General features: G+C 38.5%; 1 pseudogene; it reads right to left on the bottom strand.

The window, feature by feature from the left end:
• Positions 1 to 33,454: 33,454 nt before the first annotated feature.
• LOC148521907 (uncharacterized) lies at positions 33,455 to 37,816 on the bottom strand (annotated as a pseudogene).
• Between the last annotated feature and the right edge of the window lie 34,273 nt (positions 37,817 to 72,089).

Here is a 72,089-nt window from a genome sequence, read left to right as displayed (position 1 = left end):
TGTAGAATTTTGAGGACAAAAATTAATTTATTCCATTTTGAAATAAGGCTGTAACAACAAAATGTGGAAAAAGTGAAGCGCTGTGAATACTTTCCGGATGCACTGTATATATATATATATATATATATATATATAAGCAAATGGACAGTAGCACTCAGTGCAGAAATGAAGACACTTGCAGCAGTGTTTACAGAAACCAACATTTCAATGCTTGTAGCATTTTCGTCAGGGTGCAAGCATTGAAACATTGGTTTCTCTAAACACTGCTGCAATTGTCTTCATTTCTGCACTGAGTTCCACCATCCATTTGCTTATGTACAAGTTTACCTGAATGTCGATTGTTGACTAGGAGGGCACCTGCATGTTACCATTCAATTCTACCTATTGAAGAATGCTACCTGCCATTGGACTATATATATATATATATATATATATATATATATATATACATACGTGGCAAGAGCGGCGGCACTCAGGGATATTTGAAAGAAAAACAATGTAGACAAATTGTAGGAGGCTAGGTGGATCTTTTTGTTAGATAGTATGAGCCCCAAGGGTCTCAATGAAACAGTGGGTCTGCTTTGCTTTTTATAACTTAGATGCTCATAGATTTATATTTGGTCCTCTGTCCTTTTATGGTGGAGGGCATTAATTTTTACATCGGCTGATGTGTTATTGTTATGCTTACCGTGCACATGTTGTGTCCTATATAGTATTATGTTTCTATTTCATGCTTTTCATCACATATCCATCCGATTTTGTCATTCTTTCTGCTTTAGCCCTTGTGTATCCTATAGTAATATTCTCTATTTTTTTGCAAGTTGATATGCCTTGTAGTTGCATGTCTGTAGCATGTAATTTATTAAAAATGTCGCTCTTTAGCTGCTATGTTTGTTGTCATTGTATTTGATATGTGGATTATATCTGCGCTTGTAATGTTTGTATGTAGCTGTTGTCATGGTGATGGGTGCACCGTGGTGACATCATCACGAAGCGCTCAGCAGAGAGTCTGCAGCCGGAAGCCAGCAAGAAACATGCGGAGACATGGTGGTGGGGAGCACTTATTTAAGGTCAGTGTTTGTCTTATGTATCATGTCCTGATGAAAATGCAGCCGCATTGAAATGTCGACTGTGACTACAATTTGTCTACATTGTATTACTTTCAAATATCCCTGAGTGCTGCCGCTCTTGCCACGTTTACTATTGCGTTACTTGTATGTACCTTTATCAGAAGGCAATGGGGCAAGAAACTTACTTTTCCTCTGTGCTTGTCAGTGCTGGGCTCCAGACTTTGGATTGTATGTGTATATATATATATATATATATGTATATATATATATAGAATTTTTTTTCTTTAAAAACATAGATGAAAGAAAATTATACTGTAAGTTGTTAGTATTACAGATGACTAATATACTTGGTTGAGCATAAATACAGTTTTTGCATGGAATACTGTCTGTTTTGAGTGCATCCTGTTTAATTTTTGTTATAGGGGAGTGTTCTCATTCCCATATTTAGTGATTTGGATATAATTTTCTCTTAATGGACAAGACATGTTTTCAGGGTGTTCACAGATACTGGCAATTTACACATAAAACACTTAACTCCTTCACACAAAATAGACGAAGATAAACATTTGTCCACACAAAGTAATCTACATACCCAAGTCTCCTATCTATATACTCTGACCACATCCTGCCAAGGGTCATACCCAGAAATTACACAAAATAGTGTGTACACAGACCTCATTTTGGGATTGCCTGGCATACAATTCATCACCATGGACAAGCAAACTCACATCTCTTTTCTCTTCCCCCATTTGGTTTATGGATTGGCATAAGTACTGTATATAATGGATCATCATAAATATTGTATTAAAGAGTTTTGTGTCAGTTTTGTGGTTTCAGTGAATAGATTCTTAAAATTTTTCCTTGGATTTTAGGGTATATATGATTTTAGTGTATATATGAATTGATAGTGATATCAATGTTTAGTGTTATATCTGTTTTAAGCTGGGTACATACCTAAAAGATATATCTGCAGATTGAGTGATCTGCAGATATATCTGCAGATGAAGGCAGTTCATACACACTGAACAACCATCATCTATCATCTGACCACCCATACACACAGCACAATGGACAGATATATCTGCATATATATCTGACTTCGGCTTTGTAGCAGAGCCGACCTGATATGTCTGTGAGCAACATCATTCACAGACATACAGTATCACTGGTATGCACTGGCCAATATATCTGCCAATGTGTATCCAGCTTTAGTCCTGGAACAGTAATGCAATAGATAGTTCTTAAAGTTTTGTAATAATAATAATTTAGCTTATCTGCTTAGATAAGGGCAGGACAGATGGTGTAATAGTTAGCATTATTGCCTCACAGCACTGAGGTCATGGGTTCGATGTCCACCATGGCCCTAACTGTGTGCAGTTTGTATATTCTCCCTGTGCTTGTGTGGGTTTCTTCCAGGTACTCCGGTTTCCTCCCACACTCCAAAAATATACTGGTAGGTTAATTGGCTCCACAACGTAAAATTAACTCTAGTGTGTATGTGTGTGAGCATGTGATAGGGAACATAGATTGTAAGCTCCACTGGGGCAGGGACTGATGTGAATGGCCAAATATTCTTTGTAAAGCACTGCAGAATATGTGTGCGCTATATAAATAACTGGTAATAATAATAATAGATAAGTGTTGGGTCAACTGATGTTTATAGATATGTTGTAAATTGGAACTAGTGGAGTTGTGGTTATCTGAAGTTAGGACTAGTTAATGTTTAGTTAATGGAGTATTTTGTCTTAAATATATGAGTGATGAATTGTACAAATGTATAAACATATGACTGTGGTTAGTAGTATATGTTTGTTTGTTGTATACATTGTTTTGTTTTTTATGAAGGTTAATATACATATTTAATGGAATCTTGTGCATAATGGTATAATCAGGCATGCCAATAGCCATGCCGGGCCAAAGTAAAGGGGGTGCGACCTAATTGCGGAAGGTGTGGCCATACCCCCTTAGGAGAAAAAATATATTTTGGGGAAGGGGTCGCTGTGAGCCCTTCAACCCAGCGCATAGCCAGTGTGGTGCAATCAGTGTGATTGCTCCCCACACAAGCAATGGAGACTTCTGTGGCTGCTGCGAAGTAGCCACGAGCAGTCTCCCAGTGCAGCCCAGCACACAGCAGCATGTGCTGGGCTGCTGTGATGTCAGAAAGGGGTGGGGGGAATGCCTGGTTTGGGCCCTTCCAGCAAGCCCGCGCACAGGTAATTAGTATCCCCCTCCTCCTGTCAGTGCCCCGGGTATAATATAGCTGTGATTTTAGACATAGCATATTGAAAATGCAGTGTGACTATAGATCTTTCATTATTTAATTTCTGGTGTCTCACATATAGCAGTGGGAATGTGTTTAATATTTGCATTAGATATCAACATTTTATAAAAGAAATCTATATACTGTATATATTTTTTAAACACGTACTGTAGCAGATTTATTTTCAGGAAAATTTTCATTGCTTAGATCATCGATTGTCAAAAATAACATGTCACAATATGCACTATTGTTTATTCATAATATGCATTATTAAATTTAATTTACAGCTATGGTATTACTGAAGCACAATCTCTAAAAATCAGGCACTCCTAAGATGAACCAGAGTCAAGGTCGATGTTGTAATCTTCCTTGCCAGCAACCTTGATCTCCTCCTTGAAATTAATCCCATTCCTAATAGTGATTGTTATAAAAATTCTGCGGGATGCATCTAGTATTAAAAGACACCTACTGCTGGCACCTCAGATCAGAGGGCTGTGTCCAAAGATGCACCATTAAATCTACATTTTAACCATCAGTCACAGCATCGACCATCTGAGTGAGCCTAAGGCTATTCAGAATGGCCACCTCATCTCTGCTGCTGAGGCCAGTAAATCTCTGTGTGTGAAGATGGAGACACTGACTTCTACGCTCCCACAAAGGCAATTCACCTACATTTTGGGAAATGGTTCCTGGAATGCCTGCAGCTTTTAAATCAGGCTTTGGCATCGAAGGCACTGCGAGCAATGTCGCAGGATTAGATCTGCACATGCGCAGATCTCAAACCATCGAAGATTTATGGGAACATTTGAATTACGTACATCTCAGAACTAGGACCTGTGGTTAACTTTTCTGTAACTATAGACACTTGACAATCCCATCCCAGAAATGAGTAGAAATCAGTTGGGATAAACTATGTATTTAAGAATATATTTGGTAAACATCAGTACATTTGTCTTTTAATTCACAAAAGTACCAGCATCTTCTGTCTTATATGGGACATGGTTTGGATGCCTAATATGGTAGTCGCAAACGGCATATACTTACAGTATGTCTGTGCTCTATGCAATCTACCATTATCACTAGTATATTTTAATACTCCTTGTAGGAATGTCTTCTGATGCTCTCCACATCTTATTTGGTTCTGAGCTGCAATACAGTTGTGTCATCCACTGAAGAACTGTTCCCTGCATCCATGCTGTTATTAGGGGTGTAGCTGCTGTGTATGTGTATTTTCCTAAGAGTTCTGTAGCTGATTGGTGTATTGCAGACCTTTACCAGTGATAGCATTCAGTTCTAGCCTCCTGATTGTAGGCTCCACAACTCTCATGACTGTGGCATCTGAATTTTGACTCCTAGCTTTGTATTTAGCAACTCTGTGGTTACTAATCCTTGGCTTTGTATTCGGTATCTCTCTGGCACTTGATAACTTTTCTTTAAAGGACAAATATTTTTGTTTCCTTGTACATTGATTCTACTGTTGCTCAGTCTTCATATTCCTGGCTGTGAAGTCAGTGAAATTCTGAAAAGATTACACCATTGGACAGACTCAATCTGTTGCAACTTGCTATATTTACTGTAGGTACATGCCAAAGATCTGGACTATCCAATAGCAGAATCTGTATCATCCACTGAGGGTTCTTGACCCATCTCAGTAACCCTACTTAAGCTCAGAATTTCATGTGTTGGAACTGTTCATTTGTTAATGTGTATCCTGAGTCTTTGTGTGTTTATCAAACTAATATAGAATCCAGTATATTTATTCATGTGTCCCTAATAATTCCTTCCTGGAACTTACAGTATATAACCCTATTTCCTACACAGCAGTCCTCTCATTGAGATGCTCAATTATGCTTGATGACCTCTTTCTCCTGTCAGGACTCTTGCTTATTAGACACACAGAAGGAGCAGCTCACACTAATCTCTTTTAACATTGCCTGGCCTGACTTATTGTTTTTCAATTCCCAGTGAAGATACCATCCATGGTAAAGGAGTACCTTCATCACAAGCTCTTGGACCTGTTACTGCCAGCATCTATCTCTACTGATAACCTGGAGGCTCATTCCACTAATGTCTGTATGATTCTTACACAATAAATCGTTATGTGAATTTGTGATTTGGTCAGACTCCAATATGCTGTAATCCTCTATTCCTGCCACTTATCTACCTAACTGTTAATAAACTCAATCACCATTCCTAGATGTGTCAGTAGTTAATCTGTAACATTGAAATACACTACCTGCCATTTACTAGGGCAGTATTGTTAGCATTGCTACCTTACCACACTGGTTATAAATTTAATCCCAAACCTGGTCCTTAACTGTGTGGAGTTTGTCTCATATGTTCTCTCCATGTTTGCTTGGGTTTCCTTTGAGTACTTTGTTTTCATCCAACACAGCAAAACCATAATGGTAGGCTAATTTGAAAATTTGAAACAAATGTCTATTAGGCACAGACTCAGAGTTATCACTTATATTCCTTAACATTAAGACAACATATTTATTTCTGAAGAAAAAGCAGTAGGTAGTATGGTATAACAGTATTCCTTTAAAATAGTAGCAATAAAATAAATATTTGAGCATTAGTGCACATAAACAGGTAAATGACTGTTTAATAAAAGTTATAGCACATGTATGTACATAATCAATACATTATGAATAATAAACATGCAGTAAAAAATTATATAGTCCAGTTTGTGTATCCATAGTCCACTAAAAATATTTGTAAGTTAATATTTCCTTGGTTCCAAAATCCCAGTGCACGCACTTCAAATATCTGGGGCTTGGAAGCGAGTTATAGCCCACTGGGGATCCCGGTTCATAGTAAATTAAAGTAAAACTGTCATACCATACTACCTACTGCTTTTTACTTCAGAAATAAATATGTTGTTTTAATGTGAAGAAATATAAGTGATAACTCTGAGTCTGTGCCTACAGTAATACACATTTGTTTCAATTTTTTATGTTGTTTTTGGTGACAAAAGATAAGTCCACCAGTGTGAAAGGCAGCACTAGGGTTACCCTAGAATAAGGACCCTGGGAATGAAAATTTTTAGCATTTTATTGTAGGAGCGCTCAGGACCACACATCCCCTTTGTTACAATGGTAGGCTAATTTGCTGCTGTTCGTGTGCTTCTATGTTTGGAATTGTAATATGAAATGTGGTAGGGACTAATGTGTTTGATAAATATTATCTGTGTACAGCACTGTGTAATTGGTGTATGTACATTAATGAAAATAACAATAATAAAAATAATTGCACACGCTTCTTTTTAATCTTCTTTTAGTCTGTGCTATTCAGAGCTCATTTGATAGAGGATATCAGTAATTATTAATCCACCTACATAATCCAGTGACTCCCATAGTAGGCTACCAAAACTTTACAGTTTTTAAATTAACTATTCTGTATATGACTAAGCACAGATAATCATTGAAAAACTGAATAAAATAGGCAGTTACTTTGTGCTGGTAAACAAGAAAAGATAGCATGAAGTAACAGAATTAGTAAAAACTTCATCCAATACTTCAAAACATAGTGAAATGAACTCTGAAGCAACACACGTTCAAGAAGTAGAAAAAACTGCTATGTTAAAGATCAAAAATACAAAAATAAGAATAAACTTCTACTGGATGTTAAAGATAAGAAAAAAAACAAAACTGCTATGTTAAAAATAAAATGTTGGTTTGTAAAATGTATAATGTTCCAAAGTGATGTAGTTTTGAAGTTGTAAAGCAGATAGGAATGATTGTTTCAAAATTGTGGTCAAATTTTCACTTCGGGAAATCTCGCAAACTGCAGTTTAGTTCTTTGAGGAATAAGAATATCAACCTTTACGATAGTGTATCTCACAAAGTATGAAAGCAGAAGATCAAAAGTGGCACTAGAGAAAATATGGTTAAAATATCTGTCTTGTGATAAAGAAATGACAGACAAAATTTTTGTATTTGCTTGCATAGTGGCCAATAAACATACCCCTCCACCAACAAAACAACCAAACAAGTATTTAACATTCTGACGATTCAATATAATTACAGGAACTTAATAGAATTGTCATTTACTTTAATAATGCCTGCAATAATGTTGCTTACCATATATAAATTTAATGAACAATATCGAAATATAAACATTATGAATTTTAATAGCAACATTTTACAAAGTGTTGATGAATCCACTACTTTCATTAGGAAACTGGAATGTATTGTTTATATTCAGAAATTTCTTCCTTAATATGAAATTTCTACTCCGATAATTTTCTCTTTGATTTGATTCAATTATATTGAGAAACAGCAATAGGAAATTTAAATGTATTGCTAAATCCATAATTATCTCCTAGGCATGTCAGTACAAGTTACAAGACTTTGTAAACTGTTCTTATTTTTTAAAATATTTCTATAAATCAAACAAAACAAATCTTAATATATAAATCTCAAAATATAAAAAAGATTATTTACACATAAAGCAGATAATAAAGTTGATAATTTGCCACCATCAGCAGACATACCTTAACAACAATATAAAAAGAGCAGCAATGACAGCAATGTGCAATTTCTCAAGTGTATAAGGAGAAATAAAGGACAAGCAACAGATGCAGACAGGTTAAAGAATGAGATAGAAAGGGTAAGGGATATAAAATACTGTGTCCAATGCAATCTAACATTTTGCTAATAGATGTTAAAGGACAAAAAGTCATATATATATATATATATATATATATATGTGTGTGTGTGTGTGTGTCTGACCACTGTCGCTTGTATTTCCCTCAAATATCCTCCAGGTAAATCCGCTCTCCACAGTTCCACAGTTATATCAATAGGTCCAGGGCCTGCACAGCACATGAAGGACCATTTACCTAGCAATTGATTCCTGATTTGTGTTAATATAAAATACCAAGTTGTACATACCATGAATTATTAAATTCAATTGTAAGAGAAAAAGGCATTTGTATAAAAGTTCTTAAGCAATCTTTATAGGTAAATAAATGTTGCAAATGTTATATGAAGGAGATGAACATTACTGTAATTAATATACAAAATATATAAATGTGACAAAATCCAATAGTGGATTGTAGCCCAACAACTGCATTATAATCTTTATTAGATGAATGCCACTTTTACCATCTGTGTAAATTTGTGTATATCTTTGTTTCAGTCTAGCCAATGGCCATGGAACATAGGGCCTGATTCAGAGGCGCTCGCAAAAAGTTAGCACTCGCTCTGAATCAGGGCGGGCACTGTTTTTTTCAGGAGCGGCCTCCTGGCCGCTCACATAGCTGTGGGTTCCCACCCACAGCTATAGCGAGTGGCCATGATGATGGCCGCAATGGTCAAGACCATCGCGACCATCGGGCTTGCAACGAGACCCTTGTGGTAGGGTCTCATGGCCGCAAGCCCCAGAGAGCTTCAGGCTCAAATAGAGCCGGAAGCTCTCCCACTGACATCACTGGTGATGTCAGTGGGGCCACCCACAAATGGCAGGAGTTCGCATGGGAATGCCTCTATTTGTGAAGCCACCCCCTGCCATACCTACAAAATGGGGCGAGCTGTCGATCAAAATCGACAGCCGCCCCTTTTGTTGTGAGTCCTGGAGCGAGTGCTTTTTGCGCTCGCTCCGGGGCCTGTGCATGCGCAGTGTGCACGCCGCGCGTGCACTCTGAGCCACCATCGACCCGGTTGCGAGCACCCAGCACTTGCGACCGGGTCTGAATCAGGCCCCTAGTGTATTAACATAACATATTGTTCAATGCTAGAACAGATATACAAGGCAGAATTATGGTTTTACAATTCCAGGTGTTTAACCTTGGCATTTCATTGTACCATATACAGAACAAACTGTCTTAGTTATTTCATTAATTGTGGTCAGCTAAAAGGACACTCACTATTTAAGGGACACTGGCACCAAGCCAATTCCAGGGACAGTAAAAAAAACAATGCAAAATGGAACCTTATGGACGGTTATTTGGCAATTGTATGAATCATATTGTAAGATAATACATTAAGTATTTAGAAATATGATTTGAAATAAAAAAAATAGGCATAGATGCCTTATGTTTAACATTTAGCTGATGCAATCATTATGGAATATTAACAAGTAGACTTATTTCTGCAACAAATTAAAATGATATATTTTCCGATGCAGCTACTGAATTGCTATTGTTAGCATGCTGGTGCTTGATATGGACTACTTCAATTACAAGATGATAATACCCAAGGCTGAGAATAATTAAATTTGGCACTAAAGTGGGACAATTTAATATGTGATGATCTGAAACATGACAACTGACCAGTTCCAAGAAAAATGAAAGCTAAAAACCAATCACAGACAGGCTACTTTACATAAGGACAATCATAATTGAGGTATTTCTCTTTAAGAGCAGATATCTGTTGATTTCTAGAAATAACATGCTGTGAATAATTATGAATATGTATTAGCCAGGATAGTCTGAAATGAATAAATATTAATTAAGTTTAAATATGTTAGGGTATCTTCTTATGGGAAAGTGTTGCCCATGCTGTGACATGTAAATGGCTGGCTTGCATGCTATTATCATTTTTTGGCATGGTTACTTGGGAAGGGAGGATGTTTAACCCAGTGGGTTGTGAGTATATCAGTTTTATCAGTATACAATACTTCTAACCATTGGTTAATACAGTATAGTGAAACTTTTCCAGATTTCATCAACAACAAATGATATGACGTAGATGACTCATAAGCAATTCCTCCTCATTGGTAGTATAGCATATATCCCCATAAAATAAAAGAAGAAAAGAGGGGCATATATAGTGAAGTACAATATAATACACAGTGGTTAAAACATGATCCATAAACAACAATGCAGGAATCCCCGAATGGCTAAATGACAGCAATTACCAGCTAGATGTAAAGAGCTAACAACAGTCAGATATTAAAGGCATGTGAGGTTCCATATCTTAGCAACTGTCCTGGGTTATAAGCTGGATACACATCGGCGTCCTCCACAAAGTCCACAAGCTGTCATCAGATCTGGTCCCGGTTTCAGCACTGATGCATTTCAACTCTAATCCATGGTCTTTTTCAAGGTATAGATTCACAGTCAGAATGATCCCACTCTGATCCTTAGTCCATTTTATACACAGTCCAATCTATTACCATGGCGCGAAAACAGCTGGTCTCTATACATCAATTTACTACAAGTCTCAGTCTCTGACCCATTGCTGTGCCCGGCCAATCGTCTATATTTTGGAAGGCACAAGTTTCCTCTTGTTCCTCTTCACCAAGGTAACCAAGATGCTCCTTCTGCTCCTTTCTTATTTGAGTAGCATGACGTCACTTACGGTCTGTAGTCATAGCAACTGGATGCCGCTGCTTCCATTGTAAAACTTGGATATGGTAAAACTCAAGCATTATAATGTCCTTATAAGTCTGCATATGGTAAGTCCATTTAGTCAACTTTCTCAATCAGGTGGTATACAGATCAAGATGATGTTATTAAACTGCAGAAAGTAAAAATATTTAATTTGAGCAGACAGGTCCTTTCAAAAGAATAAGCCACATTGCTAGAAAAGGATTGTAATTTTAGTGGCGGGTGAAGGGAACCTCCTTTGGACACTTACGACACCAGCTGCTTTCTGTTTGCACACTTCAGCTTTTTTCATTGTTTTTCTAGAATTCTAGTTTTTTTCCTTCAGTAGAGCACAAGGAGTGCCACAAGATGTTTTGACATAGAGACCATAGGAAGTCTGGATTTGAAAATGCATTTAAAGAGGATGGTGAAATAGTAACCTTAGTAGATGAAAATCTAGAGGATACTATGTTTAAACTTGAATATGTATTACTAAAAGAGAACAAAATCTGTTGGGAGACATTAACATTGGAAAAATATGTTACCCACCAGATTGTTCCAAAAGGGTTAATGATACATAAAGCTGCCTCCTTTTCCACATCAGATGAAAATTTTAAGAATATTTTGGGACAAGATTTTAAAGGAATACTCCCTGAATTTAATGAATTTGATAATTAATGAGAGAAAGATGGATTTGTTTAAATTAGATAAATAAATTGATTCATATAAAGAAATGGCTGCCCCTGTTATGACAATCAAGAATATAAAGAATTAGAGAGACGTATTGAATGTAGCTTAAGAATAATCAAAAAAATATTAATGGATCAAAAAGTTAAGAAATTCAATAGGGATAAGGTTGTACATAGAATGGAATCAGAACAAAATAGGGAAGATATGATTATTGAAGATAATAGGAGGTCTGATACCTACCCTATTAGAAAATCCATTTACCACCCCACTTCTATAAACACAGAATAAAGAATGATTTCAGAAGGGGAAGAGTAGACAGAAGTTTACACCACCAACAAATGGGAGAAGAAAATTCCCAAGAGCAAGAGATAAAATACCACAAGGAGAAATATACAGACCTCTTTATAGAAACAGTGTTAGGTGGACAGAAAATAGGTGATATACAAATAATTCCCATTTGAGGATAAATACATATAGTGATAGATGGGACCAAAGAGAAGTTAACTCAGTCACACAAACTATCCTGATTAGAAATAGGTTTGAACCCTTGCAAAATGTAGAAAATTCACCAATTTTTTTATCCAGAAGAAAACATTTCCCACCCTTTAGAAAACCATGAAGACTAAGAGAGGTTGCAGAGGGGGAAAGGTAAGATACAAAATGAGGAGGAAGGAATTACAAAATGAGGCAATAGAAAGAGGATACTATGTTTAAACTTGAATATGTATTACTAAAGGAGAACAAAATCTGTTGGGAGACATTAACATTGGAAAACTATGTTACCCACCAGATTGTTTCAAAAGGGTTAATGATACCTAAAGCTGCCACCTTTTCTACATCAGATGAAAATTTTAAGAATATTTGGGACAGGATTTTAAAAGAATACTCCCTGAATTTAATGAATTTGGTAATTAATGAGAGAAAGTAGAATTTGTTGAAATTAGATAAATAAATTGATTCATATAAAGAAATGGCTGCCCCTTTTTTGACAATCAAGAATATAGAAATTTGGAGAGATGTATTGAATATAGCTTAAGAATAAACAAAAAATATTAATGGATCGAAAAGTTAAGAAATTCAATAGGGATAAGGTTGTACATAGAATGGAATCAGAAAAAAATAGGGAAGATATGATTATTGAAGATAATAGGAGGTCTGATACCTACCCTATTAGAAAATCCATTTTCCACCCCACTTCTATAACAACAGTATAAAGAATGATTTCAGAAGGGGAAGAGTAGATAGAAGTTTACATCACCAACAAATGGGAGAAGAAAATTCCCAAAGAGCAAGAGATAAAATACAAAGACCACAAGGAGAAATATACAGTCCTCCTTATAGAAACAGTGCTAGGTGGACAGAAAATAGGTGATATAGAAATAATTCCCCTTTGAGAATAAATACATATAGTGATAGATGGGACCAAAGAGAAGTTAACTCAGTCACACAAACTATCCTGATTAGAAATAGGTTCCAACCCTTGCAAAATGTAGAAAATTCACCACCTTTTAATACAGAAGAAAACGTTTCCCACCCTTAAGGAAACCTTGAAGACTAAGAGAGGTTGCAGAGGGGAAAAGGTAAGACACAAAATGAGGAGGAAGGAATTACAAAAGGGGGCAATAGAAAGAAAAAGAACTAGGGGAACCAGATTAACACTGCTGCTGATGTTATTAAACCGTAGAAAGTAAAAATATTTAATTTGAGCAGACAGGTCCTTTCAAAAGAACAAATCACAGTGCTAGAAAAGGATTTAAAATATGCCCCGACTATAGCTTTAAATAAATTTTCCACATTCATGGATCTACAAAAATACATTAGGAAATTATCCATTAAGAATTTTTTCTTAAGTAAGTAAACAAATGTGGTCTGAAATGTGCCTGGAATTTGTAGTACCCCCTTCAGACCTAAATCGATTATTAACCTCTCATATATAAAAGGTAGTTTCATAGATACCTTCTTCACCATAGTTCTCGAGGATATTCAAAAGATGGATAACAAGTTAACTAAACACAATATATCTTTCAAAGAAAGAACAGCTTTAAAAGAATTAAAAGAAATGTTAGAAATTGTCATTAAACCTGCCAACAATGGGATTGTTATTTTAGATAGAACCATGTACGAGGCGGAAGAACTTAGATGATTAGAAGACAAATTCTGAAAAAACTACAAGAGATGTTGGACAAATATAAAAATAATTAGACACTGGAAGATAAGGAATATAATTTCCTACTGGCAGCAGAATCGACCATTCCAGTTTTATATGTACTCCTCAAGGCCCACAAGGACCCTCTTAATCCACCAGGGAGGCCGACAGCATCTGGTATAAATTCAGTAACAGTTAATTTGTCTGAATTCATTGATTTTTATTTACAGCCCTTGGTTGCCATGAACATCCCATTTAAAATACACTAAAGATCTTCTAAATGTTTTAAAATAAATTAAATGGGAGGAATGATTAATCATGGTGATGGTGGATGTCCGATCTTTATATGCCATTATAGATCACCAAAAGGGTTTAGAAGCAGTGATGACATTTTTAAAATAAAGCATTTTAAAACAGGAGTTACAAGATTTTTTTAAAGAGGGAGTACATTTTATATTGACTAATAAATATTTTAGTTTTGAAGACACCTTCTACATACAAAAAGTAGGACTGTGATGGGCACCAGGTTTGCTCCAAGCTATGCTAATATATTTATGGTACAGTGGAAGAAGTACAGAATCTGGAACCACAATCCCTATGGAGCAAACCTGGTGTCCTACTCAAGATATAATGACTATGTTTCATTTTTCTTGAGAGGTGGTTTGGATCTTTTAATTGAATGTTATGTATATTTGAACAATAATCTTTTATATATTAATTTTAGTTTTATGGCTAGTGAAAGCACTGTTAACTTTTTAGACGTTACTGTTTTCATAAAAGCAGAGACAATAAATACAATGAAGTATATCAAGCCAACCTACTCACAGTCATACATCCAAGCAGACAGTTGCCACCATTACAATTGGTTGAGCTCGATTCCAGGGAGTCAATTGAGATGACAAACGTAATTGCACTAAAAATTATAATTACAATTTACAGTCTAGAGAATTTCAAACTAGATTTCTAGCATGTGGGTATAAACCCAATTTAATTGAGAAAGTAATCAAGGACATTGGTGAAATTACTAGAGAGAAACTTATGGAGGATAAACCTAATGTCAGACAAACTAAGGAATCCAATCCTTATGATTTGGCATTCATTACAACATGCAGTTGTCAATATAAGACATTTGAATAAAACTGGAGTATTTTAAAGAAAGATTCAGTAATTATATCGCTGATTTCAACTGAACAAAAATGTATATGTAGAAAAGCTCCCTTAATGAGTACAACTTTAGTGAGGAGCATATTACAGAAAGTAAAAACAATGACAACAATAAAATCAAAAGGATTTTACTGGTGTGGTTTATGCTTAGGATGTCGATAAATGAAAACAATTGAGCGGCTAAAACAACTGAAATGAATATAAAAGGAAAATACACCCAATAAAAGAGTTTATAACTTGCAACACTTGTAATGTTATATACGCTATAGAGTGTGAATGTGGACTTTTTTATATTGGTCGCACCTCCAGATCCCTGAAGGTATGAATAGGAGAGCATTTACGCAACATAAAAAAGGCCTTGAAACACATGCTCTGTCAAATCACAAAAAAAAAACAATGCCATAATTGCTCACCACTAGCCATAAAAAGATTTGTAGGATTTGCTTGGGTCAAAGGGCATTGGAGACAGAGGGATTAACTCAAACAACTAGCAAAAGAAGAAATGAAAAAGATTTATGACCTAGACACCTTAAAACTTGGTGGTTTAAACCTTGATTTTGAGGTAAAATGGTTCTTATAGTTCTGTTCACTCTGCTCTATATACCTATTGCACCTTATGTAGTTTTTTGCACTATGGACTTTTTTGGCACCTTACCCCATGTGTTGTTTACATATTTATTATGTGGATGTTTTCTATTTTAAATTGATTATTTTTTATTGATTATTTATAGATAGAGATCAGCAGGCACTAAGCACTTTATACAATTTACCAGCACCTCAAACCGCATACCACCTGATTGAGAAAGTTGATGAAACGAACGCATCAGGTTGCTATGACTACAAATTTGAAGCAACGTCGAACTACTCAAATAAGAAAGGAGCAGAATGAGCATCTTGGTTACCTAGGTGAAGCTGAACAAGAGGGAACATTTGCCTTCCAAAATATAGATGATTGACCTGGTATAGCAGACGGTCATGGGACTTGAAATAAATTGATGTATAAGGACCAGTTGTGTGCATGCCGTGGTAATAGGTTGGACGGTGTATAAAATGAACTAAGGATCTGAGTGGGATCATTCTGATTGTGAATCTATACTCTGAAAAAGACCATGGATTAGGGTTGAAATGCATCAGGGCTGAAACCTGGACCCCATCTGATGACAGCTTGCAGACTTTATGGAGGATGCCGATGTGTATACATCTTATTCCCTAGGACTAATGCTAGGACATGGCACCCTCACGTGCTTTTAAGATCTGACCATTGTCAGCTCTTTACATCTAGCTGGTAATTGCTGTCATTCAGCCATTTGGGGTTTCCTGCATTGCTGTTTATGGATCAGATTTTAACCACTGTGTATTAAAATGTACTTCACTAAAGATGCCCCTTTTTTCTTCTTTTATGTTATGGGGATATATGCTATACTACCATTGAGGAGGAACTGCTTATGAGTCATCTACGTCATATCATTTGTTGTTGATGAAATCTGGAAAAGTTTCACTATACTGTATTAACCAATGGTTAGAAGTATTGTATACTAAGATTAGCCCTGGCAGCACTGTGTCTACTGCTTGTTTGTATGGTGTAATTTTGGTGGAGGGTGAAGGGAACCTCCTTTGGACACTTACGACACCAGCTGCTTTCTGTTTGCACACTTCAGCTCTTTACATTGTTTTTTTGAATATCAGTTTTATGTGTTGTCACTCTGGTTATATTGCCCTTGGAAAAAGGTGTCTCTGGATACCAAAACAGCTGTTGGGCTACCAGTTTGATGTCTTAGTTCGTTGCCAACATGAATGCTTATATGACTGACTGCTCATACTGTAAGTATATTTGCTGCTTTATGCGACTAATGCTAGTTTTGCACTCGTTCAAGCACTATGTTTTGCATTTTTTGTGAACTGATGGTTTTCTAGACATGCTAAATTGTGGTTTATACAATATTTTTTCAATTACTATTATGGTGTACTGGTCTTCAGGTGTTTTCTGGATTTTGCACCTATCAATTTATGTATAATCAAGCACACATATTATTCTACAAAGTTGGAGTGTGCATTCTTGCTGGACTTCTCTATCTTTCTTTCTCTCTATCAACAAATTAAAAAGGAAAGCCCATTGAAGTCTTAAGAAGAAAAAAATTAAGACATTTTTATATAGAAAGCTGAATTAGACATCTCCAGTAAAGGAATGACATGAGACATAATGAGGTGCTCACTATCTGCTATTTGCAAGATCAGAGTGTAAATTGCATGAAGCATTCAATCTGTGCTTCAATATTAACTGTGGTGATTGCTAATCACCAGTTATGTATTAAAGTATGTCCAAAACATGTGATTTGTAGGTTTGTTATAGTATTATAAATAAATTACAAAAAAGTGACAGTGTAGTATGTATACTGTATATTTATTTTCATATATTTCTGATGAATATTATTTAAGAAAATAATTTTAACTGGATTATTATACATAATGTATATATTGTACAAAATAAAATTTTGCTCAAATTATATTAGGTGTATGAAAAGATAATTGCACATCATTAATATGATACATAATAAAATACTGGCATAAAATATTAATATAGTTTTTTACACAGACCACTTAGCACTAGAGTATGCCATGCATAAAAAGTTTGGTGAGAAGGTAGAAAAAGAGGATTTGGGCCTAAAACAGGAAAATACAGTCTAGTAGGAGAAGGAGTCAGTCAAGGAGGCAAGACAGTGAGCATTTTCTCAGGCTACAGCACATGGGGGGATGTCAAGGTGGGGGCATGGTCACCTGTTCTGGATACATATTGTGCCAGTGAAAAGGACATGGACAAATCATTTTGGGGGCTCTTGAGATATTATTATGTATTTTTAACTATTCCTACCAGAAGCTCAGAATAATTAAACATGTAGAATTATTTAATTAAGTTGTGGTACTTGTTCCCAAGGTTAAATGACCTAAAACTGTTTACTAAATAGCTTTACAAAAATAATTGTGCAACATACTGTACTCTACGGGTCTATCAAAATGAATTACTTTTGTGAAAAATGAGCATTACTGTCATCTTTTAGATGTTCAGTGCTATTGGCCTTTGGTAATAGTTGCAAATTTTTAATGGAAAATCTTTAATTAGTGCCTTTATAATAAGCATATTAAGTAGCTGAAATACAGCACATCAATGCAAATGAAGTAAAGAACAAACCAACACTGACCTAATCTCAAATTATACATATTAAAACACGGAACATTTTTAATCAATGCTGGAAATGTTTTAGACCAATGACATATTATATTGACAAGAAGATAAGAAGTATTACAGTACTGTACATATATTTTGGGGTTGTTTACACTAAATTCTTCTCATTCATATGTCCTGACAGTGCCAAAGGGAGTTAAGAGTGAAAAAAACAACCATGAGAATGAAAAACATGAATCTTTTGGCCTTGCAGATAGAGGTTTTGCCTTAGTTTCTAGGAATGAATGTACAAAAGGCAGTAAAATCCCTGAAAATGCAGTTTTCAGGGTTTGTATTGTATTTTGCAGATGTACCCGGTGCTTTATCATTGTGGGTAACACCATTTTCAAGTGGTGTTACCCAATAAAAGCAATGGGGCTTCAATTTGGGATGCTTCCCATCAGAGGGATCCAATCAGATAACTCCCATCTCCCCCACCCCCAAGTCCTTCTGCACATGTACAGAATGAAGTCAGAGGAACTTCTGGGTGTTAAACCTAGAAGTCCCTCTAACAGGGGGCATCATAAAGGATAGCTCATAATGAGAGAGCTGTCCTATGCAATGTAAATTGCATTTCTAGGTACATACCGCGGTAATCAATGCGGTATGTACCCGAAAAAAGGTGGGATGTACCGCATCGTGAATGCAATGCTTAGTGCATCCCGTCCAAAGTTTATTTATCCATTGTTGTTTTTGTTAATTTTTAAATCTAATAAAATGTTTGGATTCCTGAAAGAATTGAATTATATTATTTTAATATTTTCTATTAATTATTCAAATAGAGCTGATATAACTGTACTACGTTAGTGAACATACTTAAAGAGAGAAATGCCTTATAAGCAATCAAAATGTAAAAGAAATAATACAGTTCAGATTGAATCCCTGATAACTGATGACTAATTTGCCTTTGTGTACACTGTTAGGTGACATAATGGAAGGGTTCCAGGAGTTATAATGTGCACTTGAGCAATTTCACTACTAGTAGAGAACAAATAATTTGCTGATGTTGAAAAAATATATATTTTATGACACATGACCATTTATGACTATATTAAATGTATAAATGAATGTACATGCATTCTCTTATATTATCAAAAAATTATGTGATTCAAAACTACATATACAGAATATACTATCATTTCTATAACAACAACAACACTTAATGTATGATATATATAATATATATAATATACATGTTGCATATTTTACACTGTATTCATTTCATGCAAAATGTTGCACTATATATTTGAGTGTAGTGTGCAGCTTCATATCCTATTTTTAGAAGGGCTAATCTAAACAATGATCATCACTTTAACAGAAATATAGCTGCATGTATGGCTTTATTACAGAGAGAAATTAACTCATCTAATTTAGAAGGAAGGTCACGGGAGGCTAGATCATCTTTGAGCCTTTCCAAAAGCCCACTCCAAAAGGCTGCAATGAGAGCATCCTCATTCCATTTGAGCTCTGATGACAAGGTTTGGAATTGGATGACATACTGTCCGACCATTTTACTGCCTTGCTGAAGATGGAAAATATCTGATGAGGCGGATGTGACTCTTCCGGGCTCATCAAAGATCCTACAAAACATAGAAATAAATTTTGGGTAATTAGAGTGTAGCGGATCAGATTTTTCCCTGAGTGGTGAGACCCAATCGAGCGCTTGTCCGGAGAGCAGCAAACTTATATAAGCTACTTGAGTTCTGGCAGTCAGGAAGTTGGCCAGTTGAAGTTCAAAATGAATCTCGCACTGGTTTAGGAAACCCCTGCATAGTTTGGGGTTGCCATCAAACTTGTTGGGAAGTGCGAGTTGGAGCCGAAGAGTAGGTGGAACTGCAGGTGGAGACACCACAGAGGAAGAAATTGCATCTTGAGCATTAGTAGGAGCAGGATTTGATAACAGAGCCTGAATGCTATCCAAGCGAGATGACATATCCTGAATAAATTGGATGAGTTGAGCTTGAGAAGTCTCTTGTCTTCCAGACATGAAAGAACATTTTGAGGGGAATCCGCACCATATCCCTGACCACTTGCCGAGTCCATCGGACCAGTGCAATCTGTCACAGATGTGGGATTTTGAGGCTGTGTTCCCGCGCTGGGTCTTGGACCTGTACTATTAAACTCAAATGCTCTCTGGAGGAGATTTGGTTTGATGAAGTTTCTATGCATGAAAGAGTATAAAACTGTAGATACTTATGAGTGCGTGTAGAAGGATGGCTGAAAGCTGGTGACAGCACGGAAGCTGCTTGGTGTGGCTAGGAAGCTGAAAGGTGAACGGTGGTAGCATGGGAGCTACTTGGTGCGGCTGGGGTGCCATAAGGTGAATAGTGGTAGCACAGGAGCTATTTGGTGTGGTTGGGAAGCTGTACGGTGAATGGTGGTAGCACGGGAGCTACTTGGTGTGGCTGGGAAGCTGTAAGGTGAATGATGGTAGCACAGGAGCTACTTGGTGTGGCTGGGAAGCTGTAAGGTGAATGGTGGTAGCACAGGAAATACTTTGTGCAGCTGGGAAGCTGTAAGGTGAATGGTGGTAGCACAGGAGCTACTTGGTGTGGCTTGGAAGCCGTAAGATGAATGGTGGCAGTATGGACTGCTTGGAGTGTCTGGGAAGCTATTTAGAGAATGGTGGCAGCACAGACTGCTTGGAGCAGCTGGGAAGCCATTTGGAGAATTATTTGCTGGATGGTAGCACATACTCACTGAACTCAGTGAAGAGGCTCACTTAGTCAGACTAGGGGACTTGTTGCACTGGCAATTTGTGAGTGCAACAGGGAATCCTTTTATAGGATCCACAGGATGCTGATTGGCTGAGAAAGGAGAAACATCCTCATTGTTAGTAGTGGAGTCACGTGGGCAAAACCAACATGGCTGCACCCATAGACCAGAGGGCAACATTTCCAGAATGTGAGTATTGGAGCCGGAGCAGTCAGCTGGAGCTGGCAAGTGAGAGGACAGTGGGACCCGTCAGAGAGGACATCAGCAGGACCCACACCAGAGGGAGAAGACACCACAGCACATCGTGGGAGCCAGGAGACACTGCTGGTCAGCGCCCGCAAAGGTAAGTGATGGAGTCTGATCCTGGGGTCTCTGTTGCGGGCTGTGACAGTGGGCTATGTGCAATTTCATCATCCATCGTTTGATCGAATAAAAGTTTTGCGGTACTGTTGCATTTATCAAGTACATTCTATAAAATAATAGGTAGAAGCTATCATTTATTCACTGGACAACTTCTCCACTGGTCCATTTTATTGAGGAAGAGAAAAATAAAAGAAATAAGAATTTAGAATAGATATTAAAATATTTATTGACCAAATATGAAATTAAATTTTATACTGTAATATAGCGATAGAAGTTCAGTCCAATTTTTTATCGATGGGAAAAACATAGAAATATTAGATTTGGTTAAAAACATTCTATTTTATTGAAGGAGACCCTGATTGCAGAGTTTACTGGCCTCTGTAAATTGTTGTGGTTGTGGTAAGAAAGGAGTGTACCATACAATGAACATCTGGCAAATATTTTTGGATTGGAAAAAAATATTAAACAATGATTAGAAATCAATAATCAAATCAGTGGAAATTGATTAATGTAAAATAATTACTACTTTTAGACTCTTACATCTGTGGCTTATTTGGGCACCAGCATCTTTGGGCTTAGGTGTTCAGTCACTGGGAGTGGAGGTGAGTGGTGACTGAGTATTCTCCCCGGGGTCTGCTATAGTTTCCATATGTGCATCCTGGTTCCTATGGTAGTGTGCATGGGAGCAGCCTTGTTGGTCTATACCACCTAACTAGTATGTCCCAATGGTAGTCCTGCACAGCTGATCCTCTCATCCAATGACCAGCTACCTAAGGGTATTTATTCTCACTCCAGGAGCAGGAAGTTTCTGTTCAACTTCACTTTCCCTGTGACTAAGATGTCAGTATTTGTTCCAGGTTATAAGTTACTTTTCAGTGTATCCCACAGCTAGTCTGCATCTGACTCTTTAATACTATTGGAGCCAGCTCATGTCTCCATCTCCTGTGCCTTCCTAAGCATATCCACATCTGAATTCCTAGTGACTTATTTTTGCTTTACTTCAAGTCTTGCCTCAGTTTATCCACCTGTGTTTATCCAGCTCTGCCTCATTTACCTAGTTTCCTGAGTCTCCTCCTGTACTAACCCCAGCACTACTTTCAGTAGCTTTCCCTGTGTCAGTGTTCCCTGTAGTTTTATATTCTGTGACTGTATCTACAGTACAAGTTACTAACCTGCATTATATGTAGCAATCTCTCACTGAATTCCAGCATGCAGTACAGCTCTCAATGCTATTCCCTGTCTTACATGTTTCATTTGCTATACTAATACAACTGTGTCAAGTTCCTTCCTGATTGCTGGATTGCAGTTTAGCTCTGTTCTTGTGTTACTTGTCTCAGCTGTTAAGATGATTATCAAAGTCCAAATCTCACCTCCCCTGCTAAAGTTCCTTACACATTTACTTTTATACTGAACCTATTTCCAGTGTAACAAGTTAATTCACCAGCATCTGTGTTCCCTGCACAGCTACTGTATCCTGAAACTATCTACACAGTAACAAAATCATATCTGTACATCACTTCACCCATTATTGCAGTGACGTTTTCTAATGTCCTTGTCTCTCCCAGGTACCTAGTCAGAGGGCCGTGACCTGCTCACTCGATGTGGTAAAACCCATATTCCAATTGGAGGGGTCACTGGTGAAGACCAACGAGTGGGTTAGACTCCCTGCCTCTGGTTAGGTCTTGCCAACACATGGGACTAATCCTTTATTGAGGACACTAGCACTGTCACTCCCCTCGCTGCCTCCTAGCCATCCTAATCCCCCTTGGCTCTCTTTCCTCCTTAGAGGAATACCCAGCTGTGGATCGTGACATCCCACTCCTGGGCATATACTTACTAAAAGTCAATTTTAATAGATTTTATTTGTTTTTCAAATCTAAATCGATTAACATCATCAAGTTTGACTCCCTCAATACTACTAATCCTCAATTTGTTTGTCAAATGTGGGAGGATGCTGCTCTGAACTTATCACAGTTTCAAAATATGATCTGTCTTACACACTCAAGCCACTCATGGACACCCTTGGACACTCTTCTGGCCGCACATAGACATCCTTGGACACTTTTTTTTTCTGTGAACATTTTGTGAACATTTTGTTTATCAGCCTCACTGTTTTTTTCAGTTATGGATATGTCTGTTTTGGAGGTGATACCAGTCACACTACTAGTACAACACTTAAGAGCTCATTCAGACTCATTCATGCGTGTAGTTTGCAGTGCGCATGCGCAAACTAGTATGAGTGATCAGAATTTTCTTGCTTGCCCTGCAAAGACAGCCCAGTGGAATGAGTGACAGGAGAGGCCATTTGTGGGTGGTAACAGGGGCAGGCCAGTAGTAATGGGGGAGCCATTTCTGGGGCGTGCATAATTAACAGGCAGCATCATAGTAAACGTCACCTGGTTGATTTTTACACTGAAGTGCTTGCAGTGCTTGCGGTAGGGTACAGTCAACCGCAAGCGCTGCGATCAGATTAGATGGAAACCGATGTGCCGATGGTTGTATATACTTCCTGGAGATGACATACACAAGTGGGCGGCTAAAGACAGGTTGGTGGGTGTCTATAAACAGAAAGTGATCGCTCGCCCAGACATAGTGGACGTGCTTATGCCTTGCCATGCGATTGGCTGCCTTGACATCACTTAGCTGAATTTCTATACACTGGGAGCGAGCGGCTGTATCTTGCGAGTTGGTCTGAATCAGGTTCTTAGAGCAAAGCTAGTGTTTGAGAAGTTGCAGAAGATGCATCACTATGTTGGCCACTCATCATCCCCACTAGTTGATGCTTTATTTGACATTAAGCAAGATTTATGAGATTTGGAATGGCCACGCTTAAACTTTCTCCTTCCCACAAGAACATTGTATACTGTATACTAGTAGAAAACATTGAATTACTAGTAGTAGTTCGGTTGGCGCCAGTGCTGCTAGTTTTGGGATGAACAGTCTAAATGTACTGTATAATTAAATTACAACAGGAAAATATTATGTTGTTATTACACACAGTGAAATAAGTAAAGGGGGATTTTTATCTTGCAATTCACAAAAATTAAATACCAGCAGATTAGCCAAACATTTGCAGAATCCTCTGTAAACTGTTACATAACTCTGCACACAATAAAAGTACAAGATACATTTTTTTATTTTTTTTAACAGTGTTGGAAAAGTTTATTTTGGGATGGGTGGTGTGTAAGTTCACTGACAAATACAAGTGTAGTACCAAAATGTTGCAGATTCCTTGGTAAACTTTGATATTACAGAAAAAATACACCTTGTGAATAATTGTGCATAACCTCCTTTTTTGTCTATTCAGGCAGTCCTTGTCACTTATTTTAAAAATTATTTTTGTTTTTTATTTTAGTATTTCACCCATTTATGGGTGATATGTTTGTCATCATTTTATATGGAAGTTAACAAAGTTTATATTTTATTTGTGTGACCAGTGCATCACTTCACTATCCTTAGTAGGTAGCACCTTTTTCAGTGAGTAACTAATAAACTGAAATTTAAATTGAGTATTGAAGGGAAGGTCCCTGACTGGTGTGGTTGTCTCTCCTTTTCCAATTGTACCTATAACCTGGCAGATAACTGTATCACAGATAGTTGAGGGTTGGTGTCAGGCAATAACTTTATTATTATGCCAGTCACTCTCCTCACCAAAATTAAGGTTTAATTTCTGGCGCTTTAATGCACAGTCACATATTCACAGCAAGTGCCCAATGTATTAAATCTGCTAATGCTCATGCATCAGAGATACAACAATTGCTCTAATGTCTGATGGTGTGGCCAGTGTCCACTTGGAGCTATACCGCAGTGGAATAGAGCTTCAACCAGTGGGTATCTCAGTATGAAGCCCATCAGCTACAGCATTAGCATAAATTTGCAGTAGTGGCTGTGACAAACGTTGCAGCCGCTACTGCACCTCTGTTCACCTCTGAATCAGACCCTGTACCTAATAACACAACATCTCCCTATACCCAAACTATGACATTTCTTGGACAATTAGGTTTTGTCTTAGTTTGAGATCAATTAGTTTCTTTTGGTTTTCATCAAATCTTAACTACTCACTCTTAATTTTTTTAGTTGATTTTGATTAATTTGACACTTTTTCCAACATTACTTCATCTGACTCTCCTGCTTGTTTGTGTTTCACTTTTGTTTGATTAGAACACATTCTCAAGGTGGAACTAGGTGTTAATGTGCTAAGAAGTAACTGTTTCACTATCTGGTTTAATGGATATGCATTCACTTGCGAACATGGTAAGTATACTTTTCAGTCATATTTTTTAAACCACGCTTTTTTACGACTTTGCTTTTATATACAGTATATAATCCCTATGTAGCGCTCTGTGTGAACAGTTAATTTAGTACATATTTGAAATATGTTGATAAAAATGCACATTTTACATTCACCATACAAGAGTCTTTCGATTTAAGCTTATACTGTACATTTCTCTGTTTAAAATGTATTGTGCTTCAACATGCATAATTGTTATTATGCAACCTGCATTAAACTCATATCTATTTAACCTCAGGGAAGGAATATTCCAGCGAATTAAATTCTCAATCAATGAAAGTAACTATCTAGTGTGAATAATTGATACTATATTTAAGGTAATTACTCCTGTGCTTTTATATTCATGCCTTTATAGTAATGTCCTTTTTCTTTTCCCTATTTTTCTTATCACTAGCGTTGGTGGTATTTTATTCATACTTTCCATTTCCATTCTTTTATATTAGTGCACTATGTGACTCCTTTAGAAAGGTCTGATTTCATACACGCTCACACATACACACACACACTCACACACACACATATATATATATATATATATATATATGTAGTGAAAACAGTGGCATTCACAGGAATTCCACAGTGTTTAAATTATGGAGTGCTTAGACCATATTGCTGCCAATGTTTCAATCTATTTTATTAGAGATTTTCCTCAGGCTTCAATAAAAGTTACAATCACATACACCTATATAGAAAAGATAAGGTGAAGCACTCACCCATGTAGAGCATGATCAGAGGCCAGCACCGGGGGAGGTTACTGCGCCCCACTGTCGGGAAATGCGGCGTCCTCACACACCAGACTGCATCTGGTAACCATAGTGACAGACATGGTAACAAACCCAACACCGACTTAACACAGTGATAAAAACACAAAAAAAGGTATGGTATGGGATATTAGTAACAGTGAGCAAAATGCTCATGTACCTATTTTAAATGCATAGTGGTATTATTCTTGGATACACAAGGCTGTAATGTATGAAATGTAAATGTTATGTAATTATACAGATGTTGATAGAAATTATGTGTGTGCAGGTGTTGTTATTGCAGAGTTATATAGGCACACACCAGCAGACTAAAACTAGGAACAGCCCACTTACTTAACAGGTGCTGTTGGTTTATTGAATTATAGCAGGTACAGATGTACTCACTGAAACATTTACATTTTTAATAATAGGGAGCTTAAATGAGCAGGGTCCTATACAGCTCCCAAGCCATTAAAAGTATGCTGCAAATGGGTTGAACTGCAGGGATTCTGGAACAGCTTAAATACAGATATTAACCCGGTCTCTTATAGGAGCTACACAGGAGACTTTTGTCTTCCACCATGTCACTCAGCACAGTAAAAAACAAGATAAGATGGCCTCTGCATATCCTAAGTAACAATCTTGGTGGCCAGTAGCACACTCCACTTTCAACACCCCCTTGATACAAGCTTCCCCGTGTTACACAAACATTTAATTTCAGCTTTTCTGTAGCAAACTGTGAAACAAATTGGGTTAAACACATGAAAAATGCATCAACATATCACATTACTTAGCTTGGCACTCTTGTAAGATACATGAAGTCCCTTCACTGATAGCATGGTCCATAACAACAGTCTCTCCGTTAACGAACTTGGTACTGCTGTCATTAGCATGATTCTTGATGCTTTTATCACTGATATTTTTTAATTATTGCAAAGTTTCTTTGTCCATCTTGGATTTCCATTTACACCAATCAAACTTTAGTTTGGGCTTCTGTATCGCTTAAGGCTCTCTGACTGCAATGTTTGCAATTCGTCATCATACCTCTTAGGTGGTTTGCTGATATTTGATCTTACAGAAGACCTTTTTCTGTGGTTGAACTACAATGCTGATTCAGATACATTTTTAGCTGCTGGCATTTCCAGTAACACATACTTGCTCTGCATATTAGCTTCCAACTTTTCTTCAATTTGCATTGATTCTTTAAAGATAACATCTCGTGACTTAACAAGCTTTCTGGAATTTGGATTCCACAATCTTTAACCTTTGCACTTATGGCAATAGCCAAACATGATGCACTTTACTGGCTTTGAACACAGCTTTTTTCTTTTCTCCTTTGGTATATGCACATAGTAAATACATCCAAAAGTTCTGAGATGTATTACACTTAATGTTCTCTTTGACAACACTTCAATAGGTGGTATGTGCTTTAGGGCAAAAATAGGAGAATGGTTCTTGAGATAAAATGCTTCAGACACAGCTTCCATCCAAAACTGCTTGCCTGGGATTGCATCCTCTAGCATGCATCTTGCTCTCTCTACTAGAGTACTGTTTGCTCGGTCACTGACACCATTTTGCTCAGGAGTATAGGAAATGGTCAACTGATGCTTTTTTACATATGCAATAATTGTTCTACTTCTCTGTTGAGATATACTTCACTGTTATCAGATCTCAGGGTCTTGTGTTTGTAACCTGTTGATTTTCTAGAAGTCACTTGTAATCTGTAATCATAAATCTTCTATGCCAGAGTTCCAATGGCAGCAATTCATTTTTCATCATTGCAAAACAGTCTTCTGTGTCAAGTATATACAATTGCTGACATCTTGTGCCTGCAGCTATGATAGTCTCTCTTCTGTTTCTTGCAATACATAGCAAAGTGAACTATGTGGCTTCTCTGTTGTAGTACATTGATTGTTATAAGATTTGTTCCCAATTCTTTTACATAAAGCACATCTTGGATTTCTGTGAATTTTGTTCTTGTTCACATTTCTAAGCAAGCTTTAATTGTCCCAACTTTAGGATTACATTTGGTTAACTTGGTGAACCATTCCTCACTGCAGCCAAAATGTCTTGTTGCACTTAACTCAATGTAACAACAATCTGTTCTGCTGTTATCTGTAACACTAAGGTCTGACTCATCTTTGCTGTTGCATATCTTGTTTAGCATAGGATTCACATTATTTTACTTGCATCATATTGTTTTGTAACCTGTCTTGTGACACTTATAACACTTGAATTTAAATGTAGAAATTGTCACTCTTTCTAACCACTGCAGAGCGTGGTTCTATACAGCTCACCTGCCGGTGTGTGTATGCGGTAAATAGGTAGCACTGCAGGGATGCTGGAACAGATTAAGTCCAGGTATTAACCTGGTCTCTAATAGGAGCTAAGCAGGAGACTTCTGTATCCCACCATGTCACTATACACAGTAAAAAACTAAATGGCCCTTGCACATGGTTAGTAGTAATCTTGGTGGCCATCTTGAAACAGGGAATGAAGCCTCCCTGGAGGAACAGGAAGTTGAAGTATGCACAGTAGCACATGTCTTCATACACCTACTGTAGCCTTAATACACTGTGCGGTGCATGTGAGCTGCATTGAGAGTTGTAGCATCTTTCCATGTCTTTTTTTACTCAAATGTGGATCTTAGTGGCAACACAATGCTACCAACCCACTTCACAATCCTGCACTGACTAATTTGATATGTGAAACTTGTTTATCTCTCTGTACAATGGAACTTGGCATGAAAAAAAGAGTGTGGCCGCGGCATCATAGCACTTCTTATATAGATCAGACTCAGACACACACAGATAAACAAGTGTTACATATTTAATCAGTGCAGTCTCGTGTTACATTGCATTGTGAGCAAAAAAAAATGCTCGGTGCAAGCCGAGCCACACGGGACCTGGCACGCCGACAAAGGCTGTTTGTTTTGCTACTGCAACAATAGTGTATGAGGACACATCTGTATGTACAGGTATACTTGTTATGTTTAAACAATGTGACTAACCATATTGAATTTTATTAAATGTAATAGTTTGTAATAATGTTTATATGTAATGTATTTTTATATGTAACAATGGGCATATATACATATATTTTTCTATGTTTTTTTTCTATGTTATGAAAATACACAGCTGTACCCTATTCATTATATATTTTTGCTCTTTTGGTTCTGGTTCCTAATGTTCTTAAAATTGACATAGTATGTAAATATGGATTATAATATGGCATTTTGCACTTTAGGGTCAAATTGAACTCATGAGATGCAAGGTGGAATGCATACTGGAAATTGCTTGATGCCATATTTAGTTTTGCTACACATGACTAAGCTTGCCATATCATCAGTGGTGGCTCCTAACCTGTCTGGCAGGGGGCTCTGCACATACTAGGCTGCCGTCTATACAGCTCTCTCCTCCCTTGTCATCCCGGTGATTGACAGCTGATGTCAGCGGGAGGCGGGGCTTAAGTCTGGTGGCCGCAAGGGGCGGAGCCGGAATAAGGGGGTGTGGACTAAGCCCGGAGCTGCTAACAGACAGGCTGGCTTATAGGGGCTGCATCAACAGCTTTTTTTGTTTATTAAATAGCATGGTGGAATATATGCAGGTTTTCAGGTGGAATAGAAACAGAATGTTCCAGTGATGCCATGTTTGTGGTAGAGCACATGTGTTTTTCCAGAAGGAAAATCACATCCATAAGTATATCCATTCTCCTCTCCAGGGTCTACCGTGTTATGTCAGGATGTCCGTAGCTGCAGCAACCATATGAGTGGATATACATATGGTTGTGATCACAAACATTTACCGGCTCCCATACAACTTTAAAAGGTAATTGGAGAGAGGAGCCATTTTCTGACAATTCATATTGTGCTTTCACGATACAGTGTCCGTGCTGGGATGGCAGCAGAGACACAAAGACACATTGTTTCTGCGATTAGTTTTTTCACCGGCTGCCACATACTTTCTTACTTTTTAATAAATGGTTAAAGACATAAAGACATTTAATTACCATCAGTATTGGACTGCATTTTATCTGAATCTCACAAATTAATGTAAAGAGTAATAAGATTGTCAATAAAATGTGATTTTTATGATGTTTTCTACTATTTGCCTATATGAGTATAAGATGTACTGATTATATAAGTGATATGTACTAGTTTGTGTTATATATATATATATATATATATATATATATACTTTTTTTTCTTAGTATGAATCCTGCATTTTTTGGAGTTCTGACATTGGACTCCCTACATATTGCTGCTGTTTTTTCTACATGAAAATCTTTTTAACACCAACTGATTAGCGCCGGGAGCTGGGTAGAATTTCTACCACCTGTTGTGTTAAAATGGCCACTACATCATAGCACTTTATATACAGATTCAGACGCAGATAAAGTATATGATTAATCAGTGTATTCTCATGGTGCATATTATTCATAGCGCTTTGCAACTTAAATGCATTTTTGGGTGAAAAAGACACTCAGTGCTAGCAGAGTTGCACAGGACCTGGTGCGCTGAGGAGCAACCACAGCAATAATGTATGAGGACACATCTGTATGTGCAAAATCAATCTGAAATACATAATGCAGGTATGATTAAATTCCAGATGTTACATCATCTTATCTTCACTCCACCTTGACTTTGTCTTCATCTGCTCTTTATCTCAACTTTACATATTTTCCTGTGCAACACGTTGTGGGTATCAAGGTGGTGTTAAGGTGAAATCAAGGTCATTTAATATCAAATGCAATTAAATTGCCCCCTTAATCTATTGAATAATTATTTTGGTAATATTTCACCAAAGGATATGTGTTCATGAAAATTGTTTTTGTTAATTATAAGCACTAATGATTAGATGTGTGTGTTTACGTATACATTTTTAAATGTTCAATATGATATGAATGAAAATAACAATATGAATAGCTTTGAAATTAGTGATAAACATGTACTTTTTACAGATAACTGAGTACAACATGGCTATAATTTATTAGTTTCCCAAGAGCTGTTTTCAATGCCACCAAATATATTTATTTGTTGGTAACTTTGTATGCATTGTTTCTCCTATCAGCAGATTTTGGAACAACTATTATTTCCGTCTCCACTTGCCTTGAATACTTGTTAACTTTTGGTGACATTCCACCTATTAGATCTGCAGGGAGCTCTAAAGATGGAAACTTTAATTATGTCTCCATTGTAGATGATAGACAGTTTTAGCTATAAATCACTTAGTAACCACCTAAATTCATTACAAACACCTTAACAACGATACCTAAAATTATTTATTTTTATATTACATTTGAAAACATTATTACTTTTACATCATTAGAATTGTTGACTTGGGACTATTTGATATTTGCAACATAGACCATTTATTCACAGCAAATGATTCAAGAACTTATGAAATGGAGACAGACAGTATGAAACTGAAACTGTGCAATCGTAACCTACTGTACGTGGGTGACCTGGCACACTCAACCTAGTTTATGTTTGTTGTGCTTTATCATTCTGAATCACACCCTGTGATAACTGGTGCTTTCAACAATTGTAAGCATGCTAAATACAGTGCACAGCCAATTGATTTTTCTTTTTAAAAGAAATAAAAAAAATCTAATCTTCTACACACAGCCCAACAATTCCTCATAAAGAGTCCGGTGTTAGAGCCGGGAGCTGTGCTATGTTGCTGGCTAATGTTCCTGAGTTAACCATGTACTTTAAACCACTATAAATTGCTATACACACTTTTATACTCAAAACATTTATTATTTTTACAGCAGGCAGAGAAGTATGAGAAGATAACTAGCAGTAAATAACATTATACCACCAATTAATGCAACCACGGTGAGTTTTTCATGCTGTAGTACTGTATTGATGTTATACTAATGTACTAATCATTTGTGTAAAACTATTTATCTTTTTAAAGTTCACACATGAGCTAATGTTACCGTGTTCTGTGAAAAATGTAATGACTGCAGACAACATTCCACAGTCACGCACAAATCATGTGTTTTTAACAAGAACAGCTACACCACACTCAGGGCCTGATTCAGAGATGTGCACTGATGATTTTCATGAATGGAGATTGAGCGATTGTTTGCCATTGCCCATCCGTGTCATCTACACTTCACAGACATAGCGATTGTTTTGTTATTATGCCCACTGAACAGAGGATCCATTCGCAAAGTGAGTGCCAGGTAGTCAACGTTTAGGGGAGGTAACTGGGTGGTGGTTAGGTAAATGCAGGCGTGTCTGACCTTTTAAGCACAATTTTATGGGCGTGCATAAATAAGCTGTTATGATCTCCTTTGCAACATGAGAATTCTCTGCATGTCAGGATAGCTTTACAAAAGAATAATATCTTCAGGCATGTAATGGAGTGTAATGCAAAATGACTCTTTAAGGAGTTACAATTCCACGCAGCTGTTCTTTTAGGTAGCAAACCCAAAAGGAAAGAACACTAATAATGTTTATGAATAGAAAACCAATAAGGAGATGCAGTTGAGCCCTCACAAAACATATAATTTATTATTTATTTTGCACAGATATATAAAATAAAAATAAAAGCACATAAGAAATCTAATAAAAACTGCATGAAAAAAATCTATTGTATATATTGTATCACATCCATATACTAATAAAGTATCAAAATATATATACATAGCAATGCCTTTGAAAAAATGTGTTCTGCTGTCCCAGCCACAGCCAAATCAAGATATAGGCAGTTTAATGAATAACCATACAGCCACGTCCGGCTCTAGGTATAAAGTCACTTTTTGGAAAAATTAAAACAAACATTCCACTTGCTCACTGATAATTTATAGTGAGAGATAATACATTCGACAATCAGCTCCTATGCAGCTCAATGTATATAGTGAAAACAGGCAGTTTGTACAGACTTCCACTGCTGATGTATAAGTTACTCCTGCCTGCTGCTTGAATGTAACTTTCAATGTCTTCTATATGGAGGCTGGAACAAACACTAGTTTGCAGGAATCAATGACCTGCAAACTGGATTTGTTCTAGGGAATAGGATTGTCACCTAGCAACAGCATGTGGGTTAGGCAGCAAGCCTCCCGAAAATAATTTTCACTTCCTCTGCCTGTGAATAACGTGGCGCGCATGCCCGCGGGTCACATGCACGCTCATGTCACGTGCATGCCCGCGGTGACGTGGGTGCATGCCTGAGCCGCAAATTTAGATTTTTTTCGGAAGCTCGCTGGTGACAATTCAGTCCCCAGATTGTAATGGTGTGGGAGAAGGTAAACCTCTATACCTGGTACCTTATGCCTTTGTTTGAACTTTTGACCTTAGTTTGAAAGGGAAAATAAAAGGATGAAACTGTAAATGCTTCACAAGAATGATTTTTATTGAACTGTAACTGATGATTTCCTAGAAGGAAAAATGGTTTAAACAGTGGAATCTGGACTGAATGGGAAATAGCTGTTCCAAATTTAGGCAGGAAATCTTGTCCGGAGTACCGGGTTACTTCTGTTCTTTATTGGTGGTTGCTTGAGGCTTCTTTGGGTCCCTTACTGCACCTTAAGGATGAGAAAGGTAAGGTTAATTGACGTCAAGTGAGAGTCTCCAGAGGAAACAACAGACCTAGCAAAGGAGAGTAAGAAAAAAATTGGGAGGGTAGGGTGGGAGCTGTTGCTAGGTGGCAATCCTATTCCCTAGAACAAATCCAGTTTGCAGGTCATAGATTCCTGCAAACTAGTGTTTTGTTCTTCGGGAGGCTTGCCACCTAACAACAGCATGTGGGTAGACTACCACATACCTGGTGGTTGCTCTGAGAAACTCGATCTCTTGTAGATCAGTTGGTCTCCAATAGTGCTTTGCAAAGGTATGGGCTTTGGCCCACCTTGCTGCTAGCATGATTGAGTGTAGGGGCATTCCTTTAGCTGTTGCTCTTATCGTGGCAGCTCCCCTTAAGGAATGACTTTTGAAGTGGTCAGTGTCTATCCCAGCTTCCCTCATGGATGTCACAATCCATCCTCTAATAGTAGAGGATCTTGCTGGGCAAAATGGTTTCCTGCAAGTGATGAATAGCTGTGTGATATTGTCCCTTATTGGTGCTGTGAGGGCCAAGTAAGATGATAAGCATGAAACCACGCACAGGTTAGGTTCTGAAGTGTCATGTATCAAATCGAATTCTACTATTGAGCTATTTAATGAAGACGTTTTTGTATGACCTTTAAGAATGATACCCTGTAGGAGTCCATGATAACCATGGGTCTGAGGTATGTATAAGGGTTAATTCGGCCCCTCTGGCTGCTATTGCTAAAGCTAGCAAGCATGCCAACTTGTGGGATAACAGGGTAATATTTTTCTCTGTCTCAAGAGGCTAGGGCAGAGACAAATGGTTTGATATCCCAGGTATGGGAGTACTTAGGTTGTATGGGCCTGGAGAGGCAGATACCCCTTAACAGATGTAGGTAAAGTTTATTATCTTTTAGGTTTGGGATCATGATGGCTAAGGCAGAACCATATGACTTTATGGTGGCCGATGCTAGGACTAATTGGTATTTAGAAGCTAAGAAGTCTAAGGCTAAATGCAGTAGAGAGTTGGTCAGAAAAAGACCCTTGGGACCGCCAGAGGTCAAATTCTTTAATTATTGCTGCATACCTAGCTCTAGTCTTAAGGATGCATTGATTAGGGCTCTTATGGGGGATGCAAGGGCTGGATCTGTTAGCAACCTCGCAATATTGCCATTCACATGCACTGGGGAAGTGGTTCCAGAATGTCTGGGGTTCCCTGGAAACAGTCCTTGGATATCCCCAGGGGAATCTTGGGTCTTATGCGTAATTGGCTGATCAGGGAGAACCATACCCTGGATGGCCATACTGGATATACTACCACAATAATGGGTACTTGCTCCTCCCTGATTTTCTGTAGGACTTTCAAGAGGAGCGCAGGGGGTGGGAAGGCATAGGGGTGAGACAGGTCTGTTCAAGGGAAGGACATCGCATCCATTCTCCATACCCCTTTTGACCATATTCTGGATATGAAACATGGAACTTGGACATTTGTGGGGCTGGCGAAGAGGTCTATTTCTAGGTTTCTGAATGTTTGGATTATTTTTAGGAAGACCTGGTTTGTCAATGCTGCAGATCCCAGGGAGATTCTTTCTCGGGATAGTGAGTCTGCGAGTTTGTTGAGTTCTCCTGAGATGTAGGTTGCCAGTAAAATTATGTCCCTTTGGACTGACCAATCCCTGATCTCTAATGCTTCTTTGCATAGGGATAGTGATTTGGTACCCCCCATTCTGTTTATGTATGAAACCGCGGTCATATTGTCCAGGCATAGCTGGATGCAGACCCTTCTCGTGTGCTCGGAATTTAGGGCTTTTAGAGCAAGTCTTGCTGCGCATAATTCTAGTATGTTTATGAAGAGACTGGATTCTTAGGGAGACCAGGTGCCCCTGCCTACTTTCTCTTGAGAGAAACCTCCCCAACCTTTTAGTGATGCGTCTGTCGTGATCGTCATATGGGGTGTTGGGTCTAAGAGTGGGCGAGGAGGAGGTACAGGGAGACTGTTCCACTTTGACAGTTCTGTTTTACTCTGGAGAGGAAAATGGTGTCCATCCAGGAATAGTGGGTAGTGAAGTAGAGATCTTAGGAGCATTTGTAGCTCTCTGCATGACAAGGGCATGTGTCTGAAACCAGGGGACATAGCAATCATTTTTCCAATAATCTTTGCTAAAGATCGGAGGGATAATCTGTGCTTATGGGTAGTTCTTTGTATGTATTCTTTAGTATCTAGCCATTTTTCTAGAGGGCTGCCGGGGAGAAAGAATGGGTATCTAGATCGAAACAGAGGAATGTTATGTTCCGGGTCGGAGTTATCACTGACTTTTGAGTGTTTATTATGAATCCTAGGTCTGTTAGTAGGGAAAGGGTCAAGTCTTTGTGTCTTAGTAGGGTGTCGTGGTCTAAGTGTACCAGTAGTATGTCGTCTAGGTAAATCATACATTGAATGCTTTGCTGATGCTAGTGGGACACTACAGCTTTCATGAGCCTTGTAAAGGTGTAAGGAGCGGAAGAGAGGCCAAACACCATAACTGTCCATTGGAATAAAGTGTCTCTCCAAAAAAATCTGAGGAGACGCCTGTGATTCGGATTAACTGATATGGAATGGAAAGCTTCTTTCTTTACGCAGAAGCAGTCTTTTGTGAGGAGGCAAGGAATGTCTGGAATACCTTCCATGTGAAAGTGTTTTGGTTTCAAATATTGATTTAAAGCTTTGACATTTAATACCGGTCTTATAGAGCCATCTTGCTTTATTATGGGAAATAAGTGGCTTATCCAGCCTTTTGCTGTCTGGTCTGCCAATTCTATTTTTCCCTGTTGGAGGGCTGAAATTCTTTGGACAAGGAATATTACTCGCTTGGTGTGGAAAATGAATTAGAGGGAGGTGTAACCCTTAACAGATTGTTTTCAGCAACCACTTGTCTGTGGTAATCTTCTGCTACTCTAGATATGATTGTTTGAGAGTTATGTGTCAAGAAGGGAAAGTGGGTGATTTTACCATAGTTATGGCCTCTCTTGGCATTGTTCCAAGTGTTAGAGTACGATCCTTTTGGGGCATCGTTGGATTGGTGCATGAAGCCTCCTCTCTGGGCTCTTCTTGTGCCTTGGAAGTCTCGGGTCGAACCTGTGGCTTGTGAAGTCTGACCCCCTTGAAGAAAGGGCCTCTTGAAGGGCTCATTTATTTTTTTGAGGTCTGAGAATGACTTCCATGCCTTATGTCTTATTTTAACCTCCTCTATAAACTGAGGCCGAAGAGGTCTGCGTCAGTAAGGTTAGGGAATTCTAATGATTTATGCACTAGGTCTACGAGTCCTGCACCAGTAAGCCATCTGGACCTGTGGGTGTTGGTGATGTAGTTAAATGTCTGGCCTATTATGAGTGTTGCTCTGCTAATGGCCTGAAGGAGAGCAAGCTTGGATGCCACTAGAGATTCCAGAGAGACGCTGGATTCCCCTTCTCTCTCTGCTTTATCTAATACAAACAGCAGTGGGCCAGCTGCGTTGGCTATTTTATATTGAATTTTTCTCATGGTACGGTTTGTGGATTCATTGTGCCTCTTTCTCCCATTATGGAGGCTAGGGCAGGGTTAATATTGGGAGCGAACAGTGCCGGTACGTCTGGTAGACCCATGTAGGATCGTAACAACAACTCATCTTATTTGACAAGTGCCGCTCTAAATGCCAACTGGGCAAATTTTTGGACCTCGGAGTTACTTTTTAAGGCCCAGTGTGTGGAATATAATTTAGTGGGTGGGGTTTTTCCCACTAAAGCAACCCTGGCCATCTGAATCTTGCTATATTCACCACATTTGGATGAGGCGGAGGTTCTGGTAATTTCATCTGATTCCCACTCTACCGAGGAAGAGTGACCATGGTCCCTATGGGAAGAGCGCGACTGTCTGTCAGGTGACCCCACATGCTGAGAGTGGGTACCTTTGTGCTGCCATCTACTGGCAGAGGTATCTTGCCAGCTATGGGCAGAGGTGATGTGCTTGCTCCGAGCACTATGCTGTTGTCTGCTACAGACAATTCCAGGGAATGGGGGAATGACACCTGAACAGGTCTCCCTGGGGCTAAACTTACTTTTATTTTTACTAGTTTTCTTATGTATTGGTGAGTTCCCTGAACAGGGAGGTGACTTGTCACAGTGGTGAGGAGATTTTTCTTCCTCAGAATCAGAATAATCAGAAGTGACAAAACTTCTGACAGGTAAAGGTTTTTTGTTTTTAATATGAATATCCTCTGAAGAGGAGGAAGTAGAGGGGGAAGCTCTTGCACTTTTGTGGGTTCTTTTCCCCTTATAAATGTAAGCCATGTCAGTGCTGACAGAAAAAATCTAAATTCGTGACTCAGGCGTGTGCCCAAGTGACCGCGGGCGTGCATGTGACACGAGCGTGCACGTGACGTGTGCCGCATTCTTCACAGGCAGAGGAAGTGAAAATTCTTTCACTTTCCTCTACCCCAGCATTTTTCGAGAGGCTTGCTGCCTTACCGACATGCTGCTGCTAGGTGGCAAGCCTCCCGAAGAAAAAACACAGAGTTCCGATGTTGAAAGTCTCCACCTCCACTATTAAGGAGCATGGATGCAGCAACTCAGATTAGGCTACATAAAATGCTCTTTACATTGCAGTGTGGATAGGCAGTGGGCGGCTTGGGGATACAGCATCAATGTCTGAGTGTCGCTGGCTCTTGCCGTGGAGCATAGGCAGTTGCAAAACCACACTCATAAATAAAGGCCAAGGCCTTAGCCTTTCCTTGCCACTTCGTGTGGTGAATGGCATGTTGGCAATTTTATGTTTTTCTGCAGCAAACTTTCCCTTTAATAGAGGTGTTTTTTTCTTTGCCACTGTAAAATATTGGTTCTAGGATTTTAAGTGCCCTGACTTTAACCTTCTATGCCTTTGGGCATTGGCTTTACTAGATGACATTGAAGGACTAGTATCATCCTGACTAGTGGTAGCAGCTGCAAAGCTAGTACTTGGTTACTGCTCCAGCTCTTCTATCGATTGAACCTTGTAATCCATATCAATGCACTGCACACATTTTATGGTGGTACAGTAGCTCTGACTGGACCGTCTGACCATTAGTCAAGGTAGCACAGACTACTGTGTTGGCTAAATGCACACAAACACAGTACTTTCTAATAAAAAAAATATTTTTTCTTTTTTTGGGTGTGCAAAAGACCACCCTGCTGCACTGCACAAGTATTACAGACGTGGCCCTTTACTAGACCCACTGACCATAAGACAAGGTAGTACAGCCTTCCTGTGTTGGCTGAATGCACACAAGTTGGAAAAAAAAGTTTATTTTTTACTTAGTGTCAACAACAGTGAAATTGAGGAATAGTGACAACCACAAACACAGCCGTTTTTCTACAGACAGTGTGCCTGAACACAGCTGGCCCTCTTACTCCACTCCATTCAGACAGAGTTCCCCTGCCTGCCCTATACAGACTTGAAGGGACCTGTGACTATGCACTGCTGTATTCAGTGTCACACACACACAATGAAATGCTCCCTCCTCCACACAGACAGTGCTCCTGTCTATACAGACTTGAAGGGACACTGCAGTAGCTGCTGCTAGTTAACTAACTAACTTTTTCACTGAGAGCCCTGCCTACTCTGTTGGATCTTACTTGTGAAATGATGCCCAAACATGGGGAGGGACATTTATATGCGAGCCAAAACACATGAGATCCGACATGGGAAGATGTTGTTTTGGGACCCAAGTCAGACAGGAAAACTTGAGCCAGACTTGGATCCCCTTTGTATCCACTATGTTCAGGATTGCCAGGTTCTCAGAGAACCAGGCCTGCTCATCTCTAATTTAAAAATAAGATTTCTTGACTCTTCAAGATTTTGGTTCATGCATCTCAGACACTTACCAAAGACTATTAGCTTTGAAGGTTCCTAGGGATATTTCCCACACTTTTTTTCTTTTTTAATCACCACAGCTAACCAAAAAAAGAATTACTGTGCCTGATGCCATCACTAGAGTACTACAGTGCTTGAGTCTAAAGCAGAGTTCACAGATTGGTATAAAAAAACTAAGGGGTAAATTTACTAAGAATCGTGTTTGGGCAAGATTGCATTCTCGTGCAAGTTTAGTCTGTTTTCCCGACTTGCGAATTTACTAAGGGCAAACACATGTGAACTTACAGGAGACGAACATCAAAACTTGCATGAACTTAAAAAGCACGTCCAAATACACCATCGGTCAAAGACGCAAATACTTTCTTTAGGAAACAATACAACACCAAGAATCTAGTTTTGAAATTTGTACAGGAAGTGCCCAAACTCGCACCAAAATAGAATTTTCAAATATACTACCTCCTGAGGTGATTGTTTACATGTGTTCACAGGTGTTTGCTTGTGTTCACAGGTGTTTGCAATTAGTGGGAACACAATGATGATGCATATTAAAGGGACTAAATCAGCTGCATTGATTTGTGTAAAGCAAAAATGGCAGAATATACTACCAGTGCTATTGACTGCATGTGGCTGGGATTTCAGAGGCTCTACCACCAGGTTGGAATGACCAAGGAGCAAGAAACTGAGCAGGTTCATGAAGTAATGCAGGTACCCCAAAGGTTGCACAGAACATAGTTTTTTAGGAGGTGTTTTTACCTGAATGCATTGGCCGATGGTGAGATCATACAGATGTACCGGCTGAACCGTAACTACATATTCCATCTGTATGAGCAAGTCAAACTGCACATTCCAACTCTGTCCCTGCCTGCTTAAGCTTCTTGATATGGTGCACTTTCTGGCTACTCGTAATTTTCAGTTTGTGAGTGGTAGAGTTCTCAGGATATCCCAGTCAACATTCTCACTGTACCTTATTCAGGTAATGGTGTAATTTAAGCCACTAATGGATACCTGCATCTGCTTTACTAGCCAGAATTCACAGTGGCATGCAGTCAGGGTAGCTATTTATAGCAATGCAGGCATGCCTAATGTCCTGGGTGATATTGACTGCACTCACAACTGCTGCCCAGATGGCATTCTTGTGGCAGATCAATGTGCTGGCAGCCTTTTGTCCAAATAGCATGTGGTGGGATTTCATGACCTCCTGCACAAGGGCCATTTTATCCTCCACAGAGATTTTCACATTTGGTCTTGCCCCTCTGTCTTGGTGCCTCATCACTGCTTCCTGTACTGCTTAATAGGGCCTCTTGAGCAGTAACCTCCTCCACATCACTCTTTCCCTGCCTATTATTATTATCCTTTATTTATATGGCACCACAAGTGTTCGGCAGCGCCTTACATAGTACATAGAAGTAATAAGTGAACAAGAAACAAGTAACTTACAGTACATTACAGTGCAGGACAAGGACAAGATTTATATACATTGCTGCAATAGCGATTAAAGCACTCACAATAAGCTGCTGGGAGTTTGAAGTCATGTGTTAGGTGCCCTTATGGGGAGTAAAGAGTATAAGAAATTGTAAAGAAAAGCACATGAGGGAAGAGGTCCCTGTTCGTGAGAGCTTACATTCTAAAGGATGCACTTCATAGAGACCTTACTAATGACATCAAGCTGTAACAGAAGACACAACCAGATGAAAGCATACACTACTGTGATTTTATCAAACTGTACACTTTAGTCAACAAAACCAAGATATACTCTGCACAACATCCTTGCATCATTTCAAAGATTTTGCTAACATTACAACTTATTTTGGAATCCCTAAAGTTAAACTGTACAAACAAACCACTGTGGCTTTTCCATTAAACTGATGTTTGTCTGGTACCTGTGCCTAGTCTGGATAGACGGTGCAGTATGAACTTAATGAGGAGTGACCCTGTCGGTACCTTGAGTATTATAGAGATAAAAATGACTGTGTAAAATGTGAGGTATGGCAATTTGATGCACTATCAGGTGATTTGTTTTCATAATATATTAAATTGCATCTCAGGGATAAACAAGACACCCCACATGGTGTACAAATATTGAGAAATGCCAGGCTCATAGCAATGCCTATCATAAAAAAATTCTTTATGCCCCACAAACATAGAAAAAAAAACATAAAAAAATAGATTTTTTTTTAAATTCATTATTCAGTCAGTTTGGCCAGTGAAGCAACTTACCCATTACATGTCTATCATCTGACCCTGACTAACTTTTCAATATGCATTTTTGCCTCACTATGACATGTCTACTTTAGACATCATAGATGACAATACTGTCATGTTGTATTGGAAATATGCAAAAGATAACTTCGATAATATATTCATAGCCTGCATCACTACTGCTTATGCCAGTATTGACCTGAAATAATGTTGTCTTTATCATGATGCAGATTGTAATTTTTGTCAGCAGGCTTAGTGAATGGAATCTGAGCTAATTAGTAAACCGGCTACCAGGTACAAATACAGATGAAGCCACACTCATCCATCCCGTGATGGATGGCATGACTAGTGTTCCTGCGTCTATGGCGTGTGCGTGAATATGCATAGGCATGCCATAGACTTTAATGCAAACAATGCCGGCAGCGCATAGTCACGGCCCGAAGAGAGATCCGCTATGCCGCATTGCGTGATGCTGTGCACGCACATCGTGGCAGCAATGAGAGCGGCTATATCTGTATAGCAATGTTTGTCTTGTCCCATCCAAATTAATACAGATACAGGTACAGGCTGTCTAATGGCATGACCAGCTTAAAAGGTAAAGGCATAGTGTTTAATATTGGTAATGTTAAACATGTTAACTTTGATAGTCTCAACAATATGGTTTAGTAGTTTGTAGTGTACCTGGAATTGGGGCTGCAGAGCAGAACTGGATTTCACTAGAATGAATGAAACTAGGAGGGTGAATGATACTTCTCATTCAGTATCACCTACCTGTATATGCAATAAAGGAGAAGAGAGTAAATCTAGGTTAAACTAAGTATGCTACCTGGCTGTGATATTATGGTATGCAGTCGGGAAGCCTGTCATTTTACCGATGCCGGGAGACCGGTGCCCGGCATCCTGATTGAAGTGATGGCGGGCACCGAGTGTGGACAGCTGCACCTAGGTTTAGGGCTCCTAGGGGGGACTTAGGGTTAGGCACCCCCCCAGAAGGTTAGGGTTAGGCTAGGGGAGGTCGGAGTAGGGTTATACAACCCCGGGTGAAACAATGGAGAGGACTGTTGCAGATGCTGGACCTCAGGAACTGGGAACCGTTTCTGTCACAGGAGACCAGGGGGTAAATTTTCTAAAGTGAGATTTAGAAGTGGAGATGTTGCCCATAGTAACCAATCAGATTCTAGCTACAGTATTATATTCTAGAAGGTTCTAGTTAAATGTTATGTAAAATCTGATTGGTTTCCATGGGCAACAACTCCACTTCTAAAAACTCTCACCTTAGTAAATTTACCCCCAGGATTCATGGGAGACTAGTTCTACTGGCAATGGACATGTGACAGAGAGTGTTTAAATAGGGCTATAGCACAGTACTGGATGTGAGAGTTATGTGCATTATAGAGATGCTAAGGGTTAAATATATGAACATTCGAGTTTGGTCGAAATTGCAATCTCGGGTGATTGTAGGCATGTTTTTCATCTTGCGAATTTACTAAAGACAACGTCGTGTGAATTTGGGAGGTAAATTTACTAAGAAACGAGATTGTCCCAATTTACAATGAGATTAATCTCGCTCTATCACGCCAGAATTCGGATGAATTCTGATTTTTTTTTTCAATTTTTAGCGCTCAAATTTACCAATAGGCGATTTGAGCTAAAATGAGTTTGCCAATGGTGAAGTAGATCAAGTTTCTCAGTTGATTTTAAAGCAAGCTTGAGTGAGTTATATCTTCCGGGCGAGTGTTTATTTTTATCCAACCCGCCTGTGTGAGCATACAGTGAATTACTTGCATGACAGCACCATTCTCCTTGTAGACACACCTGTTTTTTTGATTGGCTAAACAGGTATCATGTGTTTGAGTGTTCACTAAGCATATAAATAGCGCTGGAAAAGCTAAAACCTTGTGGGTTGATGTTGGAGTTTGGAGAGTGAGGGACAGTGAAGTGATTTGTGGTCGGTGAACTTGGTATTGGTATGATGATGTCTGGGTACCAGGAGAGACAGGGCCAGACTGAGGGAGAGTTTGTGGCTGCAAATGAGCCACCTGTGAGCTCCAGTGAGGAGAGTGAGGTGGCTGCACCCCAGAGGGGAAAGACCAAAACTGGACGTCATGTCCCGTTCACTTTTGACCAGAACCTGGAGGTGATGTAGCACCAGCACCTGTTGTTTGGTTGGAAAGCTGCCAGCACCTCTGCTCGCTGCAAAACTGCTATTTGGGTTGGTGTTCTTGCAGCCGTGAATGCGGTTGGCCCTAAAGAGAGGGACGAGGGCCATTGTAAGAAATGGTTTTCCGACATCAAATGTCATGTCACGTTCAAAATGGTGGATTAAATGAAGTCCGCCGAAGCTACTGGTGGTGGGTCTCCTTAGGTCATGTCATATGTAGAGTATGAGGAACCATTGAAAGCTCTCATTCCACCGGAAGTGGTGCGGCAAAGCTATGTGCGGGACACAGATGCCCCTGCGAAAAACTAGTAAGTTGTTTTTAAATAATTTGTTTAAACTTCACTTTTCTTTTTGTGTTTAATGTATTTGAAAATAGTGTTTAACATTATGGTGTTTTTTTTTTTTAAATTAGGAATATTGAAATACAAGTGAAAAGTCATCAAAGTTCGCTTGTTTGACTTTACGCCTACTTCATGCGTTTCTGCGGTGATAAGTTTTCCCACATGTCCCCGAGTTTTCCCATATTCAATTACTAAACTGTCTTAAAGGGAACTCACCGAATGTGGACCAGGTGGAAAGTATTGAATGTATTGTGCCAATATGCCTGTACCCGCTATAAGATGCATTAACATTGTGCATGAATGTAGTTTTTTTTATAAAATGTAAACATTTTTTTTTAAAACTTTGAGTTTTTAAAGGGTCTTTGAAATAGTGTTGATGGATGGCCTTATTTGTATATTTGTTACTAAATAAGTACTGTAAAATTGTATATACGCCAAAATGTGTGTTAACATATTATCAAGTATGGGTAGTGTTTGTTTTTAATCATCACCAATGCAGCTCTTGCATGCACCTTCAATTTTAAAAACACCTGACCCATCCTTGCAGACCCCCTTTTTTTTGGCATGTTTTATTCTTGTACCACTACTATCGGTGGTATTCAATTTGTTTCACACCCGCGGAAAAGTTTTCACACCGTACTTTTTCGCTGATAACACGTGTTTTGTGCATCAAAACTTTTTTCACCGTATTCAATTCCAAAAGACTTGAAAATGCAACCCAGCGAATGTTAAACAGGTGGAAAGTGCTGTCAGATTTTGTGAAATCAGCCTGCCACCCCCAAAAAGATGCACTAACATTGGAGATCAGTCAAGATGTGCCAGAATAGCTCTATTAAAGCCATTTGGGGTACTTAAGTTGTGTCATTTTAGTGTCTAAGCTCAAGTATTTCCACAAGTGCAAAAGGGCAGACATGCTGGCACCTGTAGTTCCACTGTAAAATACAATAGTTTATAACTATTTCCACATTATTATCCCTGTGCCCACAATCCAGCGATGCGGGGAAGAGCCATGTGCTTCAGACAAGCATGGGGTTTTGGGAGAGAAGGAACCCCTTCTTGAAGGGGTCCCCACCTCCCCTGAGATACACAGCTTGGTCTTACCAGCTTGGTGTGTGAATGCTTTGGTCCTAAAGCCCTGGTGATAGGGTATCCTGGCTGTGGCATTACACCCTGGTCAGTTTGGATCCAGTGCTGGTTGTAAATACAGGTTGAGTCTCCCATATCCAAATATTCTGAAATACGGAATATTCCGAAATACGGAATAATTTTGTCATAACTGAGATAATGAAACCTTTGATTTTTGATGGATCAATGTACACAAACTTTGTCTAAGGCACAAAATTATTAAAAATATTGTATAAACTTACCTGCAGGCTGTGTGTATAAATTGTATATGAAACATAAATTAATTTCATGTATGTACACAAACTTTGCTTGAGCCACAAAAATATTGAAAATATAGAATATAATGACCTGCAGGCTGTGTGTATAAGGTGTATATAACACATAAATGCATTCTGTGTGCATATTGGGGTCCCATTCCCAAGATATTTCAATATAATGTGCAATTATTCCAAATTACAGAATATTCCATTATCCAAAATACCCCTGGTCCCAAGCATTTTGGATATGGGAGACTCAACCTGTATAGGGAACTCTTACGCATTTTGCCCCCTATATTTAAAACCAGCACTGACCCTGTAGCCAGGTGCTGGTTCCTAAATTATGGGGGAAACCTACTTGTTTTGTACCCTGTCATTTTAGGAACCAGGATTGGCTGAGCAGTCAGGGGCTGGTTATGTTTTTTGGGGGGGACCAAAATCTAAACTTGCTACTGGAGGGAGAAATCTTGATCTGCTTCACCATCTCACTTTCAGCTAAACTCACTTCTTAGTAAATATGTGAGTTTAAAAATGGGAAAATCAGCCAAGTTTTGGCAATGCAAATCGAGTTAAAAAAAAAACTCGATCAGACTCGATTCTTAGTAAATTTACCCCTAGTAATGGCTAAAACTACTAAGCTAACTTGAAGAATGTTGGCAGCAGACTTGCTGAGCAGGACTGCTGCTACAAAAGAACCCTGGCATGACTGGTCAGCAGACATGAAATAACCAGTCAATTGGCAGCAAGAAGTAGGGTAAGAAGGTCTAAATACCCAATTTGTAACAGTGTTAATCAGACAAAAAATTGTGATTAGTCAACTAGGTATTGAAAAGTTTAAAAGCTATTGGCAAATGGAAAAAGCACACTGCAGAAAATGCAAAAGTGTGTTTACACTAGACGATGATTAACTGACAAATTTACAACATGACCTTTTGTTATTAATAAACAACATGAACACCAGGATGCATTATCCTCTCATATATTTTAGCAGGCATTTCAAATTCTGGAAGAGTTATTTTGTTAAAATGCTTCTACAAGCATCAACCTAATAATATTGTTTGGTTTTATGCTTGTTGGCTATGTCTGATGATTTGTTACTTGATTTCCCATGTATACATTTTATAGTGCCTACCTGAAACTTAACATAGACCATCTGTTTCCTTCTGCAAAGGCTCATTTACAGGTTGTTGATGATTTGATGGATGCAGAAAGTAATAACTCAGAGGTTGAGAAAGCTTTCACAAAATATGTACTCTATTAATCTGAGCATTATGAATCTTGTGTGGAATATATTTTGTCAAGGGAATAAGAGTAGGACAATACATTCAAAAATAAAATATATGTTTTAAAAATCCCAGAGGTAGCAACTCTTGCTTGGTAAATGTACCCTGACACTCTTTCGAAGCATTTGAAGATGCAACATTACCAGAGTTGTAACTAGGGTGTGTGACTGGTACGGCCGCATAGAGTGCAGGACCCTGTGGGCAGTACCACTGCCACCACAGGGCCCTTGCTTCTGGCTGCAGGGTGCCAGAAATTACATCTTGTATCACTGTGGCAGGCTGCCTGTAGCATCCATTGGATGCTACAGGCAGGCATTGTGCCATAATTACAGCTGCCTGAAGCATCTTGAAGACACTCTAGCCACTGAAGTAGTTCTGATTTGCCAGGAACTTATGTATTTAAAAAGTTATTAAAGTTAAAAAGCTACAACTCTACAACTTTTAATTATTTGCCATAGTGCAAAAACAGTGGGATTTGAAAGACTCTAACAAAGACATCACCAGGTAAAAGACATACTATTTTTTTCTACTGCTTAGTCCTCAATACACTTAAATTAAAATACAGTTTTCACCATGACAATTTGGGGCTCCTCAAAAAAAAATCATGGGGGAATTTACACATCAACAATGCATACATACAAAAGCTACACAAGGTCTACAGATCATAAACAATGGGGAGTACTATGCCTTGGAGAGAGACAAAGTAGAGAGAGATAAATTATCAACCAATCAGCTCCTAACTGTCATTTTACAAACTGTTTGAAAAAAGACAGTTAGGATCTGATTGGTTGATACTTGATCTCTCTCCAAGGCCATACTTTGAGACACTGATCCACTGAGCAGCCAAGTATCACCTGATTACAGTGTATGTCCTGTCCGTGCCCACAGCAACATTGAGCTCTTGTTCTTCCACCAGCAGAGCCACTGCACAATCTACAGATCACCACTGCTGACTACTACTGACTGGAATGCTGGGTGCAATCACTCCTACCACCAGTTGACATTGAGGCATAATTGGAGGTATCTCATAAGAGGAAAATGGGAACTCTCCACTACCACCCTGACCATTGGTCCCCTGTTCCCTCTTTAGTTCACTGTGATAATTTTTCACTGGATGTCAACCACAGTGAGAGTAATGAGCTGTTAATCAGTTGCTTCTACAAAGTCACATACCATAGTGGTATAAGAAATAATGCGGTGCTTCAAATGTAGCTAATCAAAATAATATTGTAGAGATAATTAATATGTGTCTTACACTCAAAAAAAATTATAATAAAAAATAGTAGAGTAGTGTGATCATGTGTAAAAGGATATTCCTAATATTTAATTTTCACATAAAATTACATACAATAAACCTTAATGTTTAAAAATAACATTTATAGCTTTCAAAATACTTACATTTTTCAAAAACAAAATATATTATATTTCACCCGACATTTGCTGTTTAATTTGATTTTCTGCTTTCATAAAATAGACAATAGATGAAAGATCAAAGATGCATATTGTTACACTATTAGAGTGCTGGTATAGTTACCACAGTTCATAAAGTCCGATCCCAATAACACCTCAAAGTGGTGCAGATGGTACTAGTAATTCAATTCAGTTACTGCAAATTAAAGTCCAGTCCAAAGTTCATAACAATGCTTAGAGGTACCTCAGCAATGGCATGAATAATCTGCAGCTTGGTGCAATGATGAGCTAGAGTGTGTTCACCCATAATGGTGCAGAATGGCCGCTGGACGATGGTAGTAATCAGGCCTCCATGGGTTAAGGATCAGAATTGATCTTCCTCTGTTGTGTCAAGGATAGTAGTCCTAGTAGCAATGTCAGGTGTACTGACTAACACGTTTCTGTCAAAAGACAGCTTCCTCAGAGGCAATCTTTTTTTTCTGAGTGTAATACACAGATTTATTATCTATACTATATGGTTTGATTAGCTACACTTGAAGCGTTGCTTTTTTTTCTTATATTGTTAAATATGTTTTAGCCAGGAGACTATCTGGTTTCTGAGGGGCAGCTATATAAGTTATATGCATACACATACTAGTATAATTTGTTTTATTTTTAGAATACAATCTCGTCTGAAACTTACCACCCAAGTTATGCATCAAAGTGTCCTTTCCTCTTTTTTCCTTGCATACCATAGCAGTCTCTTATGTATTGTGATCACCTGCTGGTCCCTACTAACACACAACAATAAGTTGCTAACAAACATTTTTATGCTCTCAGCGACTGCTGCAAACTGACACAGGGGGCTAAATGTAATAGGTTGCGATCTTCCGATGCTGTGGGGATTTATGCGAGTCTCCCCATATTTTTAACGTTACAATAATTTTAAAGACTACACCAAGCTGGTTTAGCCTTTAAGATGATTGTCACTTTAAAAATACAGGGAGACTTGCATAAATCCCTGCATCATTGGCAGATCGCAACCTAATACATATAGCCTGGGATATGACTCTCCTTCTGTAGCATAATCTTACTATTTACATTGGCTTTAGAAATATAGGTATTGTACCAGAAGAAAGCACTTTCAAAGTGACATAAATTTGCAAACAAACACCAAAGTGTGTGTCACATCTAATTAAAGAATACACAATTCATCACCCTGGGAAACAGTCCATTAATTTATCCTTCCATCTAGGGAGTAAATCAAGCTAACATATATATCTTCACTGTGTATGTTACACTAGACCTCTGTGTCCCTCCTTTGGAATTCTTAATGATGGAATTCTGTAGAACTAAAAATGCCTTCCAGCTCCAGATCGCTCAATGCAATCAATTGGAGGATAGGATGACACATAGAAAAAATGATAGTGTAGACTCCTTTTAAAATGACATGATTTTAATCACAGATAACACTTACAGGATCATGAAAAAAAATATAAGCATGTAACAATCTCCACTGGTGAAACCGGCAGTCCAGTCCCAGATGAAAACACGGGACAGTGGTCCTGGCTCCGGATATCCAAGTCCACCTTAAGGAATGGCACCACTGGTACAGCCGACACCGGGAGTCCAACAAAGTAATGAGCCATGCTTAAAGCGTCTCAGACACTGTGGTCCTTCATCAGAAGCGTGTTTGGCTCAAAATAGTCCCTCCTTAAATACCCCAGCTATACTCGCACCTGTTCCCTCTCACAATCAGCAGCATTCATCAGCTGCATAGTCCCGTCTTAATCCCGGATATCCGGGTGCATTCCACAGTCACCCGGAAGTCACATGCTTACATTCCATGATCATCCAGAAGACACATTTTTGCGTTCCACCAGCCTCCGATCACGTGGTACATGTTAAAAATATATAACCATAGGTCCATTATATACAGGCCCAAAATAAAAAATTAAATAAATATATAATATTAGCAGCATAAATACAGTTAGCAGCATGGATATAATAGCAGCAATCACGTGCTATATTAGGTGGGTGCAAAACACATGCAGGAAAAGTGCAAATAGAATAACAATAAATAAAATCTATAATAAAATACTTAAAAACTTTATAAATACTTAAACAAGATATTCATTAACCAGCAACCTCCCTTCAGGTGAGAAAGCATTTTAATTCAAACTCACCATTAAGCCACTTGGGCACAAGAGTCCCCAGTTGGTGAATCCATCTCATCTCATTTTGAGAGAGTCGTTTATCAATATCTCTTGTTCTCCACCTGGGGAGGATTTGTTGGATACCTAAAAACCTCCTGATACATTTTTCTTTTCCCGCATGATGTTTTTTAAAATGTGAGGAGACTGTATGTGTTTCTAAACCCTAACAAATATTGTAGATGTGTTCTGCTGTCCTCACTTTCAATTTACAACTTGTCTTACCAACATAGATCAGCCCACATTCACATTCTAGGATATAGATCATGTTCCTTGAGGAAAATGTAATGAATTCCCCAATCGGATATTTAATACCTTTCACCTCAAAATCCGTAATTTTCCAGTTCGGAGATTTCACTGTTTTACACATTAAACAGTCCCCACACCGATAAAAAACAGTCCCCACACCGATAAAATCCTTTCGATCTAATACTTTGTCTAGTCTCACATTCTAAACTACTTCTCACCAGTTGGTTCTTGAGTGCTGGTGCTCATCTGTAAATAAACAGCAGTTTTTCAGGTAAAGCTTTCCCTATAATAGAATCATGTTGCAATAGTTTCCAGTTATTCCTTAAAACGTTTTCAATTTCTTTAAAGGAGGTATTATACTGAGTAATAAATGCCCATTGAGCACCATCATTTGGCTCCATTTTATTTTTAATTTTCAACAGCTCAGTTCATTCTGTCTGGTTTATTCACTCTTTGGCTTTTTGTATCACACAGTTGGAATAGCCTTTCACATAAAGCTGATCCGCTACCTCATTTATCTGTTCTTCACATATTTCCTTTTCTGTGCAGTTTCTTTTTACTCTTACAAACTGGCTGAATGGAATACCATCCAGCCAGTTTGCATGGTGATGACTCTCCCAATTTATAAAACTGTTTGCATCAGTTTCTTTCCTATAGGTTTTAGTATTCACTTTGCCATCCTTAATATAGATACTAAGATCTATAAAAGACACTTCCTCTTTATTACAATTAAAAATTAACTTAATCGTATAGGTGTTGATATTTAAATCATTACAAAACATAGAAAGGTCATCTTCACTACCCCTCCAAATGAAGAAAATATCATCTATAAAACATAGCCAGGACACAAGGCTCGCCACTAGACCACCACCTTGCCAAATGTGGCGGTCTTCCCAGTATGCCATAAATAAATTGGCATAACTGTGGGGCGAACCTAGTGCCCATAGCAATACCTGCCCACTGTAAATAGAAAGACCCATCAAAGTTAAAGTAATAAGTAAAATAAATTGTATACTTTGAAGAATAAATGTTTTTAAGGATTCTTCAATTTCACTTAAATCCAGAAAGTAAGATACTGCTTCAATACACTTTTGTAACTGAATTATTGTGTACAGAGTACTTACGTCTGCTGTACACAACACATCACCCTCTTGCCAGTTATACTCTGCAAATTTCCTTAAAACATCCCCTGGATCTTTAAGATATGCTTTGGTAGTTTGTACAATTGGTTGGAGGTGGAAATCAACCATAGCTAAAAGGTTACTAGTCAGGCTGTTGCACCCTGATATAATGGGGTGGCCTGGAGGGTGGAGGGGGTCCTTATGAATTTTCAGAAGAAAATAAAACGTTGGAACGGATGGAGTCTTTACATTGAGAAATTCACACTCACTTTTTGAAATCACTCCCTTAGCGAGCGCCTGAGTGGTTAGTTCAGATAAAGACTGACTAATTTTAGATGTCGGATCACTTTTCAGTTTCTTATAAGTTGACCCATCATTTAATTGTCTGTAAATCTCATACATATACTCTTCCTTTTTCATAAGGACCATGCCTCCATCCTTATCAGCTGGTTTAATTATTATATCCTTATCTCCCTATAAGGCTCTCACAGCTTCAAATTCTTTTTTCATCAAATTACATTTTTTACTAGAGTGAGTCTTTTGAATGATTTGTTCAAAACCACAATTTGTTTCCCATCTTTTAGGGGCAGAGCGAAGACTACGGCGTCATCGGCGTCAAAGACGGCGCTCTCGGCCCCTCTCCCCAACCCCAAGCCAAACATCCACACCCCAAAATTCCCATATTTCCCCCTCCTCCCCAGCCTGCACAGACCCTGTGGAGGATGTTTCGGGGCTCCTTCCCCTCCATCCCAATTCCCCCTCTCCTCCAACCACCCCTCTCGTAACTACCCCCTCCCCTGAATCCCAAATCACCCCGCCAACCTCGTTGGGGAATGTTGGCACCTCCGAGGAGGACGAGGGAGTGGCTTCTGTAGCGGGCATTATTTTGAACGGTATGTTTTTTTTTTTTTTTAGTTTTTAGAAAAAAGTGTTTGTATGTAATCCTGTGTCTGTGCCTTTTTTTGTGTGGTTTTTGAGAAATTGGTGTAGATTTCTGTTTGTCTTTACCTTTTACTGCTGATTTCCCCATACACATATCACACCTGTCAGAATCTGATTTTTTTTCTTGCAATTTTTGGGGGGTCCATTTTTGGGGCCTTGGTTTCTTTCGGGTAATTCTGCTTTTGGTCACAATATTGTCATTTTTGGTTAGCTTTGTTTGGCTTGTTTTTTAATGTGGTTTCATTATTTATGTATTAAGCCCCACACTTTTCTAACCCACAGAGAAACAGAGGCGTATGGCGGACTTAGCCGGATGTGTAGAATGGATGCGTGCCTACATCATCAGGCTGCTGGTGGTCCTTGACCATATGTCTGTCATCCTGCGTCCCTAATTTTTTTTATCCTTAAAAATAGTAGTCTACAATAAAAATTCAATCTTAACGTTCTGTCTCATTCCTTGTCTCCTAATCTGAGATTGTTTACACTGACATAAGTAGACTCTTCCAGCAAGTATTTGCAATTATTGTCACTAAGATTGTGTGTTGTATTTTGTAGGAAAACAGGCACAAGCAACACCTAACAGTAACAATCTGATTGGTCTTTTTTTGCGTTTGACAATTTATATATTACTACATTTTACAGGTTCCAATTTGGGGGGCAACCTGCTTAGGCCGAGATTAGAAAGCCAACTGATTGTACAGGATTCCTTTTGGTGTTGGTTTTGACCCAGAAAACATCTTTAAATTTAGCTCAACTTGCGTCATTACAGGATTACCCCTTATTAAATTTTAACGTGGGTGAACCTGGTTACACCTGCTTGTAATGGGCAATAAAATGACCGAAATTACACTCTCAAAACATTTATTCACAACATAACTAAAATAACAAAGTGTTCACTCACAAACAATACACACAGTGATAAACAAAAATACAACCCATAAAACAACATTTGATCAAAAAAATGAAAAATCAAGAACTGGTTGATGAAGGACCATGCCAACATGATTCCACAAATGTTGCGTTGCAATATGGGTTCCAGAATATATATCCAATGTGTCCCCATGAAGGATTTTTTAGGGTAGCAGGAAGTAGTCATCGTTGGAGTCCCAAAAATTATGAAATCAAACAGAAGATGTCGAAAAAAAAAGAAAATAATTAGATGTTCTCCAAAAATCCTTACCACATTGTGTCTAAACACTGTTGTGTTGCCAATAATTACCTAAAATATCTGGCCACCACATCATCGCGTATGGCCCCCCCCACATACTGACCTCCGACCAACCTCAGGGGGGCGATCCTCAGGTAAGGCATCCTCTGGCTGCATTGGGACACCACTCCTTATGGCAATATTGCAAAATATCCCACACTGGACCACAATTTTCGAAACCATATCCGGCAAATACATGAGCTCGCCACCAGAGCGGTGGAGGCATCTGAATCGGCCTTTTAAAAGGCCGATACAGCGCTCCACCACTTGCCTGGTGGCTGTAAGTGTGGCATTAAAATTACTTTGTGGCCCTGGTGTGGGAGCCAAATAAGGAGTGAGCAGCCAGGGCGTGCAAGGGTTGCCACTGTCTCCTGTGAAAAAGAAGTGACAACATCAGGATCACTGTGTATCAAGCTTAACATTGTTATGTACTAAAGGTCTCCACTTACCCAGAAGCCACGCATCACCAGCTTGTAGGTTGTTTAATTTGTGCCATTTCCCTGATTGCCGGATGACGAATGAGTCATGTGCACTTCCGGGTAATTTTGCATTCAGGGACAGGATCTGGAGGGAGGCATCACATACCACCATTACATTCAGGGCGTGATAGTGTTTTCAGTTGCGTAATATGGCCTCCAGCCGTGCTGGAGGCTGAAGTGGTATGTGAGTACCATACACAACCCCTATGATGTGTGGGAAGCCAGCTATTTGGTAAAAATTGGCCTTGGCCACACTAAGGGCACTCATATCCAAAGGCATTTGAATAAAATGATGGAGGTGCTTGAAAAGTGCCTCCATCACTGCCCTCAGGATCCGGGAAAAGGAGGATTGGGAGATTCCTGCCAAAATTCCCACCGTTATTTGAAATGATCCTGAGGCACAGAAATGTAACACCACCATAAATTGCGTAAGTGGTGGTATTGCTGTAGGACTGTCAATTTGCCACTCAAGATCACTCGATATTAATGAGAGAGTGTCTATGATGATTTTAGGCAGAAGATGGTAGCGTCTTAACACCTCATCATCGGGCATTCCAAAAAGGGTGACATGTGTTCGATATATCTTGGGCCTTGCACGCCTACGATGCCTACGCCTGGGACGAGATTGAGGTTGGTCGGCTTCCGGGAGCATGGCCAGAACAATCCGACCAAGATCAACCTGAAATGGCAAGATTTGAATGTAAGGCTTTTTTCCCAAAAAAAATTAGAAATTTTACTTAGCTTGACGATACAATCCAATGATGCTTACATGCCGGGGTATTGTCATGATTGGCCAAACCTATAAATAATCACAATTTAAAAATGCAACAATTTAGGGTGGGCATTTAGGAATCTAAATTGTGTGCAAGACAAAACATAAAAGGGGAGAAACACACATTTGGCCAAAGAGCAAAACGACAGTGCGCAGACTACCTCAATTTGGGCCCAAATGTATTAAACAAATGCTAAAGGGAAAACACAACCAATTTCACGGGTCTAAATAAGCATTTAAAAATGCGCTAATTAGTTCGCAAATACAAGTCACAATAGAAACAGATAAAAATGCGCTAATTAGTTTGCAAATACAAGTCACAATAGAAACAGATAAAAATGCGCTAATTAGTTCGCAAATACAAGTCACAATAGAAACTGATAAAAATGCGCTAATTAGTTCGCAAATACAACTCAAAAAATACGCAGATATAAAAACACGAATTATTTCATACATTTCTGACTAACAAAACCAAAGGTTAAAAGTGTAAGGTCAAACAAAGTTGCGTAAATACAAACATGAACATTTAATAAACAAGTGAAAAAAAGAACTTACCAATAGAGAATATATAAGTCTCCGGATCAAAAGGTCGTTGGGGCAGAGCCAAAAGAAACCTAACAAAGGCGAAAATTGGAAACATTAACGAGCCAAAATTCACGAAAAGAAGGAGACACAAATTGAACAAAAGTTAGACGGCCAAAAACTTACCAAATCAATACACGCCAACAAAAAAAACCACCAGAAAAAAAGTGAACGGAAAAAAATTTAAGAAAAAGACAAACCAAAAACAACTCCCAACAATGTCAAATCCTAAACCCACCAACAATCCACTCCGACCAACGTAACCTCCAACAACCAACAACTGCCACCTCGACTCGAGACGCCCCAAGCCATAAATAGTGTTTAGTTTCCCGCACAAATTAAGGAGGGATCATAGGAACGCACAATCAATGATGCGGCCGAAAAATAAGGACGCATGTATAAATACGTCACGAGCCAAAAAAAACGTTCTGGTGTATTTCTTGTTTGGAGATAAGACATGGCTTCAGACCAGGGAAACAATGGCCAACAGTCTGCCGGTAAGTATTTCAGGCATTTCAAAACAATGATTAATTTGAAGCATAATATAGTGCAAGTTGTGAAGCTTAAAATTCTCAACATTTAAACAAATAGGTGAGCTGGCAAAAAGAAAAGGCAGCCACAATTCACAAGAAAGGAGATGGAGGTTTTGGTTCAGAAGCGTGTGGACATCCTGCCACAGGCAGACAGGAATATGAGTGCAAGCCAGAAGTGGAGAATGTGGGAGGAGGTAGCCAGTGCTGTCAATAGGTTGGGTGATTATGTCCGTCTAGCCCGGGATGTCAAACGGCGGTAAGTAAAAACTTGACCCCCCTAAAACCAAAACCCATTTAAAACAAAAGGATAATGGTTCCAATTTCACCCACAGATGGGCCGACTTCAAATATCGCCTGAAGCAAAAACTGGCAGACAGGGCTAGGCATGCAAGGGGTACAGGTGGGGGACCCACCCCTGTGTCATTGGAGTTGAATGATTTAGAAGAGCTGGCACAGGGGTGTGTGCAGGCTGTGGAGGTGTTTGGCGTGTCCAACATGGATACGGACATGCCAGACTTTGCGGCTCCTCATGTTGTCCAAAGTAAATATTGTGATGTCACCAACTCTGAAATGTTATTGTGCCAATATGCAGATTCTAATGTGACTCTTTTATCATTTTTCCAACAGAGACAAAGGCGGATGAGTCTGCTCCAGAGGGGAGCCTTGGCCGCAGAATTTCTGCTGGCTCTGCAGGGGAGGAACCAGTACATCCGGCTGAGGATCCTGCAGAAGCCAGTCGAGGGCAATCCCCCTTGCAGGCAGTGTCCCTCCTTACAGAACTCAATTTTAAATCGGATTTCCATATGGAGATTCTGCAGAGGATGGACGCCAGTCTGGTATGGGAGGCTGAGGCCCTGGAGCAAAATGCTGCGGCCAACGTGACCATTGGTCAGGCCCTGGTGGAAAATACCAGGGCCAACATCCGCATCGCCAATGCCCTGGAGCAGCTCGTTCGCCAGCACATGGTGGAGAAGACCTCCCTTCCTGCCGGAACATCAGGATCCTCCACCTCTGGCACAACATCAGCCAATCCTCCAAATGTGCCTAGCCCTGTGCCTAGTCCAGAGGCCACAACATCTGCCTCTGGATGGGACAGCCCGATGACATCCCGGACCCGGTCTGGCGCACTCCCTCCCCCATCCAAACGGGGGAAAAAACGTTGACAGCACTTGCTACTTTTCCCACACTCCTTCTGTGCTTGCCCCATATTCCTTTCTGGCCAAAACTTCCCTCTCCTTTCTTGTGAATTGTTTTTAATATTTAGCTTTAAGTTTCCATACCTTTTATGTTTGCACAATTAAACATTTTTTTGGGAATAACACTGCAAAAAATGTTTGGGCCAAAAATGTGCATGAAAATGTTTTTATTTTCCAGTACATTTTTTAAAAATGTTTGACATTGTATTCTGACATTATTGTAGAAATGGTTTACATTTAATCATGGCCCACAAGGCAAAAACGAGCTCCCCCAAAATTTAACCGAAAAAAAAAAAGGGCTCTTTAAGGAACACTTTAAAATTTACATAAGGATGCAAATTCTCCAGGCAAATGCAAAATGGAAAAAAACACACAAACATGATAACATTATTGTTACAATAGCCCAATAACCAAATATCAACCCAAAAAAAACCACTAACAAATGTACGCTAATTGATTGTGTAATCCTGACATTAGCAGCTATGATTTCCACCTGCGTACGGTTTTGTGCTAACCCAAAAAACTGATTTCAAAACACATTCCAAGCCAGTTTTCAATACAACACTAATTGTTTTTCTGATAAGCCGTGATTAATCGATGCAACATCGTGGAGGGCCGGGACGGAGGAGAAGGCCATCGCCAATGTGGTCGAGTAATCCAGACCCTAAGCTGTGCGAGCATTTTGAACGGAAAGAGGATCATCCAGTGACATATGAGTTGGTACGAACACATTTGATGTTCGCATCTGATAATGTATGTAAGCCCCAAAAACGCCTCGCCACGCCTGTGTTTTTCCATCTCCACCCCCGTCAACGCCCAAAAATGCCCTGTTCTGTCAATCACATTTGACATGTCACTTCCTGTACGCTATTTGACGAACGAGACAAAAAAAACTCGCAATATGCCGTACGCACATGCGCAGTGTTACACCAACGCATGCGCGCTTTCTCAACATCGGAACGCAACGAGCGTACTGCTGTTAACGAGCGGCTCTGAATCAGGCCCTAAATTTCCACCCCTTAATTTAGATTTTTTTTTCTTATTTTTTTGTTTTTTAGGGTTTCCAGCGCTTTTACCTCTCTGTGTTTTCCTATATTTCAAAGCTTTTAAACTCTGTTCCTTCTGGGGGTTCTGGGGTCCCACTTCAAAAAAGACATATTGGATGTGGATGGACATTCTTCCACGTTCTCCTCTAATGGTGTAAACCTATTATTGGTCCTTACATTTAATGAATAATTTTGTCTTTGTGTTCTATTTTCCATATATCTGTCAGGATGATGGGAATTTCGTACTCCTACATTTCTATATTGATGGTGGTAATTAGAATTCCTAATTCTTTTACCCCTTTGATAGATGTTTGCCATATAGTCTACCCCATTATCCGCATTTCTAACATTTCTTTTTTTCCAAAAATGGGTTCTTTTCAATTTTGGTCCATTCACAATATCTCTAACTTTCCTGTTAGTAATATGTGTTAATATTTCGGTTTCTCTTTCTGGGGTGATTAGGCAATTCTTATCTCTCATATATTTTTTCTGGTTTCTTTGCCTTAATTCTCTAGTATTTTTATCTATTTTTGCAGAAGGTCCCTTTCTCGGTCCTTAAAATTTTTAAATCCTTGAATAGTTCAGCTAACATTTGTAAATCGGTAATTTCATCATTTAGTTTAGACAGGTGTTTTCTTCTTTCCTTTATAATTAAATTGATCTAAGAGAATTATACGTTTTCAGAATTAGTTCCCATTCCTTTTTAAAACTCATATCAGATGATTGAAAGGTAACTGGTTTAACAATTTGTAAACCCTTGTGTACTATTTCTGCAGCTTGATAATGTTCAAGCGTCACTACTTCCCACCAAACCATATTCTCTTTGATCATTACAATTTCTAGTTTACTAAAAACAGAATTCAAATCCTCATCCATTAGTTCTATATCATCATTCATATCTAAAAAAGTTTTCTTAAATAGATTATTCCTAGTTTCCCTAAAGGCAAACATGTTTGCAGCAACCTTCTAGGCAGGATGAAACAGTAAACATTAAATAGTGAAATAGCTTTGACGGTTGTGCAATAAACCCCAGATGCAGCTAAATACCAGTACAAACAAAGTACACACCTAGCTACTTGAGACAGTTTTAGAAATATAGGTATTGTACCAGAAGAAAGCACTTTCAAAGTGACATAAATTTGCAAACAAACACCAAAATGTGTGTCACATCTAATAAAAGAATACACAATTCATCACCCTGGGTAACAGTCCATTAATTGATCCTTCCTTCTAGGGAGCAAATCAAAGGACCATATATATCTCCACTGTGTATGTTACACAAGACCTCTGTGTCCCTCCTTTGAAATCCTTAATGATGGATTTATGTAGAAATAAAAATGCCTTCCAGCTCCAGATCACTCAATGCAATCAATTGGAGCATAGGATGACAAATAGAAAAAACGATAGTGTAGATTCCTTTTAAAATGACACGATTTTAATCACAGATAACACTTACAGGATCATGAATAAATATAAGCATGTAACAATCTCCACTGGTGAAACCGGCAGGTAAATCCCAGCAGCAGGCAGTCCAGTCCCAGATGAAAACACGGGATAGTGGTCCTGGCTCCGGATATCCAAGTCCACCTTAAGGAATGGGACCACTGGTACAGCCGACACTGGGAGTCCAACAAAGTAATGAGCCACGCTTAACGTGTTTCAGACACTGTGGTCCTTCATCAGAAGCATGTATGGCTCAAAATAGTCCCTCCTTAAATACCCCAGCTATACTCGCACCTGTTCCCTCTCACAATCAGCAGCATTCACCAGCTGCATAGTCCCGTCTTAATCCTGGATATCCGGGTGCGTTCCACCGTCACCCGGAAGTCACATGCTTGCGTTCCATGATCATCCAGAAGTCACATTTTTGTGTTCCCCCAGCCTCCGATCATGTGGTACATGTTAAAAATATTTAAAGATGGAAATTTGTTGATTTCTGTCCTCCGGATAGTAGTCCATCAATAATATGTCCTCATATATAACCATAGGTCCATTATTTACAGACCCAAAACATAAAAAGAAATAAATACATAAAATTAGCAGCATAAATGCAGTTAGCAGCATGGATATAATAGCAGCAATAATGGGATGTATTAGATGGATGCAAAACACATGAAGAAAAAGTGCAATTAAAATAAGAATAAATAAAATCTATAATAAAATACTTAAAAACTTAATAAATACTATAACAAGACATTCATTAACCAGCAACCTCCCTTCAGGTGAGAAAGCATTTTAATTCAAACTCACCATTGAGCCCCTTGTGCACAAGAGTCCCCAGTTGGTGAATCCATCTCATCTCATTTTGAGAGAGTCGTTTATCAATATCTCTTGTTCTCCACTTGGGGAGGATTTGTTGGATACATAGAAGCCTCAAGATACATTTTTCTTTTCCCGCATGATGTTTTTTAAAATGTGAGGAGACTGTATGTGTTTCTAAACCCTTACAAATATTGTAGATGTGTTCTGCTAACCTCACTTTCAAGTTATGGCTTGTCTTACCGACATAGTTCAGCCCGCATTCACATTATGGTCCTTATGAAAAAGGAAGAGTATATGTATGAGATTTACAGACAATTAAATTATTGGTCAACTTATAAGAAACTGAAAAGTGATCTGACATCTAAAATTAGTCAGTCTTTATCTGAACTATCCACTCAAGCGCTCGCTAAGGGAGTGATTTCAAAAAGTGTGTGTGAATTTCTCAATGTAAAGAATCCTTCCATTCCAATCTTATATATTCTTCTGAAAATTCATAAGGACCCCCTCCACCCTCCAGGCCACCCCATTATATCAGGGTGCAACAGCCTGACTAGTAACCTTTTAGCTATGGTTGAGTTCCACCTAAAACCAATTGTACAAACTACCAAAGTGTATCTTAAAGATCCAGGGGATGTTTTAAGGAAGTTTGCAGAGTATAACTAGCAAGAGGGTGATATGTTGTGTACAGCAGACGTAAGCACTCTGTACACAATAATCCAGTTAGAAAAGGGTATTGAAGCAGTATCTTTTTTTCTGGATTTTAGTGAAATTGAAAAATCCTTAAAAACATTTATTCTTCAAAGTATACAATTTATTTTACTTAATAATTACTTTAACTTTGATGGGTCTTTCTATTTACAGTGGGCAGGTACTGCTATGGGCACTAGGTTCACCCCCAGTTATGCCAATCTATTTTTGGCATACTGGGAAGACCGCCACATTTGGCAAGGTGGCGGTCTAGTGGCAAGCCTGGTGTCCTGGCTCCATTTTATAGATGATATTTTCTTCATTTGGAGGGGTATTGAAAATGACCTCTCTATGTTTTGTAATGATTTAAATATCAACACCTATACGATTAAGTTAATTTTTAATTGTAATAAAGAGGAAGTGTCTCTTATAGATCTTAGTATCTATATTAAGGATGGCAAAGTGAATACTAAAAACCTATAGGAAATAAACTGATGCAAACAGTTTTATAAATTGGGAGAGTCATCACCATGCAAACTGGCTGGATGGTATTCCATTCAGCCAGTTTGCAAGAGTAAAAAGAAACTGCACAGAAAAGGAAATATGTGAAGAACAGATAAATGAGGTAGCAGATCAGCTTTATGTGAAAGGCTATTCCAACTGTGTGATACAAAAAGCCAAAGAGCGAATAAACCAGATAGAATGAACTGAGCTGCTGAAAATTAAAAATAAAAAGGAGTCAAATGATGGTGCTCAATGGGCATTTATTACTCAGTACAATACCTCCTTTAAAGAAATTGAAAACGTTTTTATGAATAACTGGAAACTACTGCAACAGGATTCTATTATAGGGAAAGTTTTACCTGAAAAAATGCTGTTTATTTACAGATAAGCACCAGCACTCAAGAACCAACTGGTGAGAAGTAGTTTAGAACATGAGACTAGACAAAGTATTAGATCAAAAGGATTTTATTGGTGTGGGGACTGTTTAATATGTAAAACAGTGAAATCTCCAAACCGGAAAATTACGGATTTTGAGGTATTACATATACGATTGGGGGATTCATTACATGTTCCTCCAGTAACGTGATCTATATCCTAGAATGTGAATGCGGGCTGATCTATGTCAGTAAGACAAGCCGTAACTTGAATGTGAGGTTATCAGAACACATCTACAATATTCGTAAGGGTTTAGAAACACATACAGTCTCCTCACATTTTAGAAAACATCATGTGGGAAAAGAAAACTGTATCAGGAGGTTTTTAGGTTTCCAACAAATCCTCCCCAAGTGGAGAAAAAGAGATATTGATAAACGACTCTCTCAAAATGAGATGAGATGGATTCACCAACTTGGGAATCTTGTGCCCAAGGGGCTCAATGGCGAGTTTGAATTAAAATGCTTTCTCACCTGAAGGGAGGTTGCTGGTTAATAAATATATTGTTTAAGTACTTATTACGTTTTTAAGTATTTTATTATAGATTTTATTTATTCTTATTCTATTTGCACTTTTCCTGCATGTGTTTTGCACCCATCTAATATATCCTGTGATTGCTGCTATTAAATCCATGCTGCTAACTGTATTTATGCTGCTAATTTTATGTATTTATTTCTTTTTATGTTTTGGGTCTGTATATAATGGACCTATGGTTATATATGAGGACATATTATTGATGGACTAGTATCTGGAGGAAGGAAATCAACAAATTTCCATCTTTAAATATTTTTAACATGTACCACATGATCGGAGGCTGGTGGAACACAAAAATGTGACTTCCGGATGATCATGGAATGCAAGCATGTGACTTCTGGGTGACGGTGGAACGCACCCGGATATCCGGGATTAAGACAGGACTATGCAGCTGGTGAATGCTGCTGATTGTGAGAGGGAACAGGTGCGAGTATAGCTGGGGTATTTAAGGAGGGACTATTTTGAGCCATTCACGCTTCTGACAAAGGACCACAGTGTCTGAAACACGTTAAGCGTGGCTCATTACTTTGTTGGACTCCCGGTGTCGGCTGTATCAGTGGTGCCATTCCTTAAGGTGGACTTGGATATCCGGAGCCAGGACCACTATCCCGTGTTTTCATCTGGGACTGGACTGCCTGCTGCTGGGATTTACCTGCCAGTTTCACCAGTGGAGATTGTTACATGCTTATATTTATTCATGATCCTGTAAGTGTTATCTGTGATTAAAATCGTGTCATTTTAAAAGGAATCTACACTATCGTTTTTTCAATATGTCATCCTATGCTCCAATTGATTGCATTGAGCGATCTTGAGCTGGAAGGCTTTTTTATTTCTACAGAAATCCATCATTAAGGATTCCAAAGTAGGGACACAGAGGTCTTGTGTAACATACACAGTGGAGATATATATGGTCCTTTGATTTGCTCCCTAGAAGGAATGATCAATTAATGGACTGTTACTCAGGGTGATGAATTGTGTACTCTTTTATTAGATGTGACACACACTTTGGTGTTTGTTTGCAAATTTATGTCACTTTGAAAGTGCTTTCTTCTGGTACAATACCTATATTTGTAAAACTGTCTCAAGTATCTGGGTGTGTACTTTGTTTGTACTGGAATTTAGCTGCATTTGGGGTTTATTGCACAACCTTCAATGCTATTTCACTATTTACTTTTTACATTGGCTGTCTATTTGCATGAATTAACAACTACAGTATACTTTTATGCTGATTTTTTCTCAATATTTCCTGTGGGTTTATTATATTTTTAGACAACCCCGCACTGCCGGCACAGCCAGCAAACCTGCACTAAAGACACCGCTATCACCCCCGCCCTGCTGACACAGCCAGCAAACCTGCACTAAAGATACAGCTGGCACCCCCGCACTGCCGACATCACTGTTACCCTTCACTGAGGACACTGCCAGCACTGTAGCACTGCCATTCCATGTACTGAGGACACCGTCAGCAACCCCACTCTGCCGACACTGCTGTCACAGTAAGTGCACTATTGGTGTATCCAACCCACACTGTATAACACACTGTATACTTTTTGAAAATTAGAAGCTGAACTGCCACATGTTAATGCCGCCCACTGTGTCACTTAGCTTAGTCAGCCAGCTAGTTGGATGCAACCTTTTGGCCTTAACTAGATGAAGCAAATAATATTGTGAGGTGGCAAAATTGATTGGAAATTACTGGAAATAAATGTTATTTGAGTTAATTATACTGTAGGAACAAAAACAGGCCCATTTTATGTAATTTTAGTGTTTTTATGTTTTTTTCAGAAAAAATCTAGATCCAAAACACGAAAACAAAACACCAATGAAAAAAATCCAAAACCAGATTCAGATCCAAAACCAGGGGAGATCCAGATCCAAAACCATTGTATTATATGCAACAATTAGAAACACCACTGGATGTAAATATATCTGCGTACCAAAATATGCGTAAATCAATGTATAAATGATGTCACTCCTCTGTGCTTCAAGTCATACTCAGTAACAGTCTGGCTTCATATAACAACAGATGGTAGACCTTAGACCAGAAATTGAGAGAATTCTCCATGATTAATGTTTAATTTAGACCATAAATAAAGCACAATGACAAATTAAAACCAACAAACTTAAAATAAATAACAAATAAATGCTTAACTTTTTTTTGGTATTGTAGTAGATATCTGGCCACTAATGGGGTTTTTTGGAAAATCAGACCCAACGCTTTTCGTCCCTCTGGACTTCCTCATATGTATGTCTATCTATAAAAATAGAGATTGTCACAGTACATTTAGACAAGGGCACTCTCCAAAGATATAGTATAGGTAACTCTTTATTCAGACTTTAAGTACAGTAGCCATCCTCAATATAAAACAATAGTAAGTTGTCAGGTTGTATGCCAACATTTCGGTCCTAAATGGACCTTCCTCAGGACATTATATCACAAGAACATAGTAGACCAAAATTGTCATTTCTCACAACATTATCTGTGAAAAAAAGAACACAAAAGAGATGTACAGGCTTAGTCTCTCATGCTTCATATACCATGGTAATATAAAAGGCAGGTAAATATATAACACTTCCAGATGAAAACACTATACACAAGCGTTGTACTAAGGGTATATCACAAAATATATGCACACTGTAAAGGTACTCATACCTATAAACCCCCCCAAAAAAATTACATGCTATGCTGGCACTTTTAAATAGCTCTAGGTCTAGTGCTACAAATATAAAAATATCATATAAACCACACTGGCCCCTATGTGCCACTTATTCAGACATAGACAGACAATGATAGTACCTGTGTCATGTAGGCACAAAGTCACCAAGTCGATGTTACCTGATACCAACTTCCATGTAAACAAATGAGGCTACATACGGCATTCACATGTGGTCAAGCCCAGCTAAAAATAGAGGTATCTATTATACACTTGCCAACAATGGTAATGGTCCCCTCCAGACCATGTAAAACACCTTGCAACAAATAAGAAATCAATCATAACTTACCCTCCTGTGGATGGAATGCAGCTAAAGGCACACGACCTACGTGCGGTGACAACCATTGTCAGTGTGTGTGTAAATAACCAGTGGAACCCTCCTGTCTTTTGTACCCAGCTGAGCCAGAACTACATCATCCAAAGAAGCTACAATCAGCGCAGCCCAGCTGCTCCACAGCGTGAAAAGGTAAACATGCCATGGCAGCGGGAAAGCTTGCGTTCCATCTAGACTCTGATTGCATGTCACCTAAAGTAAATAAGGCCACATGATGGCAGCTGGAGGGGCTTGCATTCCAACGTAACTCAATAAACTAGTCAAATGTAACACATAGGTAAGTTAGCCGATAATGGGGGAAATAGATTCACTCATTACAGCAATCATATACGATAAACCTATACCTGGCGCTGAAGCCTGAGAATAAGTACAAGAACTAGCTCACATTATTCATAATATCCATCAACTGGACAGTGTTATACTCATCAAACATGTGGACAGGTTCTGCACAATAAACCAATCAAGAATATATACCATGACAGACATGCAATCAAATGGTCACTTGATGCTATTGGCAGCTCAAACCAACTAACGGATATAGGGTATCAGTTGGTATAGGACATGATACATAAAAAACACAACAAAAATAGTGAAAAACATAAATAATGAAAAGAATAAACAAGAATATTTAAATTAAATAAATTAAATTAAAATAAAAATAAAAAATAAATAAAAAAATTAAAATACAAAAAAAGATGAAAATCAGTGAATAAGTCAATAATATCAAAAGATCTGTAGAATAACAGATAAAACAAAATAAAGCCAACATAATGGGATCAAATTGGTAATAGACATACCAATAGATAGAATAAAAGGTTAAAACCCATACCACCAGAGGACTACAACCTAGGTAAGACACAGAAGAAATAATAGATAAATATTAACTCCTCCCAAGTATTACAATGGACTGGTGATACATACTAAACACTAGAAACACCCTTTAAACAAAAAAAATCATCAAAGGAAAAGAACATGAAAGAAAAAAAGAACTCGAAAGAAAAAGAAAAGGAAAAGCCAAAACCAACTAGAGTTAAAAGCCATAATAACCACCCTAGTGTCAAGTATCATGCATAAGTGGAAGACCAATCCATTAAAAAAAACACATTAAGTGGATTATACTCGTTAAGACCCTTTGGGGCCACAGTGTCCAAAACGTGGATCCAATAGGTTTCACATTGTTTCAAAGCTTGTAATCTATCCTCTCCGAATCTCCGGGGAGGAATCCAATCAATGAGCTTGCACTTCAGGCACGCCACCTGGTGTTTTTTGTCCAAGAAGAGTGAAGCAACCAATTGTTAAGACAGTTGGCTAAGGAGCGATACTGTAAGGGTCAGAACTGGCAGAGAGAGCAGTCAATAAACAATCTAGGTCAGGAAACAGCAGACAAAGTAGTCAAGAATCAATGGTCAGGAGAATAACAGGCAGAATAGTGAAAAATACACTGGATCAATCAAGAGCATGGCTAAAACTAGAGCAATAACAGACTGGCTGAACACTGTAACTGGCAAACGTTGAATGCTACAGCATAAAAAGCACTTGTGAGAAATCACAGCTCCTCAATCAGACTTTAATTAAAGAGGGTAAAGAAAGACGGCAACACAAGGGATTGAGCATATGATGATTATGGATGAGGAGTAGTGATAGTACTGTAGCTATTGTTATGCATGTCTTTAAGTCTAACACTATTCCTGACACAGTGAGAATTGCCTATCCCAAAGGGGTGTCTGCCATAGCCACACAGTAATCTTCTAAGAGTCATGTTCATGCTGTCAAATAAGCACTGAATAGAGGGGTGCCTTCCACAGCCAGAAAATAATCTATTAGTTATGTACATGCTGTCAAATAAACAGGGGACTCCAGGTTCCATTAAAATGAACGAAAGAGAGAGTCATATACCAGAGGAGGAGTTGCAACCCAGTCTAGACTCCCAAGGAGAGTCCAAGAGTGTGTTCCAGTTGCCTGCTTCTTGCTCTCTCTCTCTGTCACTGTACTGTACCATTTTCCTACTGCTGTTATTTTTCCTGATTTATGTATTTTACTTTATGGTGAGGAGAACCACTGGAGATATTTTCTAATTTTTGATATTAGACAAATTTCCAGAGTTGGATAGTGAAATCTGCATGTGAATGTAACCTCCCTAACACTGCAAAGTACCACACCTGGAGTTATTTGCCTATGTGACAGTCTGTATGAAGTAGAGGCACAGTCTTACATTGGCATATACTGCTGGGACTCCTTCATCCATCATCTTGTTCTATAGCCTAAACATTAATAGTGCTAACTACCAAGGGACTTTTCTGCCCGTCTTCCATTGAACTTATCTTCTCATTCTAAGGGGACAGTGCTTTTCAGTGTGCATTTAATCACCTCTTGCTGTAGAGCTGAAAACACAGTACTGTACTTTTTGTCACCATGCCTTCCTAATTATAACTAATGTTGACAGTAGTATTCCCACTCACATCCACCAGCTACAGTATGTAGAATTACAAATCACTCTTTGGAACAATTTATACTATTCTGTAATTCTTTCACACCTGCACAACACATTTCACTAATATATTTTTTAAATAAATGCATTTATGGTCCAGAATGTAAGGTATGCTTGATATTTGTATTAGATTCTCCATTTCATTCATGTCTCCTGTATAAATTTTTAGGTAGTTCTGTATGTATCCATAAGTATGTTCAGAGCCTAAAATATATCCAATGGTGTGCTAACCCTTGAGCCTAGAATACTAGACTGATATGATTCTGATATACAGTATGGAATAATTATTTTTTAATTGAGATGAGCACTGTACTTTACCCTCTTTAAGGATTTATATTTTTAAAAGCATCACTCAAAATGTATTCATCTTAGTGCAGGAAATTAAATCGTGATTTTTTATTTTGCCTTCAAATATTAATACTGTAATGTACAGTTAATACTTTTCATTTCTTCAAGTATTTTGAAACTGATTATCATGATCAATTTTCTAGCGGTAATAATTTTCCCATCATTTCAGAGCTCAAATTACTTGTTAGGCACTGCACACTACTTTACATGTTTCAGAAGTTCACATGTGGTGGACCCTGCAAGGATTTGCAACCTGAAAAATGACTTCAGCTCATGTGGAAGCATTGCATAAGAAAATAACAAATATGTAAGATGACCTTAACAGTAAGGTTTGCCACCCTTCTACTGCTATGTAAAATGGACACTTTTCGACATCCCATGACCATATTTTCATCAGTCCATTTTTGGTGCAGCATGCTTGCTTAAGTTTTTCCCCAGGCTACAAGTTGCAAAAACTCATCTACTGTGGGTGATAGTGTAGAACATATAGGCACATCAATGTGAGTGAATGCTTACTTCAGGAACTGTATGAATTTAATCTAGGCAACTGTCACATAACCTGCTCCTATTATAATCCTTAGGGAATACATACGAATTACCACCAGACACAAGTCCAGTGGTTCAAATCCCAGCAGCGGCAGGTCGACATGGCTGAAAATCCCAATCGTCCACAGCTTTCCGCAGCGGCACCCAGCATCACTTCATCTGTAAATGACAGGCATCTAGAATTAGACACCTGTCATTTAACTCTCATCGGGAAAAAGCAGTCGGGAAGCCGGCTGTCGGGCTTACGTGCGCCGGCTTCCCGATTGCATACCATCCTTAGAGGGCACAGGCAGAAACTGACATTTATTATATCCCAGTACATCCTTTTCAATATCAGTTATGTAGATATATCATCTTGCCAAATCTTACCTTTAACCTGACATGCACCCTGCTTTCTTCCAGCTCCAGAAATGGAAGACTACTCTGTAATTCACTAACAGAGAGAAGAGGTGAAACCAAATGATCTGTCTCATCAGTATGTTTTTATTTTCTCTCACAGCTCTTTGAAATTCAGAGCAAGCAGCATTAACATGACTGCCAACAAACACCACATCACAGAATCATTTCAAAGTAAGATAACGGTTGCTTCAACATATGCTAAAGACCTACTTGCAAACTGGCCAAAAGTCTGACTCTGAAAATAATATTTTTATTATGCCAAGATTGAGTAATTTCATGCTTTATTCCTGTGTGTTCCTATGTCTATTACAGCACAGTGTGTGATGTTTGCCAGCTGCAAAGGACGTGTCCTGAATCAGTGAGTGCTTAATAAAGCATGTGTAAAGTAACTGCTTTGATGAAGTATCTCATACAGTATGTATTCCCAATGATATAGTAAACTCATTCCAGGGCTGTCGATATTTCAAGCATTTCTATTGAATATTCTTTGTTAAATTGTTCAGAATGTTCAACCTGCTTTATTTTGATACATCATTATTTATATTTGTGCTACTTATTAAAAAAAAGTATGCTGCAATTAAAATGTATGTGGTTACATAGCAATTTATTGAAGAAAAAAATAGAAAAGAAAAACATTGTTTCTCAACTTCAAAGCAATACACATTTCAGAATGTCTACAGGGAAAATTATTAATTATTAAAGTGTCTTGTTCTTGCAGTTCTGTCATCAATAATAGAACATTAAAAGAGACATTTAGCATTTAATAGTACTTTTTAGATAGTTGTTACTGGAGAAACAGTTATTTCATAACAAGCATTTGTGGATGTAAAAAGTATTTTTGGAGTATGTTAAAATTGGATGACAAATATAGAGATGTTTTAAAATACTGAAGTTGCCAGAATCATTAATTGATTCTACTGTATTTAAAATTTGCAAAACATGAATAAACTTTATTTAGGTAGACTACAAACTTCAGCTAAATTCAAACTTAGCATTGATTCCAACATGTTTGAGCTCAGTACTGTTTGGCTTAAAAGAACCACAAACCAAACATTCAGGTACTGCAGTCAAAATCAAACTTATAATAATAATTGTGCAGTGAGCAAGTCTTAGGACATTCAGTGAGATAAATGTAATTGAATGTTGTTAATCAAATCAATCAACCCTCTCTTTCCCTAACACATCTTTGCTGCAGCGTAACCCTAACCCTCCCTTCCCGCAGACTACCCCTCTTGCAGCCTCACCTTAGCCTTCCCCCTAGTGCATAACATAGAAACATAGAATTTGACGGTAGATAAGAACAACTTGGCCCATCTAGTCTGCCCCATTTTTAAACATATTTTTACCTCAACCCTTATTGATCCTTACTTCTTCTGAAGGATATCCTTATGTCTATTCCATGCATGTTTAAATTGCTCTACTGTCATAGCCCCTACCACCTCTGATGGGAGGCTATTCCACTTGTCCACTACCCTTTCTGTGAAATAATTTTTCCTCAACTTTCCCCTGAACCTACCATCCTCCAGTTTCAGAACATGTCCTCTTGATCTAATACTTCTCTTTCTTTGAATAATGTCTCCTTCCTTTACCTTGTTAAAACCATTTATATATTTGAACGTTTCTATCATGTCCCCCCTTTCCCTTCTCTGCTCCAAACTAGACATATTAAGATCTTTTAGTCTTTCCTGGTACGTTTTGTGGTGTAAATCTTGCACCACTTTAGTTGCCCTTCTTTGTAGAGTCTCTAATGTATTAATATCCTTCTGGAGATATAGCCTCCAGAACTGAACACAGTATTTGAGATGAGGACGTACCAAAGACCTATACAGTGGTATTATCACTTCTTTCTGCTACTGATTCCCTCCCTTTGCTACCAAGCATTTTACTTCCTTCCTCATTGCTTTGTTACAATGTTTACTTGCCTTTAAGTCACCTGAAATAGTGACTCCTAGATCGCTAATATTCACAGTTGGGATCGCAGCCACCAGGAATCTGAAGCTGGAATTCTGACAGCTGTCCGCCACTGGGATTCTGTCCACTACATTCCCTTTCCATAACATGTGTTTCTCATGTGTAGTGCAATATTTTATACAATCAAATTAATTGACCAATCAAGCTTATTTAATAAGTGTTTTATGAAATTTTCATGTTATCTTTTTGAGCATTCCTGCAGTTATTGAAGGGAAGTGCAAAGCATCATTGTGTGCTTAAGTTAGGTTTAATACCTGGGTTGCCGGAGCAAGGCCCTTACAGGATTTATTTTAGCTGCTTTCTTTATGCATAATGGTAGATTGCATGTAGCCTATAGGATATTAGTAAGAGTGGTAAAGGATGTTATATACTGCAAGTGCCTGCTGGCTACCAACACTCCC

Source organism: Taudactylus pleione, unplaced genomic scaffold (assembly GCF_031769625.1).
Source record: "Taudactylus pleione unplaced genomic scaffold, aTauple2 ptg000154l, whole genome shotgun sequence".
NCBI classification, from domain to species: Eukaryota; Metazoa; Chordata; class Amphibia; order Anura; family Myobatrachidae; genus Taudactylus; species Taudactylus pleione.
Note: the sequence above shows the minus strand (reverse complement) of the source record. Positions and strands in the feature narration are given on the sequence as shown.